We start from the raw sequence: 72,089 nt of genomic DNA, 5'->3' as shown, positions 1-72,089 counted from the left end.
TAAATTAAATCGTCAATATGTTTCATTAAATCATCACAACACGGTAACTTATTAATTTTATTTTGTGTAATTACTGGTTTTATTTTATTAATGGCATTAAATGAAGCTGGTATACTGGGTTTTTTTTGCTGGTTTTCATTTCTGTACTTTTAGACACAACTTATATTGGGTATAAATGTTTATATGGTATTTTTAATTTAAAAAAATTTAATCATTCAAGAAATTAAAAATTATTACATAAAATTGTTAATGATATTCTATCGAGTTACATTTATATGTATAATATATTATTTATTTATTTCGTTTTGGTGTACTTATTTTTTATCTATCTATATGAGTTATAAATATTTTAGCTAATTTTAGTTGTCAATATATTTAAAATATGGTAGGAAAAAAATAAGGAAATTAATACAAAATTCCACGAAAAAATAAGGTTATATTATGTGATAAGTAAATTTTTAAACCGTGAATATTAAAAAGAATTTGTATCTGTCTTTTTCTTCAAGAAAATGAAAAAAATATAAGATTCTATTAAGAATAAGTATCTTATTAAAAATGTCAAAAATATACTGAGTAAAAGATACAAAAGGATCTTGTCTGTATTTTAGATACAAGTATTGCGGTACTGCCCAACTCTACCTGAACCCCATAAATTCGGGTTCACATTGTGATAATAAATTTTCCGCTATTTTTTTTATAAAATGTTTCTTAGGCCGTATCCTATTTTGCCATATTTTTAAAAATTATTTCTGCTTAGCCTAGGCTGAACAGATTTGGAACTAGGACACCCTATTTTGGTTTGTTTTAAGTGTATACAATTAAATATAAATATTTTTGGAAAAGAGGCACAAAGGTACGCTACTTACGTAATTCTAAATTATCTCTTTCTTTTTAGGCCTTTTAAGGGAAGCGATCTGCTAAAAGACCATTATTTAGAAATAAAATGAACCAGGTCTTAGCTATAAATTTTAAAAATAATTCGTATCGATCATATCATTACCGCGAAAATATTGCCACGAATGCATTTAAATATAGCTACAATAAAAACATTAACACAAAAATACCAAGGAAAAATTTGCGCTTGGGACAATTGTCATCCATTAATAGCCAGTCTTCTGAAATTGAAATAAAATTTTTGAGGTTGTTCACTGGATAAAAGGGAAGCAAGTAAGTAATTAAGGTGGTAAGTCTTTTTTTTCTAAAAAAAAGCAGCTCTGACTTGTTAAATTTAAATCCTATTTTTTAGGGGCCAGAGTTAATTGGGGTCCAAGGATTTGAGTAGCTTACATTAAGAAAGTTAAATGGCAGCAATAAGGGCCGATCCTAATTTGACCTGATTTAGAAGGAAGCCAACAATATCACATGGTTTTTAGATTGAGGATTCTAAGACGCTTTCAATGCTTTTTAGGCAGGAAATCAAAGAAATCGTATAAAAAAAAAGAAGTGGACTGCATCCGTACCCCCGATTAGGGTACATCAAATTGCCAATTTTTTTAACTTTCAAAAATTTTAAAAGGATGAGGAAATAAATCAGGAGTAGAATATTGTGGGAAAATTTCTTATTTGCTTGCATCGAGAAATAGACCTGCGACATCCTTGTGATATTTTTCTAATAAATTTAGGAAATGACTAATAAATATAATAAAGCCAATGGCTTAACAAAATGACACAGGACCTAAAGAATATCTTTGTTGAATGCCTTCCTCATGGTAAATTCCATAGTTATTGAATATAAAATAAAAGATGGTTGGTCATAAATTTTACTTATGTACTTCTATATTGGGGATATAAATCACAAAATAGGCCATTTCAACTATTATGGTTCAACTCAGTGAAATTGTCTTTACAACAGCTGATACAAATTTCTATTCATCTATTTACAATCATGAACATGACTTGTCAGATTTGATAGGTATTAATAATCTGATTAAATTTTATTAAAATCCATTTTTAATATAACTTAACTCAGGAGCATCTAGTCTTTACACAGGGGTCTTAACTAAAATAAATTTATGGATGGCTCCGCCTCCTACTTTCCTCTATTTTGCGGGACTTCGGCTGGGTTTTATAATAATATATTATATTTTTTTAATTAAAATTTGCAAACTCTGAACAATTAATTCTTAGCAACCTACATTGACAAAAGGTCATGAAACATATAACATTGTGTTAGAATTTAGACAATGTTTTATAGAATGGACTAATAAGTTAAAATTTGTAACCAAATCAATAATTCTTTAAGAAGAGAATATAAACGACTAGTTTAAATTATAAAACGATATCTCTTAGATGTTATGGGAACTAGATAAGTAATCGAGAAAATTATTGTGAGATATAAACTTCTAAAAGATTATCTTCCATTTTTAATGATATAAACGACTAGTTGACTATTGTTGCTCATCTAAATTATGCAATCAAATGCTGTCAGCAACAGGAGTAATAATCTAAAATTACATAGCCATGACACTCACGATGTAAACTCTTATCAGTGTTTATTATGTTAGAGATAAAATAAAACACTAAAAAATCTTTAGAAGTATGCAAATATATTAAAGCCATGAGTTATTTACACAGTAAGGTGCCATGTTAGAAATGAATCATATAGTAACTAGAAAATAAGGACCAGAGTGATATGATGAAAGCAATCAAGATCTTATATATTATTGTGGCACCACCTCTAATTGGTATATATTATGTCTTAAAATAATAGTCGTTTGTAATAATATCAAAAATATACTCGTATTAGAAATTTAACTCAAATCGGTTTTCAAGGAAAAATATTGGTTTCCTAAAATAGGTAAAAAAGGAGAAGGATAAAAAGGTATAAAATAAGGTTTAAATCCATTGTGGGATGAATAATAAGATTAATTTTTAATAATAATTTTTTCATTAATGAAAATAGATGGCGTTAAAAAATTGAATGCAAATTGTTTCCTATATTTATTATCAAAAACACTGATTAGTAAAGTTTATTAAAATTTACTGTAATATAATCTATAACTGTCAAATATGTCTATAAAAATGGCATTTTATATAATATTTTGTAAACAATACTATATAATAGCGGATTATCAACTATATGTTTACTTACTTTTTATAAAAAAATTATTGTTTGGAAATATTTTTAAAAAGAGACATGGTAATTAAATTTAAAAATGAATAATATAGTTGATTAGTGATTTTGAACTCGGCTAAATATTTATATTCCTTTTTTAACACAGAATTTGATTGCAAGCTGACATAGCGAAAATATAATTTATATGTATTAATCAATTCTTATAATTAAATTAGCACTCATTTAATAAAAAATTATATGTCTTAATAATTTTTAAATAATAAAATCAAATCTATTTATAATATTTATAGAATTATAAAAGAAATTGTTCAGAGGGCTATCAAAAAAATTTATTTTTAATTTCAAGGTGATGTTAAGGAGCCATTAAAAAATTTTTTTCGCGGAGCTATTCAAATTTATCAGGGGACTCGAGCCCCTGCGCGCCCCTTAGTGACGCTACTGACAACTCTTTTTAACCCATATCTCTCATATCTTTAATTAACCCTAACTCACATCTCTCTAACCTCCAATAAACTCCTTACTCAGATACTTGTTTAATTTTAGATATATTTCTTCCAAATACAAAAATTCTTAAATTCAAAATTTATTGAGTTGAGTTATTATCCTTCAAAATCGTTAATGAAGTCCTTTTTTGAAAATTACTATTATTGCTTGCATGGGCAGAAACGATGACAAGTGCATAAGCAGAGATTTAGCATACCTTTGTTCCGAAGCCCATCTGTAGATGTTGCAAAGTATCAAAAGATTAATTTTGATTCGAGCCGCAATAATCTTTAAGATAATTCCCTAAAAGACAACTATGGAATGAGGCAATATCGATATGACGAACTAAAGAATGTGTTTATTTGTTGGCAGTTCATCAAATAAAATCAAATATAATAGTCGTGAAATTAATATGAGTGTGTGATTAACCTACAACTCCTTTTAAATCATAGTAACTGGAACCATAAACCCTTTTTAAGAATTCATAAACGGGACCGAAAACAGAACCCTTTTTGGTCAAGAATGCATACTCTTGATTTAATATACGCTTGCGGCGAAGTTAAAATAAGGTTTTGGCAATTCTTTATTCTAAGCTCTGATCAAATTCGACATAATAATTAAGAACATACACTAAAACGCAACATTGGAAAATGTGATCAAAATCCTTATAGATGTACCTGTTTAGCAAATATGTAAAATAATAATAAATGATACACCATTTTCCTAAAATTAAAGTGACAGCCCTTCTTTTGGATCTTCCATTTTAATATATGGGGTCTCGCTGTTGTAATGCTAGTTTATTAAGCGAAATGTATACTTAGATAATTTACCACTCAGATATTGCAATTTTCGATATAGGACAAAATTACGAATACCCATCAAATATTTAGAATTAAATGTAAATTAGTATCTCCGTAAACACGGAGAATACAGTGATAAAGTAAAATCTTTCACCAAATTTAAGATTCAACTGAAAACTATTTATTATTAATAAAGGAAAAATTTCGGATAAAGATAGCTCCCGTTAATTTCTGATTCGAACATATAGCTAATTCAACGAAGATAACAGTTGGATGCACAGAATTGTATAGGGAATACTGAGGGTAGTGTCTACGTGAAAGATAAAATTGATCTACCCTCATACTCTCTACTTCTTAGCTATTTTTTTACTTAGCATTTAGGAGTCTACCCCCATACCACCCGAAATATATATGGAGGCAAATGGCTCCCCCTCCCCTTTTTCTATCATGTAGATACAGACTGATTAGAGAATGAGCAAAGTTTTTATATCAATCATATATCATTGCCGTTTGATGATTAGGAGACATGGCTGATGATAAATAGCTTTTTCTAACCATGTATCATAGAATCTTTTGACACCTCGGAAACGATGTCAAAAAGATATAAATCTTTGCCTGATTTGCAGCCAAAATGTTTCCTTAGTGGAATAATAAATGATTGTCGTTGTTGCAGGTGGGTAAAAAGATTGGCTCCTCAATTCCTTTAGTTGACAACATGTTTACTGGCATCCCTTCGGAAATGTAAACTATTGTCCGATGTTAAAATTTGAGTGGCCCCACCATTGAATGTCATTAGTGGAAGATGAATTATTTCCTCTTTATATCAAATGTAGAGGCCGTCTTCTTAAAGATTTTTTATTAGGGAGATCCCAAGGTGTTGATCACTAAAGATACGGTCAGTAACGATTGTTCTTCACTATATCTGATAGTAAAGAATAGATTATTAACCACTACGGTAGAAAATTCTATCTTTTCTATAGAAGTATCGACAATTTTAATTGTCACATACCATAATAATTTAATCTTAATAAATTCCATAACAATAACTTACTAAAAAAATGTCTGACAGACAATAATTAAAAATCAAAATAATCCACTTCTAGAAAATATATTGACAAAACGTCCATAAATGTCAATTACAAATCCAGAATTACAACCACGCCCTCCTTTTATAAGAAATCAAACTAGGGTGAAGAATAAGCATATATATATAATCCAGTAAATGTCTACATAAATTCGATAAATGATCTAAAAATTACAAAAATTATTATTTTTTTTTAGATTTTCTTTTTCTGTTCCAAAAAGCTCCATATTCTTTTTCATGGCCATATATATTGTCATTGTGCTATTGGTATTGATTGTCATTACATCTTAATGATTAGTAGATAGCTTGATTGAAATTGCACTGTTGATTATCTTTAAATCTTAACTGTTAGTGAGTCATAGCTTGATTAACATAGTACTGTTGTCATTAAATCTTAAAGGTTAGTGAGTCATAGCTTGATTATGGTCAGTCTTGATCATTATCTTAGGCTTGATGTCATTAATCCAGCATCATTGTAGTTGATTGGACAGGTCATAGCCTGATCCAAAGCATTATTGGTTAGTCATGATCATTCTATCTTAGGCTTGATATCATTAATTCAGCATCATTGTAGTTGATTGGACAGAATATTTACAATAAATAAGTCAATCAAATGTTTTTTAAATTATATCTTAATATATTTCTTATTATTTCCCTTTAACATTATCCCAGAAACACTTCTTCCTTACCTGTCATAATCTTAAATTTCAGATATTAAACACAAAATTTCTGATCCTAATATTCACATGAGACCTTTTATTATATGATGGACTACTTTCCTCCTTTTCTTGGATCTTAAGTTAATATAAAATGTCCGACTCCATTCATTTCTTACTTCCAAAATTTTTAAAAAATGAAGAATATTTTAATATTATCTAATGCCTCTATCAATTACCCTTTATAGATATATATAAATCCACATTTACAAATCAAAATATTTTTATTAATTTTTTTACCTTACCTATATACAATTATTATACATGTATATATATAAACTTTTAACATTATTCTTCTTTTAAAAATATGAAATATTCATGACCCATTCTTGACTTTTAATCCATCTTTAGCACATGTTAAATATCTAACTTACTCATTTTTTATCCTAACTATCACATCTGAGATTTGCCAATTTTTATTTTATCACATTATTCTTTATATTTAATTTGTCAATTCTTCATTTTATACATTTCATATCCATAATTCTCATTTCATCACTCCCTAGACATAACCTTATTTTTATCTAAGATAAATATCTATCCACTAACACAAACATAAGCAAAAAGATTCTATCCCGATACTCAGCAAAAAACAGTGGAGTTAAATTTAAACATACAAAAATTTTTAAAACTTCCTATTTTATACCACAATATTGACTACCACAACGGCCATTTTTCGCCATTAATCTATAAGTTTTAAATCTATTCACAAAAATCTGGCTTATTACAAATGATTTTTTGATATAATTATAATTCCTTTTTGGGAACACAATTATATTTAATTTATTATTAATTGAAAAGTTAAAATATTGTTCCTTATTCTACACACATAATATTTTATTTTTCCTTAATTATATTGAACATATGAACAGATAAATAATTTCTATAAAATTAATTAAATGATTTGAAATAATTTGCGATTAATGTTTTAATGTAATTGTTTCTGCAATGACTTCTAGCCTTAATTATTCATAGTCCTTCAAGTTTGCATATGCACACTCAATGTTGTAACTTTTGAAAAAAATCATGAACGACGTTCCTTTTATTTTTGTCGAACTTTGAACTGAACATGTTCTTTTTTTTTGATAAACACATTCGTTACGTACGTTCGTTTAATTTTAGAAAATCTTCTTATTTTATTTATTTGAAAACAAAAAAATATTAAATTTATATATTAAAAATTAATAAGAAAATTTTATTGACTTAAACTTTTAATATTGTAAATATGGTATTTATTTATATTAAATTAAATTTTTAAAATATTAGAAAATTCTGAACGGTGAACGTGTTCCTTTTTTAAGGTGAACTTTGAACGTGTACGCCATTCGATTTTTGCCAATGAACGTTTAATACGAACGCGTTCTATTTTTTTGGAAATATTTACAGCACTGGATAAAGATGTCATATCCATTCATAGCTTTGCTTATCAGCTTCAAGTATCTTTTCCATAACAACACTCACATCATTACTTTCTGCACTATTATACCTTTCTAGAAATTCTAGAAATTATATTATTTAAAAAAATAAACGCTGAGTTGCACTCCCCCTTTCATTGAAGATTGTATAAAATTAATACTTTGACTTTTCCTAAATCTTTGCAGCCATCTAGAATTTTAAAAATTGCAGATATTTATAAAATTTAAAACTACCTTCAACAAATTTTTTGCTGTAAATTCTAGCCTTATCTAGCATAACAGGACCATTCAGACTGCAATTTTTGTTCCGCATCTTTGCAAACCGAATTAATAATGCTGCTTCTGTTTTCAGAAAGCTACTGTCCTAGTTTTATATTAATATTTGTTTAATTATGAAAGTATTGTTTTTATAAAATGTAAATCAAGAATTAAAAAAAACTGATGGATTTTAAAAAAAGAAGAAAAAATGAAAAATTAATTTATTATAATGGTTTTTTTAGATATAAAAAATTGTTAACTTTTGAAAGGATTTTTATATATAATTTATGGAAAATATAATTTTGATATTAATAAAATAAAGGCTTAATTATTGCGTATATTTTTTTTTTTATATATATAGTTTGGATTTAAGCATTTATTCTAAATTCCTAATATTAACATTTTTTTTATTGGTTACCGTAACCACCAGGATTTTTCGCATTCGGGGTTAAAGCATATAAAAAATTTTTTTTGGGTGACAGTTCACATTGGATAAAATTTTGAGGACAATTTAAAGTGACACAGTTCACAATGGAAAGGAATTCAAGAACAATTTAAAGGTAAAAGAAAATTTTTTTATACACAACGCAATTTGTATTCATAAATAGTTTTGAATTAATCCGTAAAATAATTTAAAATTTTGTAGGATAAAATTTTTAGATTAATTCGGTTTTATGTAGCAAAAAAGACAAAATTTTTTTTCACGGCAATTTTAAAGTAAGATAAATTTTCATATAATGAGATGGGCTTTATGCTTAATTTTAATATTGAGCATAGCCTAGATAAGATTTCCTGGTATCAGGATATTAGTTATCAAATGTTGTATAAAAATATTGATAAATTTGATGTAAATAATTCGTTAGTGACAGTATTATTATTTTGTAGCGACAAACGTATATATTGATTTGAAAAAAGACATTGTGGTGTCAAATAATTCTCATAATATTCAAGAAAGTGTGGAGAGATTAGTGGTGGTCCTTCAGGAATTAAAAGAAATAAAAGAATCAATCAAAGGTATATATAGTGATATATCTAAATAGATGAATATGGCTAATCAATGTGATAAAAAACAATTTGGTGATAAAATTGTTTCTAATGGAAAAAGTTTTATTTCCAAAGGATAGAACTGTTTCTGAAATGGTTTGTAATCGTTGCGGTTACAAGGGTCATAAAGCTGAAATGTGCATTGTAAAAGAACAGAATTTTCGAATGGGTTTTCCGTTATAATAATTTGTATTAGAAAATTCCAACGTGAGAAAAATTTCAGGCCTCAATATAAATAAATTTGATGCATTGCAATCAAATCAGGATGGGTGTTTTAAGTGTAAAAAAATGGGGCATATAGCTATAAATTGTGATTTACACTGACTATATGATAGCAAATTTAATCATATAGCAAGTTAAAATACAGCGAAACAAAAATTTTAAGAAAGTATATAATAATGGTAAAATGAGATATAATTCTGGTAAATTGAATGATTTTAATAGAAATTTATTTTATCATAAAAGTAAGTTAAAACAGGTGGTTATAGTTAATAGTGAATAAAAAGGATTATAATGATTTTAAATGGGAAAATATCCAGTGGGAAAAATATCCTAGTGATATTATAAAAAAATATAGCAATATTAGTAAAGAGCCTCTAAATTCCGAGTTAAATTTATGCCAAAATTTAGATTCTAATGAAATTGATATTTTAGATTGAATAAATAGTAATCAGCCGATTAAAACCTGTGAAATTTTAATGACTGAAAGAATAAGTCGACCATGTCAATGTCCTAGGGTTAAATTAAGAATTGACCGTAGGTACATTGATATGCTGTTTGACACTGGAGCGAGAATTTCAATAATGTCTCAAGAAAATTTTGTAAATATTGTCCTAATGGCATTATTATGAAAGAAAACATGTGTTTAAAACAGTTTGATGGTTCTGAAATTGAAGTTTTAGGTAAAACTCAATGGGATGCTATTTTCAATGTTACTACCATAAGTTTGGATTTATGGATAGTAGGAAAAAATGTGGAGACTATTATGGGGTGGGATTGGATTACCAAATTGGACCCCATAATAATTATTGGGATTTTTTTCATTATTGATAGCAAATTGGCTAAGGATATAGCTGAAAGAAAATTAATCGCAGATAGCATCCGAAATAAACTTCAAGAAAAAGAAATGTATAATTTAATGAACGAAGGAAACACGCTTGTCATTAATAAATTTTATTGAATCTCCCGAAAAAGTAATGGCAGAATCAAATAACTCTAAAATAAATAGTGAAATTGATAAAAATCAATTGATAAATTGTGAAACCATTGAATTAAATAAAATTAATCATGCTATACCTATTTTGGCTAAAAAATATGGTATAATGTTTGAAGAAAAGTTAGGACGTTTAAATGATTATCAATTTGACGTTAAACTTAAAGAGGGGTTTTCTCCTATTTTTTAGGCTTGCCGAAGGTTTCCTTTTGAGTAGAAAAAGGAAATCGATGAAATTAGATCACTGGGTTAAAGATGGCATCATTATTCCAATTGAATATAGTGAGTGGGCCACACCATTGCTTGTTAAAAATCAAATGGGAAATTAAGGCTATGTGCTGATTTTTGTGTAACCCTAAATAGATGGGTAATGAGGGTAAAATATCCATTGGCTACGATTGAAGAAATTTTGGCCAATTTAAAGGGTGCCAAATATTTTTCCAAAGTTGATTTTTCTTCTGCATATTTACAGTTACCTTTAAAAGAAGAAATTCAAAAATTGTATACTATAACGACTCCCAAAGGTTTATTTGCCTTTTGTAGGCTACCATTTGGATTAAGTGTGTCAGCGCAGATTTTTCAGCGTACTATGGCATCATTTTCCAAGGCCTTGAGTTTTTTATTATATGGATGATGTGTTGGTTACTGGTGTAACACCAGAACAACATAATCAACGTTTGGAATATTTTCAACCGAATTCGCGATAAAGATCTGAGGGCCAGTAAAGAAAAAAGTGTTCTTGGGATAACAGAAGTTATCTACTTAGGACATCAAATAAATGGAATGGAGGTGAAACTTTTTGATAAAAATTTAAAAAATAAAGCAAATATGAAGCCGCCCACCAATAAAGCAAAATTGCAATCATTTTTAGGTATGATAAATTATTATCATAGATTTTTAGATGATTTTGCAAAAATTGCTGTACCTTTGTATAAATTATTACAAAAGGGAGTTCATTTTGAATGGGCCAAGGAACAATAAATGGCATTTGAAATGTTAAAACAGAAAATTAGAGAAGAACCGATTTTAGTATGTTTTAACAATGATTTTGAAATCATATTAGCTGTTGATGCATCTAACAAAGGTGTTGGAGGCGCCTTATTACATTTAATTGATGTAGAAAGGCCAATTTTATTTTTTTCTAGAGTTTTCCTAGCAGTGGAAACGCGATATTCGATTATTGAACAAAAGGCATTAGCCGTCATTTTTGGTTTAACCAAATGTCGGGAATATTTAATTGGAATTTTTTTTATATTTATACCGATAATAAACCATTAATTCATTTATTCAAAAAGGATAATAATGAATTAATGTTATCTCCCAGATTACAACGTTGGTTGTTATTAGTGGGAAGTTTCAACGTAGAAATTAGATATCTTCAAGGCAAATAAAATTGTTTGCCCGATATTTTATCTAGGTTGGGATCCAGTGAAGAGGATCTTGACTTTCAAATAAAATAGTGAATAAAAAAGGCGGCATTAATTTGTTCTTTATCACATATGTTAAATAAAAGGTAGTCTTACTAATTGGGAAAACCTTAAATTCAATACTTTAAAAGAGCAAGAATATATTTTGTCTGTGACTCAGCACAAAACTTTTTTTAAATCCTCACTGATGAAGGCTGGACCTCCATCAGATACTCTCGTATCGGGTAAACCATATCGAGCATATAACTCTCGTAATTTTTTAACAATAATTTTTATGGTATAACCATGCACTTCTGCATATTCTATCCATTTTGAATAAGAATTTACCCACCAAAAAATTACGATTTTTTTGTCTAGATCGAAGAAACCGATGTAGAGACGTTACCATGGTTTCCTTGATTTTGGCCAAATCTGCCCTATTTTTACGGGGCATAGAGGCATAGGTATTACATGGAACACATTTCCTTGTAATTTTTTCAATATCATGGCTCATACCAGGCCACCATACATATTCAGGAGCCCAATTCATTTTATCCCAACCCTGATGTCCGGCATGTAATAGATCAATAATTTTACCCCGTAATTTAGAAGGAATTACAGCTCTAGCCTCACATTGGACAATCATCCACCACGGACATTTTTTTTCAATTTTTTTATAAATTAATGGACAAGCTGAGAGGATGGTAGCAATTGTTAAAAATTGGATTAAAAAGGCTGGAAAACATAAAGATGAGGCTTACATGTCTCAGTTTTATTAACTCAATTCTCGAAATATAGAGGGGATAACACCTGTAGAATTATTTTTAGGTGGAAGAACGAAAGTGCCCTTAGATTGTTTAAAACAAAAAGGCGTTGTTAATATTTTACCTCTAGATAATATACATATAAAGTTTCTAGTGGGAAGGTTTGGACCCGTTTGTTTGATAGCAAACATAAAAAATGGGGGAAAGGCCATAATAAAAAATTGTGGACAAAGCCAAGTAACTCTGTAAAATGTGGTTATAATGATGAGACATAATGATCATTTAAGGATTCGTGATTAGACACCATTTTTATTTTGGGTATGAAAATATAAAATAGGTATAAAAAATCATATAAACCGAAGATCTTAAAAACGGGTATTCTTAAACCCACAATAGATCAAAGATGATCACTTACAGATTCGTGTTCAGACACACTTTCTTTGTACGAAAATATAAAATATATATAGTAAAGAACACATTACCCAGAGATCTTAAAACGGGTATTCTTAAACCCACCATAAATCAAAGAAATTTTATAAAAAAATTTTTATTTGAATTTATCAAAGTAATTTTGTATCATTGAATATGTTGCTTTGTATCCATTTTATAGACAAAAAGGAGTAATAGAAAATGTTTTGAATTTATATAGTTAAATGTTATATTGTCTTGAAGTAATATCAATAACAGATTTTTGATAAATGTTAATGTGTAAATAAAAATCTTATTTTCTTAACAATAGAGAAGACTGTATATTAAATTAAAGAATTGAAAATTTAATTTTATGGCATCGTATGACATTTTGATTGGAATGTACAATAAAAGAAATTTTTTTTATTAAAATGTTATCCATTTAAGGAACACATTTATACATATTGACGATTAAATTAAAACTCATCCATATAAAATTATTTTCTTTGCAAAAATAATTAAAATAACAAAAGGAGTAAAAATACAGGGTAATTTGTTATAATTAAAACAAAAAGTTAAAAGAATGAAACAATATGTGTCTTTATTTTTACATAATACTTAAAAAATAAATGACGATTCATTAATATATAACAAAACAAACACTACTAAAATACATATGGTAAAATTTTAATGTAATCTTTTTGCATATATGATTTTTATAAACTTTAATTTTTTTTTAAAATACAGTTTAATATTTTTTTCAAATGTTTAATATACGACAAATTTTATATAGTAACACAAATAATACAAATTCATTTACATCAAATCCTGATCCTGTTTATTCTAATTCAATACCTAATATATCTGCTACAAATAATTTCCATACTATCAATTCTCCCTCTTTAAGTGGTGATTCTATTATTGATCCAGCAAATGTAATTCCAAAAAGGAAATATAAAAAGTGGAATAATGAAAAAATAGATATAGTAAAAAAATTATTATCTGTACCTGAGAAGGAGCAAATGCAAGATATCGCTAAGTATTTAGATATGTCTTTATCGTTTATTAATAAGGCGCGAAACATTTCCCGAAATCATCGGAGACCCTTTGAAATAATATGTGTTTGGAAAGCGAGGCAAGAAAAAAAATACACATTCAATATATAGAAAGAAAAATTATGGAACTTTTAATGGCGAACAATACATTAACTATTAAAGGTATTAAAGAAAATTTACCTCCAGAATTTCCTAGAAATAAAGGAACTATAAGGAAATATATTAAAAAAAATAGGATGGTCTAAAAAACGTGCAGGAAAGGAACCTGATAGGAGGAACACACCGGGCACAATCAATATACGACAAATTTATTGTATAAAAATATTAAATATTGCCAGAGAAAAAATATTTTTCTAGACGAGACAGGCATAAATTTACATGTTGTACCTGTTCACGCCTGGGCACCATACAATGTTACGCCAACTGTTAAAGTCCCACCATCTAAGGGTAAAAATTTAAGTATATTATGTACTATGGAAATCGAAGGTGTGTTACTTTATCTCATTGAGGGAGCTTATAATAGCCTACTATTTCGAGAATATATGATAGAACTAATTAATATCATACCAAGTGATGCAGTTATTGTTATGGACAATGCATCTATTTAGAAAAGCCACCTCATTGATAGTTTTAAAGAGCGAATAGAATATTTGCCACCCTATTCGCCGCAACTAAATCCAATAGAAAATTTCTTTGGGGTATTAAAAAACAAATATAGGTCAATCAATCCCCGATCAAATATAAGAAACGAAATCGTTCATAATGTAACATCAATTCTTAATGAATTTACTATTCCTTATGACTTTTCAAGTTATTATAATAAGATGCATCAACATTTGGAGAGTGGTTATCGAGGAAAACCATTAGATTAAGGTAAATTTATAAAAATATAATTTATATTAAAATATATTTTAAAGGAATATAGAAAATCGGAATACATAAAGAAAAAACGAAAATCAAATGATCCAATTTTTTATATTTTAATGCATTTTTTAAATCTGTTTTGTCAATTTTTTGAGTATTATATAAAAATAAAAAAACATATGGTTAAATCTTTTTAATTTTTTGCTTTTATTATATTAATTTACCCTGTAAATATTACCAAAAATATTTTTTTTATTATGAGATATTGTTATTGAACAATGGGAAATAAAATTTTTTTGATATGTGATAAAAAAAAACTTAAATAAAATGGGACATTAATTTTTGACCTTGTTGTTGGTTATGTGCTAGAAATTTTTTTCTCTTAATCTCGCATCAACTGTCAGTCGAAATATAAATGCAACCAATACTCACCATGAAGATGATATAAGAGATTCTTTTTAGATGATAAACATTTTACCAGCTATGGATCAAGCCAACGATTACTTCATTACTATTGTTATACAAATCAAGCCAGTGATTACATGATGACTATCGGTACAACTAGTGATAGCTCTGATTATATAAATATGACTTAAACGTAGACAACTTTGTCAGGGATGCTGCGTTATAACATAACATTTCTTCATAATATTATTTAAGCATATAATAAATATTATATTTAATGTAAAAGCAATGTCATTGGCCCATAAATAGGTGCCAAGTCCTAGTTTTGTAATGATATTTGTTTAATTATGAAAATATTTTTTTTATAAAATGTCAATCAAGAATTTTAAAAAAACTGATGGATTTTAAAAAAAGAAGAAAAAATAAAAAATAAATTTATTATAATTATTGTTTTTTTTTCGATATAAAAAATTATTAACTTTTAAAAGGATTTTTATATATAATTTATGGAAAATATCATTTTGATATAATTAAAATAAAGGCTGAAATATTGCGTATAATCTGTTTTTATATATATATAGTATAGTTTGGATTTGAACATTTATTCTAAATTCCTAATATTAACATTTTTTTTTATTCTACCTTTCCTGATTCTCTTAGCTGCTGGTGGTTTATTTATAAGGCATTGTGATAATAATTCTATTCTATAAATTTAGAAATATGTGAAAAACTTTGTTAAGAAATTTTTCATTGATGTTTCGAATATATCAATAACCAACCTCATTATTTTGTTAATGTGTTAATGTTTTAAATTTATTCTGAGAATCATTAATAAAATTAATAAAATGTAAACATAAAATAATAATTAGTTACAATCTTGGATTGAGATCAGGTGCAAATAAGAAAAGGAAAGATAATTCCAATGGTTAATTCAAAAAGAATTAATTGTTTAGTGCTAATCTCCGATTCAAAAATCGCTGCTTCGCACTTATCCGATAAAAATAGCGTTGTTACCAAAATGGGATTTAAAATTTTTCGCATTTAACCGATATTTCGCAATTAACCGATATACTTTATAATACCCATGTAGATTTTAACAAAATGGCGGATTTTTTTCATTTATAAGTATCTGCATATAAGCGACATGCAAACAAGAGGTTTTAATGTATTTTCGATTTTTACTTTTATAAGGTTCTATTGATTTAGCTCAATCGAGCAATACTTTTTAAGATTTAATATGTTATTTTTTTCGGGATCATACATAGCTCCATCCTCTACTACATAGGAAAATTGTTTTCGAGTTTTCTTTCATCACTTTTTGGATAACATTTTTCTCATCAGCGAGTTCTTTTGGCGTTCTTTAAGAATTACTGCATTATTTTAATTTAATACTGTCTCTTGCATTATCTTGTCTTGTACCAAAATATCATACCAAATAACCGGAGTGGGAAACTCCTCAATTCTTTGTACAAAGGCACTAACTCTATGCTACACTCTGAGTCTTTTGTTCCTTCCGACTATAAAGTATCATAAATTTCTAATTTAGATTCCTATCGATTTTACCAATAGTGATTTCAATGTAAAACTATCTGTATTAGAGGTCTCAAATGGGTGGGTTTTAGCCAAAATATCCGCCCCACTCGTTGTTTTCCAATTATTTTTAACCCGCCGGCCCTTTTATAATTTTTTTAAAAATTTATCCCCCCGCCCACCTACTTATCTATAAATTTTATTTACTCGTTTGCCCGCCTAATGTTTAAAAATTATTTTAATGGCTGGTTTGACTCTCTATTTATTAACATATATAATATGCAATATAATGAAATAAAACTGTTCTGCTCATTTCGCATGAAAAATATTAAAAATTCATATTTAAGCCCGTCCATTACTTAAGAATATTTTAAACCCGTCCATCGTCCACCCATTATCCGCCCATTGAAGACATCCAATTTCTATGATCTTTTAAGATTTAACATCGAATTTAAATATCTTTATATTTATCATTTTGAATTACTGATTATTGTAATATTCCAATAAGGAGTTTATTCGAAAAAAAACTTACTACTTTATTGGTGCCCAGAGCGGTCCCCCTGGCAGCCATCTCTAAATTACGGCCATGACGCATCTATGCATTTCGGACTAGAGCAAACACGACTGCTACATCTCTTATGACAATGAACACTAAGGAATTTATTTTGCCCTTCATATTTTTTTTAATTGGATGGATTTTTTTGCTGCAAGAAACGATATGTTCCACTCGAGCTTGACGAGATGTTTGTTAAACCCATTAAGCCTGAAGCTATTTGGAATAGTGTGAATGAGTGCTGTTGTGAATTGTAGCCTAATTATCATATTGATATCTAAATGTTTCTAGAATCTAGGCTTTTGTAGCAGCTGAAGCTTTATCTGCTCTGATATTCTACAATATCGTTACAATGCTTACACCTTATGGGGTAAAATAAGGTTTTAACATTTAATATCCAGTGCTCACTGTAAAGAGAAGCGTATACTGAAGAAATTACTTGGAAGGTTCGTAGCCAATTCGGGCTGGTCTTTTAGATTGTTGGTTATTAAAAATCGGGTGATATACTCCAAGAGTGAAATGATCGAAAGTTCATTTGAAAAAAAAATAATTTGTTGAAGTTTCAAAGAAAAAATTTATACCAAAATTTGTCCTTGGTGGATAAAAAATTTACCATCTTCTCAAAACTTTTTATCGAAAATATATATTGAAGAACATTTTCACAATGGTTTTACTTATTTTTGTCTGTTTAGTCTAGGCTAAACATCTATTGAACTAGTACCCATATTTTAGTTTGTTTTTTTAAAGTGTTTAATTGAATTGATTTTTTTTCCGTTTTATTTGCTATTTGTTTTGTTATTTTTAATATTTCTCTTACTTTTTAGGGCGATTTAACCAAAGCTACAGCCAATCTTACCAGAACACACCCCATTTTAGACTAGATCGGAACCAGGTAAATTTTCTAAAGCTCGACTCGAGTTCGGATCAACGTTTGCAGGGCTTTAGTTAGTGTTGTTAAGGGCTCGATTTGAGCCAATTTCTAAAAACGGCTAACTCATTATATCCAGAAAATTGTTACTCAAGCCTGAGAACTTTCTCAGAGATGGCACAAAGATTTGGACATCCATTAGCAAAATCCTGAGGCTCAGGAAATATTTTCTGGCGAAAATATTGAGTTGGCCATTTTTAAAAATCTGCTCAAATCGAGCCTTTTGAAATACTAACTCTAGTATAAATTTAATTATTAAAAACTCAATATTATTCTAATAACTATGATTCTGGAGACTAAGACCAAAATAAAATTACAAAGGAAAGTTTGCTAAAATATTTATTTGAACCGAATCAGTTAAAAATAATTTGAAATATATAAAATAAAATTGGGTCATATTAAAGAGAAATTAAACGCTACTCTTTACTGGGAGGAAATGCCTTTTCTACTTCTCCCAAAATAAAACGTCGTTATTAATGACTTTACTTTCATCCTAGGTATATATCACAATGGCATAAGAGTATAATATTAATTTACTTCATTTCATAATTTTTTTTAATTAATAATGATTTATTAAGTTCATTAGAATAAGGGAAATGAAATCAATTTTTTTTTTAAAAAACATATTTTTATTGGTCTTCGTCTGTTCACATTAATATAATTAAAGTTTTAAGGATATGGTTTTAGAAATATATCATTATTTCATTTTATATCGTTTTTAAAGTATAAAAACTCATTTCTTTATTTTTTTACCCCCTTAAATAGGGGAAAAGTACATCAAATTTGAGATAATAATTAAAATTGTTATGTGCTTCATGTTTAAAAATATTTATTTTTTAATTTAAGTGAAAGCCGTCAGTGTACTATATATAATAATGTAAAAAACTTAATAACTAAATTACATTATGTTTGCTATATATTGTAGGTTGCGTGAAATATACTAAAAAGAGTCTAGTGAAAATATTCGTTTTTAAAAAATTTTTTTTTTATTAAAGATAGGGAAATGTTTATGTCTTAACGTGATATGGAAATCCATAGAAATTTGGAATTTCTCAATTTTAAATCATTACTGAGGTCAATTTTTTAATTTGAAAACCGTTGACCCAAAATTAATCTGGTATGTATATAGGAGTACATTAGAATTTCCAATTTTACCCGCAAATATATTTTTCTGTATTTTATAAAATGTATTATTTAAAAAAAAATCGATTTTGTTAGAAATTTTATTGTCTGATAATAACAGGGTAGATATATATATTATATACTTGGCGGAATTAGAACTCTTCACAATTCTATTTTTTTCTCGCTCTCAGCCTACGGCAGGTTTCCATATAATCTTTAGACAAAAACTTTGGTGGAGGTAAAATATTCTCCTGAGAAGCAAGGATAAAATTCCTCCTATTTTTGGTATAGAATAGTGCCTCATAATTGTAGATATACAATGTGCATGACTGAACTGGTAAGAAATATTACTATGTTTTCTGCTAAAATAACCCCTCTTACTTTGGAATAAAATTTACTCAATCGGGGCTTTTGAGATCATATGTGTTTATCCTAGGGAAACGGGCTTTATATTTTAGGGTTTTAATATAATGTCTATAGCACTGAGCACATAGGGACGGCTATAAAGTATTCGCAGTGAACGTGGCTATCTTTAATTTGTCTCTACGAAAATGCTACACCGAGGAAATGAAAAGGAAGCAATGTTGCAACAGGTGAAAAGATTTTTAAAGATAATTAATTTTTCCGAAGAAAGACATGTTTTATATTTTTAGTTACATATCGCTAATCCAATTGTATAGGCTATCAATTATTTTGAGGACGGTAAAATTATGAGTTTATTAGTTCGTAAGTAAAAATTAAAAGAGAATGTTAAAGCTAAAGAAAATAAATCATAATCCTCTTGTAAATATGATGTGGGGCGAGATTAAAGAACTGTTTGGGATCCCAAAAAAAGAATTTTAAGAGACATAAATCGGGTAAGTGATATAAAGTTGGCAATAGAAATTTGTAAGAGACTGCGAATTTTTACCCCATTCAATTTGGATGTATTCGGATTTTGAGTAATGGAAAACATTAAAATGTAGGATCGAATACCACCACTTCAAACTTTTTCGATGACTATATTATAAAATAATTCAATTATAAAAAGGATATCGACTAAGTATGTTGATTAAGAGTGTGTCACTTTGAGTTGCCCCCCCCACCAATTTGTGTACATTTGTAAGTCCCAGAAATTTATTTTGATATCCTAACAAATATATATGTCGTAATTTTTAAAGGGATCATGACTATCCGGGATCTTCACGGGATTTAAAGGGATCCCTTTAAAATTTCAATTTTTTAAAAGATAAAGAACTATACGGTATTATCACTGGGGCAGAGATTGATCTACAGTTGAATAAATCTTTTGATTAGCTATCGAATGATACCCTATACTAGACATATCTTATATCATAAGGTCAAAAAAAAACAAAATTGAAAATTAAAAACGCAACGAAACTCGTGGAAAACGCTTTTAAAATAAGATTCCTCTTTATCACGATTAAAACGTGATAATCCCGTATTATCATTCCTTAATTATCAACCCTAATTTTTTAGTTATCCCTTTAAATCCCGTGAAGATCCCGGATAGTCATGATCCCTTTAAAAATTACTACATATATATAAACTCATTTTAATATCGCTTTATTGATTATAAACACACAATCATAACAAAATCATAGGATTCACATTTTTATCCTTTTTACACTGCAGAATATAATAAATAATAGTTTTTTTTATGATTCATAATATTAACAAATGTAACTGAACAATGCAATAATTATTGACTATAAGAAGGAAAATTTAAATTTATCAAGCAACAATCATCTATCTTTTCAACGATGTAACCAAGATTCTACTGGCGGGAGGGCTTACCACTAGTAATGTTAAGCGGCTCGATTTGGGCCATTTTTGAAAACGGCTAGTTAAAATTTGTATCTAAAAAAATATTACGCAAGCTTAAAAATTTTGCTCATAGATAGTGCGAAGGTTTGAACATATATCAGCGAAATCTCGAGGCTTAGGCAATATTTTTTCTGCTAAAATATCGAGATTTCTAAAAATCTACTCAAATCGAGCTATTTAACAACACTACTTACTACCCTTCCCTTTGAGTATACCCTCAATCGTTTTTTTCCGAGATTCAATCAGCTTACACTTATCCTTTAAATAATGATTTACACTATATGGCTTCCTTTTTTAATACTTTTTTTTTACTGAAAAAAAATTTAGATTAGATAGTGATTTTATTAATAAATATTATTCGCTTTTATATTTTTTATTTGGGTATGTCCCTTTTCATTTTTAGAGTGCTTTAAAAAAATACAAATTCATCGGGGGGGGGGGTTCATAATTTTTATTTTACCTGTGTTAATCCACTTAATTTATAAGAAGAAATAAATTTAATTAATCAAATTTAATTCTTAAATAATAGTTGTCATGTTACCCGTCCTAAAGTTACCTTCTTAAAAGAAAATTGATATATATATAGGGGAAAATAAATTATGAAATTTTTTAACGTTAATAATTTAAAATATTTTGAATGTTTATTTTGATAGCGTTTTACCAAGCTACATTATTGCTAAAATAATTCATCATAGATTAAAGCTAAACTAGCCATATAATATAAATCCAGATGAAAATAAATAAAATAAAATAAGAAGCATTTAGATACCTAAATAGGCCATTCTCAGCAATAGTCGAATCCTAATATAAATGAGAATATATGATGAGTTTTGAAAGACTATATCATAGGATCAGGTAGAGGGAAAATATTATAACAGCTAATAAAAATTTTATTCATATAAAAATTTTTTCTTTATTATGACGATGATTTAATTAAGTCTATATTTAACTAATTTATAAATTTTAAAAGAATATATTTTTGGAATATAGTTAACTTTTACCATCTAATACCCCTTGGTTTGCTTGTTTGATAAAAGTTAATCATAATTTTAATGATAGTAGATGATACTTTTCATTTTTTTTATATCTAAATATTGTAGATGTATATTATATACATATATATAGAATTGGGCACACAATGAGAAGGCCGAACTACATAGGAAATAAGGTTGAGAGTTTGGAAGTGATGGGCAAACGTAAAAGAGGAAGGCTAAAACTTCAATGGGGCCATAAAGTTAGGGCCAATATAAGGAAGTATAAATTAGATAAAAGAGATTGTATGAATAACATAAAGTGGAGAGAGATGTTGAAGGAGCTTACCACCAGAAAAGGTGAAAGCTAAAGAGAAAAAAAAATATAGAATATATTAATATAATATAATATATATTTACTTAATTTATTATTTAAATATTTTTTTTAAATATTAGTTTGCATCCGGTTTACGCCCTTGAGCGATGTGTTTAATCCACTAAATTCTAATTAACTTTAGATTTACAAAATCCAAACCTTGACCTTCCCTTTAAAAATAATTAGTATAGGATTTCATAAAATAATACACAGGGGGGGGGGGCTAATGAAGCTGCGGTCTTGTCAGATAATTTTTTTCTAACAGTCTCATTTATATGGGGACTATGCCCCTTATTCCTTAATTTGCGGGCCTTTTTGCACAGGGCCATGGACGGTTTTTGCACAAACTTGATTAGATATCCTTTATTACTTAAAATTATTTTTTGGGAAGGAGAGAATATTGTTGTTAAGTAAAAAGTACGAATTTTTGATATAATGCACTAATTGTCCTGAATGGGCATTTCTATTTGTGCCAGGTATGATCTATTTTTACGCGACTTTATTATGAAGTTTAATTTTTTTCTTTAAATAATTTGTTTTAAACAAAAATTAACAATTTGCATTTTGTGGGCTAAATTTGATATGTGTTCTTGAAGGGCTTTTTAGCAGTGGCGTAGTCAAAATTTTTTCATTTGTGGGGGGGGGGGGTTGAAATTTATTTTGGGCCTTCGCTCCTAAACCCCCTTTTTCCGGCATTTGGCTGGGTCCCTTCTATAAAAAATATAATATATTATTTATTTTTCCGTGGTTTTATATCATCTCCTTTAAAGTTACTGAACAATTGAAAGTACTAATTCTAAAATATGCCATGTTTTATGCTTTTAAGTGCATGACTTTAATCAGCATAGTTAGTGTTGTTAGCTCGTTTTGAGCCGATTTTTAAAAACGGCTAAGCATGAAGATTTTTCCCAAGATGGCACAAAGGTTTGGACATCTATTAGCGAAATTTCGAGGCTAACGCACTATTATTCAAGCTAAAATATTGAATTAACCGTTTTTAAAAATCTATTCAAATTGAGCCGTTTAACAACACTAAGCATAGTAGTCAGCATATGAAAAAATTATTAGTAACAAAATTTTGTCCCACCTTACCATTAAAAGACGACTGAAAACATAATTCTGAAATATCAATGTTTAGTGCTCAATTGTAAATTAATTTAATACGTTTGGTAGACAGTAGAAAGAAAGAAAAAAATTGGCTAGAATGAAATATATATAAATAAAATCTATAAATTTTGTGTGCGCTAGTATTTAGTGCCTGATAGTACCCTTAATTCATCAATCAAATACCACAAAAAGAAACTGAGTTATAAACAAAATAAAAACTTCTACGACACGCTTTAAGCCTGAAGCTAGCAAAGTTTTTAGAAATGAAACTTATACCAAACTCTTAAGTAGGGTTTTATTATAGAACATTTTATTTTATTCTGATTGGTAAATGGTTTAAAGTGGAAAAGAAATATTGTAAAAAATGGAAAATTGTCTAAATTAGCATCATGCCAGAACGGAGAATATAGAAGTTATAACTATCTGGTCTGCCTTAATATTTCGCGCCTTATTAATAAAAATCGTCAGCCACAAAAAATAAACCGAATTTCGATTCAGATAAAAACTATGATATCACGTCTTAAGCTTAACGTCTTCTAAAATGGAAGCATTATTTTTGATATTTATGTCAATAATTAGTGTATATTTAATAAAATGCTTCAACTCGTTTAGATTGACATAATGATAGAGGAAAATTATAGAAGCAATAGACAATAGAAAACAACTTGATGGCATCTATGAATGGCTAGTACCTAATTCAAAAGTATTTTAGAAATTTTAAAGATATAAAAATGGTATTATTCTGGTGTAGGAAGCCCCTTAAGGTAATATGACTAACCTCCACTGCTGTTGAGCAAAATCAACAATTTACAAAAAAAATGAAATTAAAAAAAGGATAATATATTAATAAATTTAGCAAATATTCGCAGGTAATAGTAGTGTTAGTACTTCTCAAGATATAAAAGATAGAAGTTGACATTTTAAAAAAGGATTTGCCTAACCACGATCCCTCTTATCCTCCTTATTATTACTACATTATGTTTTTTCCAACCGATTTTATTTATATTTTAAAATTTCTTATTATATTTTAATTTATTTGAACGGAAATAATATATTATAATATATTTATTTTTTATTTTATTGAAAAATGTAAACGGAAGTAATATATTTAATTTTCATTTTATTGAAAATGTATAAAGCTTAATTTTTAAATTTATTATCTACAATATACATCATCAAGATAACTTATATTATGTATTAAATCTTTAAATGAAAAATAGGAAATAATCATTTAAAAAAAATGATACAGATAAAAAAAAATGAAAAAAATATATAATGGATAAATATCATTAATACATCATAGAGTGAGTACCTTTATCTAGACATATTAAAAAATAAATTCTGATGATTGCATTACAAAAAAAATTATATAATTTTGATTTTATTTACAATTGAATTTGATTAATTTTTTTTATGATGGAGTTTGACAAAATATATCTAATGTATCTTATTAATTTTTTGAAATATTTGATAACAACAAAAGAAATAATATTATTAAATATATTTAAAAACTGGTTTACATGTAAATGATCACAAAAAATTTACTAATTATTACTAACTATTAGCAAGGCAAAAGTTGATTGCAAAAAATCATCATAAAAAATAACTGTCTCCATAAGAGACATAACAGAAACCCCATGAGTCCCTACAGCGCGGGAGGGGAGCCCTAGCCATAATTTTACATAGTTCTACTCAGCTAGTTTTCAGGAAATTTACTGTCCCCTTCGAAATTATCTACAACGAGTCTTACTGAAGAAAATATTTGATTACAAATAAATGATGTCCATGAGAATTTCATCATTTAAAGAGTCAAATATTACACTGATTTTCTCACATTTTTTAATAGCAGATTTTTACTAATAATATAAATTTTCTCTTTTTTGACGCCGAAAAAAAGGGCTATATTCTTTAATACTGGCTGATTAAAAAAATGTCATCATATTACGAAACTCCTCTTATATCTAAGGGAATAAATTGGTGGAAAATATATTAGCTAGAATAACCTATTAAGCGATTAAGATAGAATTATGAAAAGGAAAAACTTATCAGATATTTGTAAAGAAAATAAGAGGGGTTAACAGTTTTTAAATGTATCTAAATACAGATACATATGAAAAAGGATAATTAGATATCGGTAAATACTTGAAAAAAATGCTTCTTAGAACTAGATAAAAATGTAATTTTTTATAATAATTTTTATTTAAGTTATGCATATGGTCAAAATTAAAATGCATTAAACCATCCCCGTTTATCCTTTAACACCTTTTTAAGTGTCACTGAAAGGTAGAGTTGCGCTATATTTTATGAATAACACTTCCCTTTTTTTTATAAGGATAATCTTTAAAACGCATTTTTAGCAAGAGTAACAACTAACCTATTGAGAACAACATTGGAAAGTAGTATTTTGCTATAATGAATAAGATCTTCAGACATAGTAAAATTCGGGCAATTTTTTAAAAATAAATCAAAGTTTTGATGGGCATTAAATAGTGTATCCTTGTCCATAACCTCCAAGAGGTAAATAAGAAAAATAAATACTAAGGCCATGTCCTAGGTCGGCTTAATACTTAATAGCCGGCTATTTAACCGTCTCTTAAATATCAAATAACCAAAAAAGCTAAAGAAAAATTAATTAAAACAACAAAAAACGAGAATGAAATACGAAAAATAGCAATGTCATCGAATGCTTAAAATATATCAAAATAGGGTATTCTCGATCAAATACTTTTTAGCCTATACTAAAAAGAAATTAAGTATCCAAATTAAACCGACCTAGGACTATAGATTTTCTTTGGGTCATACATTGCAAAATAAATTTGTCCTGTTTTTTTATAATGGTAAAATATAAACTAGGAAAGAATTTTAATAAATTTAAAGACAAAAAATAGGGTGAAAAAACCTTTTAGAATGTTAATAAAATGTATTTAAAACAGATAGATACTTAAATAAAATGAATCTAGATAAGATATTCTTTATAAAAAATATATCTAGATAAGTTGTCGGCACAATATTGTAACTATATATATATCTGGTGGATATTTGGTAGGGAGATCGGGGCAAATTGAATTGGATTTGTATTTCAAAAAAAAAACCTAATAAAAGCTGAAAATATTAACAAAAATTATTTACTAATATCTCAACAAGGTATCTGAATTAACTTATAATATATTCATGAAGTATAATTAATATTTTTTAGGAAATCTAATTTTCGTCGATAGGTAAATTATTATAATTTAAGAAAAGTCAAAAAGGCAAGTGATGTGAACCCGAACCCGGGTTCAGGAAATTTAAAATTGGTTGGGCATTTTGAAACCACAGAATAAACCGAGACTAATCATAAGGACAACTCATTAATTACATCCGGGGTAAAATGAACCTGGGGCAGGTTCGGACCCATCTTAGGAAATCGATTTTGATTAAGTTCCTGTTATCAAAATTTCCATTAAATGAAATTTAAAATTCGTGAACCCGGGTTTGGGTTCACATCCCTGCAAAAAAGTAATGTTGTTTTACTAACGGCATTAAAGGAAAGCTATTCGTTACCTTATTTAAGAGGTAATGAGTAACGGTGAAACGTTACTTTAAATTTATTCTTAAGAAATATGGGGAAAAAATATTTTATTAGTATTATAAAATCGTTTTTATATATTTTTTAAGTTTTATAAATAATATAAGCCTAGTTTTTAAAGATCAACCACCAATTCCTTCATTTTTATTTTAAATTTTCATTGTTACTTCAGTCAAGATTGTTAATCTAATTAATATTGAATCAATCAAGATATGTTAATTTATATTGTTATTCTCTAATATCATAAAGAATATTATGTCAATTGTACATATTTCTCCAGATGAAGATGATTTAACCAGCCCTGTCAATATGAAACATTTTTTGCTCCAATAAAAAAAGTTTAAGTCTACACTTTGTAAAATTATGTCCGAACTCAAATATTTCCCCAATTGTGGAATAAATATGTGTGGTCTCGAAAAAGTGCATGCCTTTTTAGGGGAAAAAATTGGGAAGATATCTGATTAAACAGGTTATAACAAGATGGAACTCATTTAATAACTCCGTTAAATTTAGTTTTATTAAGGAGAACGGCCAATTTGACGAATCTTGTGATAAATCCGAATTGCAGAGATTTTCAGATAATATCAAGTCATTCATAGATATATTGTTAATTAAAAAATATATGTGTATATGTGATTTTATATGTTATGGAACCTGTTGCTACGGCTCCTTTGATTTTAGAACATTTGGGATATCTCACTCCAACGATAATCATTATAATATTTACTTTAAATAATTTCAAGTTTTGTAAGCCACTCATTAATGCAATCCTGCAAGACATAGATGAAAGGTATACAGTTATTATATTATTTACAATTTTTTTAAATATATTATTCAATAAATTTGAACACATCTATAAAGATGAATATAAATTCTCGGCAATAATTAACCCGCTATCTAAATTTGATTAATAACCTTGGATAAAATTATAGGTCAACGAAGGTAGAAAGCTTGAACCTATTTCCAGTTTAAGAAAATATCTTGACAAAAAAAACTAGACTTTGATTCCTTTATAAAATAACACACATACCAGATTATTTTTTGCTAAGGTTAAAAAAATTATTGACGAGGATTTATAAGACTTTTGAAGATCATCTAATTTTAAATAAATTCCCCCAATTAAAATTTTTATATATTAAATATAATTCAACCCTCCCACCCTCTGCTCCAGTTGGAAGTGTGTTTAGCAAGGCGAAAGATGTGTTGAGAACTCTCTTGTTTATCTGCATTGCAATTTTCTAAAGAAAGAAGGACGCTTTTTTGCGTTATAAATATTCCAAGATGCGAGGTTTTTGTTTACCCACCTGATATATATATTCTTGATGAAATATATTTCAATTTAGCTGAATTTCTCATGCTAGAGGATCTACAAAATCGGATTAGAAATTTTAGTAATTTTTTAAAAATAGATATAAATATTTAGGATCGAATTGGATGCCATATGTATTCTTTTAGGATTTCCCAATTTCCCCAAAATAATAAATGATTTTTTCAGGGTGGTTCCGGGATTTTTTCGCAGATTTTATAGGCCTGCTGTTAAATTATAATTTGATTAGATTAAATACCCAGTTAACGAAATTGTGATACTAACTAAATCATTTAAAAAAATTTTTTAAAGTAAATATATATATCGTATTGAATCCATAAGGAATCTCTAGATTTTAAATTATTTTGTTTTTTGAATTTTAAAATTCGTTATGACCGGAAATTTATTCCATCATGTAAAGAATAATACTCTCACTGTTGATTTTAGTTAATTTTTGGCATAAAGTTTGGTGCCCCCCTCCCCCCATCACCACTAAAAATGATACAATATATTATGAAAAGGAAAAATTTGAAAGAATTTTTTTTAAAATAATGAAGATTTTGCCCGGAGAAGGGATTACCAACTTCCCATATGGGTATGCCTTAGATCTTTCTTTTCCCAACCTTCGGCCAGCTTACACTTATATTTAAATAATATTCCCCCTTTTATTGCCCTATTTCAGATAAAATTTAAATTATATTACTTTATTTTAAAAAAATTTTCCGCTCATATATTATTTGGGTTATCAATTAATTAGTTTATGCGATTTTTTTTAAAAAAATTACAAATTCACCATGGAGTATGCTTTTAATTTTCCTTTACCTAAGTCAATCTGCGCATTTAATTTAATAAGAAAAATATTGATTTATGATAAAAGTAACATTATTGGAACAATAATTCATCCTAAATACAAACTAACACAGCCATAATATAAATTCATTTGACAATTACCCTTTTTTTCAAAGAAAAAATAGGCCAGGGTGCTTATTAAGTACAAATAGGTGGAAGAGTCGAATCATAATATGCGATGAATTTAAAAAATCTGATTTGTACTGAAATTTATTCCAACATGTGTAGATTACCTATCCCATAGGCCTATCCATGATTTTACTAAGGGGGGGGGATGTGGTTACTATTAGGAAAATATTTTCACAAAAATTTTATTGAGGGTCTTTAGGTGAACTTATTGTAGGCCTTTGTATTAGATCTTTTATAAAAATAATTTGGTATTTAACTTTTCTTTACTATTCAAATGCTTTTTTTATATAAAATTTTGGTAGAATATAGAAGATGATTGCTTGGGTAAATTTTAATTTATCTTTTTATTAGTCAATAATTATTGATAATAATTTCTTATACATATATATGTTAAATCAGATTTAGTGAATATTAATAAACCTATAAGAAAACTGTAGAAGAATAGTGTTATTAATTATATTCTTCGATAGAGAGCGGATAAATTTCTTAATAGCTATGATTTTATATGATTGTCATGTATAGCGATATTAAATTAACTCTGTTTATAATTCTATCATCAACTCTTAAAAATAAACTTTTTAAAATGGTTTTCTTGCATTCTTTGGTTTTTATAATATGTTTTTTTATAAATAACTTTAAAAAAAACATTAACTAATATATAAATGTCTTATTTCATCATTATATCCTTATTCTTTTAATTTGGATGTACGTTACCTATCATAAGTTCATTATATGATAATTCATCTTAACACAAAAAACAATAAATACAGCGGGCTAAAGAATGTACTCTTTCGTGTTTCAGATGCCTGTGGTAGATCTCAAGCTCCAAAATTATTCAAAATTATAGGACAAATGTTAGATTTAATTATAGGTGATCCAAAAGTAGGTTATTTGCTTGCGGCAAAGAATATCGACCTAAATTTACTGATCCAACTGTATTTCTATACATTTATACCATGCCGACTTAACTTAAATAATTTTTGTTTTTAATAGCTTGCTTCGTTATATTGTTTTATTTATTTTATATATATAAATTTAGGTAGGATATAATATATATGCTTCTTATAGATAAGTATATCTTTTAAATATAATTTTTTTTTACTTACTAATTTTAAAGTCAATTGAAAAGTATCGATATGTTAATAAAGAAATTGTTTGATTGAAGTTGTTAATTTAAAAAATAATCTTTTTAATTTTTTATACAAACTTTTGGTGATCAGGGTGAAGATGAATTTAAAAAAATTATCTACATAAGCCAAAATTTTTTTATAAACTAACGAACTTCATGGTAGTTAACATGCAGCTTGGAATATGAAATAAATAAATAATATTATTTGTGATGTTGTTAACATTTTTCTAAAACTGAATTTGTTAGCGTTAATCATTAACAAAAAATCAAATATATAAATAAAATAATGATCTTTAAGTAGATTTTTAATATTCAAAATAGTATAAATAAATGTTAAATAATACCATATTACCCATTGGATTAATATTTTTATCTGGGGAATCTCATAATCATAACCAACGAACAACTAAGTGCAACCTAGGCTATAGACTTGGTTGCTATCTCGTTCCTTATCATTGCATGAATTGCAACTTCTTAGTAAATGCTAAAGGTAGGACCTAACTCAATTAAATATTTTTAAATTTAACTATTGTTTCTTTTTGGGAACACAATTATATTATTCATTAAAAAAAATTTAATTATTATTTTTGATTTGTAAATATTTTTAATTTTTAAGAAATGCAAATTACAAACGAATAAAATTTAAATTAAATATAGAATACAGTCTAAATAGTAATCATAAAATATGATCTAAAAAAAATAAATTATTATATTTAAGAAAAAAAATTTAATCAAATAGTTCAAAATTTTTTAAAAAAGTTTTGCTGGCCTGGCCTGAACCCGAAATTTAATTTAAATAAATTTACCGTCCCGGCCAGGCCCGAATTTATTTAAATATAGAAATTAATTTTTATAATTACTTAAAATAAAAGCTATATGTTATATAGCGCTTAGTTTCAATAATTTAAATCAAAAAATTATATTTTATATAAAAAATTCAATATAAAATTGATAAATTTAGATATATTTAATAAAATTTCCAAGGTCCGACCCGACCCAGCCCAAAATTTTTTTAAAAATATTAGGCCCGGCCCGAACCCGATTATTTTAAATAGAATTAGGCCCGAGCCCGGCCCGGGCCTAACTTTGCAGATCTCTATTTCCAGGTTTTGCTTAATGGATAAGGACTTTATTTAGGAAAATTAATTCAAAATCTTAAATTTTTATATTTCGTTTGAATTTTTTATTTAAATAAACAATAATTCCAATTTTCTTCCTATTTATTTATATATAAAAGTTATTTTTTTTTTATCATTTCGTTTTGAGGAAGCTTATTCAAAGCCATTTGAGTTCAATGCCTGCTATATATTAGTTATAAAATAATCATTTCAAATTGAGAAGAAGTAGACCATAGTTAAAAATGAAAGCGCCTAAATTTTCTAACTTTTTTAAATTGAATGAACTTAAAACAAGCATTTACCTTCTAAATTCGTTTAAATATAAAAGAAATACTATTTACTATTTTTAAAGAAACTTTTAAATTTAAAAGTATTCGTTTGTAACACTCTGTTTATGCAATATATTATAGCAAACTAAAACGAATTTACAATATATAACTGAAACTGTTAAAATACATAAGTTGGTGGACCTTAAAATAGTCTTGTTTCCGATTCCCATGTCATGGGTAGTTCTGATTTTACCTAGGCCTATGTTGATCTTAATCAAATAAATGTTTATCTTGAATTAAATATGCGTTTACGTTCTTATGATTTTCTACTAAAATGCATTCTTAATATAAAAATCATTTTAAGAGGAAAAATAAAAATAGATTTAATCATATTTATTCTCCTATAAATTATTGATCGAATGATTAATCTTTTTTTGGCAATATATTGTTAATTTATAAGTGTATAAAATATAAAACATTTAAAAGAAAACTATATGAAACATTAAAAAAAACTATTAAACAAGCATAAATATTATAATCTATAAATATATTAGCCTATTCTTGCTCGTTTCAAGAACGATCAATTTTCATAAAATATGAAATATGTAGCCTGTAAATCTGCAGCCATCCAAAATTATTAGTCCTCCTGATAAAAGAATAAATAAAATATAATATTTTGTATTATCAATGTTTATAGATGTAAATATATATAGTAGTTGCAGTGGTCCGATCTGACCTGTGGCTCGTCCAATTCGTCCGGGTTCTTCTGACTATCGGGTCCGTCGGGACTGCACGGTCCTACAATCTAGTCCCATTTTAGAAAAAAGACTGAACCGGACGGAACCAGACCGCTGCAAACACTATATAGATATTATATGCATTATAAACTACTCATTTTAGAAAATATTTTTGGTATATTATTATAAATATATCAGAGGTATTTTACTATGTTTTTTTTTAAAGTCGAAACATGATTAATGGGTGCTAAATTAGTCCTTCCATCTTGACAGGATTTTATTTTTGACTTTTTTATCCACCCTAGCCAAATGTATGCGATTTTTTCATCGAATAACAATATGATGTAAACACTCAACATCGGGTGACATTGTTTCAAAAAATGGGCCATATACTGAAAAACTTCCAACCTATAGGACAGGTTAGTGACCCAGGCATGTCCAGTTATCTGTATGAGCACAACGTAAGGAAAATTGCATACCGTCATGAAAAGGCATTGACATAAAACCAACATCAGCCGTGATTGTTTATTGTTAGCCCATTTCAAATTAAATATCGTTTGATGGGAGGATAAATTTATTTCCGCGTTCAACTTTGGAATGACAAGATTCCTAGCTTTAAATCTTTTTTTAAACAATGCTGATCCCACGTAAACATTCCCCAGAACTGAGAAGAAGATTGGCAGGCTGTAATTTAGAATCACTATGAATCGATCGAATATGCTATTCCATATAAAGAAATTTTCTTTCCGAAAATACATGATTTTGCATAAGGTAGTATTATTATTGTATACATTGAGAACGTAAGAAGAAGTTAGATTCAATTCACATTTTGGCAAAAAAACGTATATTAACCCGTATGGGATGGATAGCAAAGAATTTATCACAACTATTCCCGCGCTCAAATAATAAAAATATTTTTTAACGTACAAATTTCTATAAATCACGGGTTTTCCGATCGCTAAGCATCTATCGATAGCCACACAAACGATCATCCAATTGACGCTAAAGGCACACACTTCTTCGATTGGCCACTGAATTTTCAAAGACACATAAGGTAAAATCACTTTATCGAAGACTTCCTCATTGTGCAAATTCGCGTTGAAATATATTATGGGCCATACTATAAAATTTATGCAGGCAAGCACGTCGAAAAACGCGATGAAATATGTGTAAATGTAGTAGTGGCTTCTCCTTTGGATTCGTCTGAGACCCAAGATATGGACAAAATTTCCTAGCAATCCGGCGATCACTAGAACGGGCATCGCGTATTTAAACAAAAATATTTCGAACACGTGGTTATTAACTACTGTTTTTTCGTGCATAATGTTAAATTTCATGAGATCCTATTTATTTAAACCATAAAATTAGTAAATAAATTTATTTTTGCAGTTAATTATTTATCCCCTCTTCGAAATTTGAAAAATAAGTGATAATTGAAAATGAATTTTTTTATCGATGTTTTTCGATATAATTTAATTATTTTTTTATTTAAAATTTTAATTGTAGCATTTTATAAAATATTTTTATATTTTTTATATTATATATTTTTATATTATAAAAACGCGATAATATTTTAAATTTTCTATTTTGAAAGCCATTTTATAATTTTTCATTTCTTTTTTTTTTGTTGAAATTTATAGCCAAATTAAAAGGTATATATATATATATATGAATTAGATATTATTAGGCAATAAAAATAACTTGTTTTTTAAAATAAAATTTATTTGAAAATCAAAAATTATTTATTTTTTATTGATAAAAGGCAAAATTTAAGAGATAAAATAATATAAATGGTATTTATATAAATAAAAACATTTTAAAATATGTAAAAGGTCTGGATTAGTGAAGCAAAATCGATTTGAGCCGATTTTAATAAAAAATGGTTAACTCAATTTAGCCGAAAAAATATTGACTAAGCCTCGAGATTTCTCTAATAGGTTTCTAAATCTTTGTGCCATCTATGAGTAAAATCTTTAGCCTAGCTTAATATTTTTCTTGATAAAATACTGAGTTAGCCATTTTTAAAAATCGGCTCAAATGGAACATTTTGCATCAATAATCAGGATCATTCATAAGGTCGAATTTCGAAATTCATCCTCATTAATTGAACAAGTATTTAAACATTTTTAAAAAAATTGAACGCGTTCGCGTTCAACGTTCATTGACAAAAATCGAACGCGTTCGCGTTCAACGTTCATTGACAAAAATCGAACGCGTTCACGTTCACGTTCAAATTCAAAAAAAGGAACGCGTTCAAGTTCATGAACGCGTTCATGCGTTTAAAATTTTATGATAAATTTATTTTAAAATTTAATTTAATATAAATAAATGCCTTATATTTTTCAACACAATATATTAGCCATGATAAAAAATAATAGTTTTATTTTGATAATATAATTATAAATACAATATAATAGAGCGATAAAAAAATAAATTTATAAAAAAATTTTCTTATTAATTTTTAATAATAATTGCTTTTCAAAATTTTCATCTGATAGGCATGAACGCTTGGCAGTTAATACAGCGTTAGCTATACTAAAAACTATTGAATTACCTTTTGATTTTAAAACAGTGAAATATTTATGATATTTGGGCCATGGTAATTCTAATTCATCTAATATTGAATTTTGATTTTCAGAAATGAAATATTTATATCCATGCAATTAATAAACTTTAATCTTATCTTCTCGCAGTAGCACGTTATGGTACGTTAATTGCAATATGAAAGAGGAAAAAGTAAAAACAGCTGATTAAAAAATATAAGACTTTTTTGTTAAAAAATTGGATTAAATATTAATTTTTCAAATAAATAAAAATATAAGACTTTTTTGTTAAAAAAGGCGGATTAATATTAATTTTTCAAATAAATAAAAATAAAAAGTGTTTTTAAAATTGAAAGAACGTAAAATTGAACGCGTTCATAAAAGAAAAGGAACGCGTTCACGTTCAAAGTTCGTCAAAAAAAAAGGAACGCCGTTCATCACCTTTTTCCAAAAAAACGAACTTCGTTCACGAACGCGTTCGTTTACAACACTAAGTATTATACATAAATTATTAATCATTCAAAGAAATCTATAATTTTGACTAAGTTAAGTTTATTACTAATTCTATCATCCAGAATTATGCTTATAATTCAATTCTTATATACCAAAACATATTCGTCTTAAAATTTAACATAGAATCCTATAAGTAATATAATAGGTTTTCAAATATATATTAGTCGAGCATAGACTCGAATACTTATAAATTTTCACCCGCCAGGTGCCACCAATTCGAGCTGAGTAATGGACTAGGGAAAAGTGATGGACAAATAACAATGGTAATATAAATTTTTTAAACTCCTGAGCAGGGATCCAAACCGAAACGAATATCGGTTCGGTTCAGATAAAAATAACGGTTTAAGGTTCAGGTTCGGTTCGCAAAAAATAAAAATATCGGTTCGGTTTGAACCTCTAAAAACCGGTTTGAACACATTTGTATTCAAACCTACATTAGGATTATGTATCGGGAAATTTTTTTTTATTTCATAATTAAAATAAAAACCATCATTTTTATTAATTGCATATTATAAAATAATATTTAATTTATAAATATAACAAATAAATATATCAATGATTAATTTAAATATGAACAATTACTTAATTTTTTTTTATTAAGCTGCACATTTAATAGATTTTCAAAATTCGTCTCACTCAAATTACATCTATAAGGAGATAATATAAATTTAATTCTTGAAAAACATCCTTCCACACATTTTTAAAACAATTTGAATATAATTAAAATTTTTACAATATACTACTAGTATTAACTTACACATTATTTTATAAGCATAAAATTATGAGACTCGAACCGGTACAGAGGTATTTTAGCGGTTCGGTTCAGGTTCGGCTAGAAATTTTTAAGAGGTTTAGGTTCGATAAAAAATACAGGTTTTTAGCGGTTTAACGGTTCGGTTCAGGTTCGGTTTGATCCCTGCTCCTGAGTATAAAAAGACCTTAAACTTAGTGATATTTACATATAAAATTTAAACTAAGCTTATCTTTTTGTAAAATATTGATATTTTATTTACAAAGTTCTTTTTCGAGACATTTATTTTATAGTATTTCATACGTTGATATATATTTAATAATTAATTTATATTTGAATTTGTACATTAGAAGTTGTCAATTTTATAATCACTCGTCCTTATAAATTTCTAAAACTTAAGATATTCTTAAATAACTCAAAATATCAGTAAAATAAATACCCCCACCGAGGACGCGCTTGAACTATTATATAATTATAAGATTTGAGTAACTGTAACGAGCTATATTTTAAGAAAAATAACTATGCAAAATAAATTGCTTTTTGGGCAAGGTGACTAGCTATTGAAAAGTAACTTTAACAACACTACACATATATATAGAATGAATAATTACAGCTATCAATTATAACATCGGTAATCATTTTTCATCTATATGTCAATGTCTGAATGAAAAACAATTATTAATAAAATCAATATTAATGATTTTGAGCCTGAAATTAAATATTTCATAAAAAAATAAGATGATTAAATTTTGAACGTATATTTCTTTCATATCTTAAAAAATAGATAAACTATATCTAAATGAAATTACAAATATATTAATATTTTTTTTGTTATAGAATTATCGTATTTTTTAAAAGAATATTAAAATTATAATTAGCATACTATATATATATTCTATATAGAAATATATAATTAAAAGAAGAGAAATTAAAAAAAATAATATATTTAGGTAGGCGGGGCTTAATGACTCATATATAAGCCCCCAGTTGGATCGACAAGTTTCGATTGATCTTTGTCGTAAATGGAAGTCTTCTTTTGGATCACCTGTGATTAAAAGTAACCTTTTACCTATTGTTATGAATAATTTTAGTATCTAATGTTTTTAATAATTTTAGGACTTGGGGTCCAAATGATCCATAGGTGTGATACTAACGGAACAAACAAAACATTATTAAGGTGGCTATATTTATTTGTTTTTGTATTTTCAGCTTTCGTGATGGAGTTGACAGAAAAATATCTGGGATCTACACATGTATAATTCCAAGCGAGGTATATCTTGGTTCCAAGGGATTAGCGTCATTCCATCAGGTCATATGATCTCTACTAACCGTTTGATTTTAAAACTCGGTTAAAATTAATATTTCATAAAAATATAAACATATGTTAATTTAATTTTGTATATAGTTAGATGTGCGCCACAGATCAAATACGCCGCCGCCAAAAGGTGTCGGCACTTAACACGCCGCCGCCGATGTAAAAACTCGGCCGCGTAATACATATTTTTAATATTTATTTAATATATTATTTTTGAATTGTAATTAAAAAAAAAAAATATTAAATATTTTTTAAATTAATAAAAAATGAGATTTTATTTTTAAAATTAGTAAATATTATTTGCTATAAAAACATTTGACTTGTAACAAAATGTTATGTTATTATTAAGCTAGTAATTTACAGAAAAGGTATTGAAATATTATTATATATTTTATTCTTGTCATTACTAATATTTTAAAATGGAATTTATAATTATTTTACCTTACATCTTTGGGAAATGAATACCTCTGAATTTAATATTTTAAGGAATCATAGTTTAGAATAATTATAAGGTATTTAAATATATATTTTTTTAAAGTTTTTGATGCTCGTAAAAAATCTCAAATTCCGCAAATTTTATAAAATTTAACAAAACAAGTTCAAAAAATATTTGTTTGCACTTTTAGAAAGAAAATGTTATGGGAACGAGGTCAACCCCTTTTGCTACGTGATATATAGCACTTTTGCCCTCTGGCGTTGAAAACTCAACAGAGCTAGGCTAGGTATTCCTCCTTTCCATCCAATTGGAACTAATTTAATTTGAGTGAAAAAGTAAAATAAGAGGAGCCCTCTACAAGTTTGTGGGCAAGCTACACGTACTTGTGCGCTTAACATTTCGAAAAACGTTGCTAAACATCTATAAGCTAAGTAAAAAAAAGAGCGAGGCAAAAAAAGAGTCTATTCCCGAACCACTTTATTAAATTCATAAACAAAAGAATTATAAGTTGATATTCCAAAAATCAAAGATTGATGATGAATGGGTTAAACTTATAAATAACTATAAGTATGTTCTGTTGATTTCACCCGAATATTTTAAATTCACATGACAACCTGCTTATATTTTAAATCCTCTCAGTGTTTAAATTTTTTAACTAGTCCGTAACATGAATCGGTGAGCTAAAACCAGCTTGTTGCATACCACTTGTATGTTTGTCTTCGATATTTCCTAGCCTCAATGGAACGCACATTATAAGTTCCCCTAATAAAATTATAGTTCAATTCAATTGTATTTTTTTGGATTAAGGGGGAGGATCTTCTAACACTATTTTTTTGACCATTTCAATATCAATTCATAAGCTCTTGATTTTTGGATTGATTGATGTTTTTTTTAAAATATTTTTTAAACCCATTATATGAGATAAATGGTAATTTCTCTTGATACCACGACACAGATTTTGGCCTGAGTGGACTACTTGGACCGAATACATTACTTAAGAATTTCAAATCTTGGACCAATATCAGGCTTATTTTTAAAATCCGACCCTGGGTCTAAATTGCATTGCAATGCACTCAATGCTCCTAAATTTACTTTGATCACTCACATTCTGTATTGTCATATCATAACGATTTTTGAATGGCAGCCTTTCTATATGGAGGAATACTAAAAATTAATTAATTACAAACCCTAGGGTAAAATAATAATATAGCTTATATCACCCCCCCCCCCTACACGTGCTTACTTAATATCACTACATAAACCAACTTTCACTGCTCAGGGAGAGGGTGGCAAATCCCTTCTTCCCTTACATACAAAAATGTAGATTTTTAAAAATATTTTTATAAAAGCCTTCACCATTACTTACCAATTTTATGAAGTAGGTGAACTATTATAAGTGCTTAGTAAAAATGACCTTGAAAAAGACGCCAGGCAGGGATATATTAAGTTTTTTTAAATATATCTACTCAAAAAAAGATTCCTTAATGGATTTGATAAAATCCAATTTATTTTGCACTAGATTGTACCAACGTTTTAAATATATTTTATGAAATATTTTTAAAAATTGACCATGAAAAATCTCATAAGGAATTTTATCAGAACTTAAAGAAATTAGGGTAAATGTTGATAATTTCATAAAGTATGGATTATTGAATTCAATCAAGAGCTTTATGAATTAGATATTCAAGACAAAACCATAGTTGTATTAATATTGGATGAGTAGAAGAATATAATAAAATAAATCTCTTATCCCTTTTTTGGACAAATTTTTTTAAGTCAGATAAACGAAAGCTTGTTGATTCATTGCAAGATTTATTTAATTTGAAACATACAAAAATTTCACAAGAATTCAAAAATATATAATTATATTTTCTGCTTAATTATTTTTTATTCTTTCACCAATTCATCTAAAAAACTTTCAAATTTGGTAATATTCAGTGTATATTTATTAAGGTTAGGTAATTAATTCTTAATTTTGTGAAGTTGTCCTTAAGTAAGTTTTCACCATTTTCAATATAAAAAAAATGAAAACTCATTTGTATGTACACGTGGGGTGTATCCAATGATAATACAAAGACTTAATTTGTTTCATGTGTGCATTCAAATCATTATAAAAACAAATATATTTACAACTTCAAAGTTTTCATAAGATTTGAGAAAATGTTGTAATACAAGAATAGGTCAAGGTAACTAAAAAATTAAAATATATATCCTTTTGATAAATCACAACAATGTTAGGAAAAGAGAAATTTAGAGGTTTATAAAAAACGAAAGAAATATCAATTATATTAGAGATCTAAAAAATCTGACTTATCCAAATGAAGGGGCTTCAGGCTAGAAAAATTTGAAAAAACAAGGAAAGCTGGGCAATTTGTACATAAAAAATTTTCAGGGCAGACAATTCTTGCATAAAAATTCAGGAAGGGACTCACAAACATCTGATTTTGTAAAATTATAATAGGGCAGCTTGGGTATTAAAATTTAGATATAGTTTTTTGAATTTATAGCTAATATTATGATTATTACTATTAAAATATGCTTTATTTATATTTTAAGAGCTGTCTAAATAAAATACTATACCTATAAATAATATAGTAAATTAACAAAAAATTAAATAAGTTCATTATGATATGGTCCAATTACAAATACACAATAAAGATAATTTAAGTTGTAAAATAATGTAATATATATAAAAATTTTGACCAATAAAAAGATATTTTATAAATCCCTGCTCATTATGATTTTCCAGCAATATAATTAAATTAGGAAACGGTTGCAATAAAAATTAACTAAGTTGTAAAACAATCAAATTTATTCTCCCAATGAACTGTTGTTTAAGGATCATTTTTTAACTTAATAACCAGTTAAAGAGTTAGCACAGTATATTAATGTTATACTGATTGCATATTAATAACCATTTGATCAATTTTAGCATGTTAATAATACCTATCCTTCATATTTTCAAAAATGATAAATAATATGATAAACATGTGAGACATAATAATCATATATATAAAATTATAAAAATTTCTTTTTAAAAAGGGATTGATGTTTCATTATAATGTTAATATTTTTTGAATTTTCTAAACCAGCAGAATAATCATATTTCTACTAATGCAGTGTTGTTAATGATGAATAAGGCATGGAGATTAATTAGAACTGCTTAATGGCAAAGGCTATTATAAAAATATTAAATAAAAGCTATTAGCTGTGTATTGGAGGGGAGGGGGTTCAATGACCATCTCAATTTTTTAAAGTTGAATAGAATTACATTTATTAAAATATGAAATAAATACAAATATCAATTTTATTATTGCAATTAGTGATGGAAAATTGCTCCATCATCAGGGCCGTAGCCAGGAATTTTCACTTAGGGGGGCCAAGTGCTTACTTGGGGGGGGGGGCACTATTTTATTTAAATCAAACAAATAATTACACATTCATAGAAATTTTTTCCTATTTTTATTAAAAATTTAATAACAAAATAATACTAATATGAATATACAAAACAAAATAATACTATAATATGCATATACAAAACAAAATATTACTATAATAGAATACGGCGATTTTTATTTTTTAATTTTAAGATAAATGAACTAAAAGATAAATTCTTAGTTATTCTTTTTTCATACGCCATTAATACTAAATTTTGTTTACGTTTATCCTTCATAGACTCTCTACTGCTCAATAAAACTCTCTTTAATGTAGAGAACGAGGCCTCACAAGAAGCCGTTGATATCCCAATGATTATCGCTGCTGAGTAGCATTTATATAATTCTTTAAATGCATGATTATATTTTTTTTATACATAATATGTAAGATATTTTCAAAATTATGATTTTCTTTAGCTTCCGAAGGTAACAATGGTATTGTTATCTTCATTTCATTATGCAGTGTTTCCATATTTAAGTTTAACAGGGATTTTAATTGTGCCATTTTATCTGATAAAAAATAATCAGGGTCAAGGGGGGGACAATGTATTAAAAGATTAAAATCATCTTCTGTAAATCAGTCTAAAAAACGATCCACAAAGTTATCTATAATTTCATAATATATCCTTTTTAAAGAACTCCAATTGGAGTCTTTTTCACAATCGAATTCTAGTTTGCTATCAACTAAAAAATCTTGGAAATTTTTAGGCGTTTTACATACCCGTGATGATTTTTGGGGAGTAAGATTAAATTTTAATAAAAGTTTTTCAGCCTTAATCATAATCAAAGCAAAAGAATTATCACTTCTTTTATTTTTTAATATATTGATAGTAGAATCAATACAATTTTTAGCATCCACTAGATTAGTATCTACTGATTGTAGATACTTATTTAGTGGATCTATTGTAATTAATATCTCATAAATTATAATGGCTAATATAATGTGATTTATATTAATACATTGAGATAAAAGACCAGAGGCTTCGACTGAATTATGAATTGAAACCTCTGAATTAAGAGTTCTATTAAAAAAGTAAAATAATACTTCACCAATAGCCTTAAAATTCTCATAAATAATGCAAGATGTTTCCAAATGACCAGTCCACCTCTGGTCTAAAAGTCTCTTAAGGGTGTGGCTTGTATATTTAAAGGATACGTTAAAACGCCTGAAAAAAATATACAATGCATTTGATAAATTAAAAAAATTAGAAATAATAACAATATTATTATACCAATTTTGAACCACAAGATGCAACTTGTGGTTGTAGCAATGTATAAAAGGAACATTTTTATTAATTTTTTTTGAAGAAGTGTTTGCACTCCTCCATTTAGGCCAGACATAACGTTTGCACCATCATATGCCTGGCTTATTATATTAGCTGAATTAATATTTAGATCATTAAGTTGCTTTAAAATGCAATCTGTAATGCTTTCAGCAGAAAGACACTCTAAATTAATGATTCCTATTAAATTTTCTTGGATTTCTCCAGAAAAAATATAGCGAATTATTAAGCTCAAGTTTTCACAACCTGAAGCATCTTTTGTCTCATCAGCCTTAAGACAAAAAAAAGTATCTCGCTTTTATTATATTTGTCTGAAATATGTTCAAGCACCATATCTGCCATAATGGATATTACTTCATTTTGAATATGTGGTGATGTATACTCAGCATTTTGGGGTATAAATTTCATAATTTTATTTAATTCAGGGTCTTTTTGGATGGTGTAGGAAAACATTGCTATAAATAGCCCAGAAGAATAAATTATGTTTTTATCTTTTGCAGCATCCGTAATATTTGTTGAACCAGTCCCACGGAAAGGTAGATCTTGTATGCTAAGAAATAGCAACAAATCAAATATTGATTTAATATAATATTGATTACGATTAATTTGATCACCTCCCAACATTTTAGATATTTCTGTATATTTGTTTATATTTTGATTTTTATCATGCCATATTAATTGAATTTAAATGAGCTTTTGAGCTCTCATGTTTTAGCAGTCCCTTCTTGGCAGCTAACGCATTTTTCCAATTTCTGAATCCCGTTTGTCCAAATTCATCACTTGGATTACACAAGTGATTCCTACATGGAAAACAAAAGGCAGCATCAGCTTCTAAACTATACTCCAACCAGTCTCGGCCTCTATACCATGATTTTTGAAATGATCTTTGCCTTCCATGGATATCTTTTTTCGCGTAATTGTTTAATTTGATTTGATTTGGTTTATTCTGGCCAAGGCACTTGGGATTTAAATTGAACCATTAGAGGACTTTTTTGACACTAAAAATATTATAATTAATAAATTGCAATGAGGGAAAGGGTCATAAATAATAATGGTCATCAGGAGAATGTTATACACAACAAAAAAAAATGAAAAAAAAATGAATGAATGATAATTTAATATTGGGTAAAAATAAAACAGGATAGAAAAAATTTTACCAACTAGACATGTTTGTAGAATAAATATTCAAAATTATTTTAAAAATATAAAAATAATCAATTCTAAATAGACATGTTTCTTGAATATTTTTAAATAAATATTCAAAATTTATATTAAAAATATAAAAATAATCAATTCTAAAAAAAAATTTCAAATTTTTTTGGGGGGGGGGGGATGCAGAAAAATTTTTGGGGGCTAAAGATATTTTCTGGGGGCCAGAAATTATTTTGGCTACGGCCCTGTCCATCATAGCTAATTTTTAAAATGACTAACTCACAATTTTGGGTAGAAAAATATCATCTAAGCCTTAAGATTTGATAATGTTCAAACCGATGCCATCTATATTAGACTTGTGTAATATTTTTCTGGATAAAATATTGATAGCCATTTATAAAAATCTGCTCAAATGGAGTAATTTTGCATTACTAATTCCAATGATAAAAAGATTTATAGGAATTTTATAGATAATTTTTTGTACGGAGCACATGCTCTTGTTTAATCAAATTAATATAGACTTATCTATTTCCATTGTCTAATTCAAATTTACAAGAAACAAATAATTTAGAAATTCTGCTAATAATATATAAGCCAAAGATGATTCAAAGTCAGCTAAAATTAGATTTTAAAAAATTGTAATATAATTTACATATTAATTTTAAAGATAATTAGTTTTAAAAATGATTTAAATAAAATTTTGTAATTGAAATCAGATCTAATTATTTTTGATGGCTTTGATATGGGGAATATAGATATTTTCAGGGTTTCTTAAAAATTAAATTTTTTATGCATAGGGAATAGGGTATCTATTAATATGTTAAAAATATTGAAGAAATTAATTATTAATATAATTCAAGTAATTTGAATTCTTTCAGATTCAAGAATGGATAGGAAATAGGTATAGCTTGAACCAGACCAATGATTTAATAAATTAGATATTCAAAAAAATTACAAATATTTAAACATAAAACTCTTTTATAAAATATTTTATATGTAAAATATATTTCTAAATATGTATATACATACAAAACAAATATAATTTATTTATTATATATTACATAAAATGTACATTTTATATATATAGGATTATAAATCATATTTACAAAATTATGTCACCTTTTTTTAAACCCATATTTCTTTCTTTCATAGAATAAATCTGTCTTAGCACTACCCAGATTCACAATTTTAGGACAACCATCTCTCTAAATCATTTAAATATAGTAAAAAAAAAGATTATTGTTACATCTTTTTCTTGCATTGTACACTCTTTACAATAATATGCATCTGATATTCCAGGTCCTCCACAAATAACGCATCTACCTTGATATGATCCATAATTACATTCATCACATATTCTAACTAATGTACAAGGTCGGACATAGGAATCACAAATCACACATTTACCATCACATTTTTCACATAACCGACCTATAGCTAATAAAAATTAATAATAACAACAGGTTTATTATTTTAAAACATACCAACTCCCGGTTGTTTGCGGCAAAAAATTAAATCAGGATGATGCCTAGCCATATTTTCTTTATGAATGAATGACTAAAAGAAATATTTGCTTACCCTTTCAACTCGGTACATATAAAATAAAATTTCACATATAGCTGCTGAAAAGCGGTGTAGCAATATAACTATTCACATATAAAATGACCCCAAATTTTATAAAATATCATTTTATTACAAACTAATCTTAAATAAATCTGTCTTCTGGTGAAATTAGGATAGAATAAATATTATTTATATCATGTCAGTTTTTCCTCTTCTCCTTTGAAATCAAAATAATTATTATGTATGGATCATATGACTAGCTGCACATGCATCCTATCAGCTTAATATTTTTTGACCTAGAGAAATACAAAGTTTTTAAAATAAAATACATGATAGCAAAATAAAATTTTGCAAACTTAGGCTTTATGCAGACGTAACTTTAGGGCTGGGGTTTGAAGAGAGCCTCTATAAAATTTTAAAACTTTCTCATCTTAGGTTAATATTACTTTTTTTGTTAATTTTAAAACATTTTTAAAAGTGAACCTTAGAAGTTAAAAAAACCCTCTACTCCTTTTAACTAATTTAATTATAACTGTTACCCATAAACATTTTATATTTATAAAAGAAGACAATCTAATTTTTATGTATAATATATATATGTAAAATCATAACTTTCAAGTAATGGAATGATTGACATCGACCGCCTGATAACAAAAAAAGTTCAAAATAAATATTATCTATATTTATATTTTCAAATTTCAAAGACATTATGTCTCGTACTATGTAATTAATAATTATTAATAAATGCATGATAACTTACCATCTAAAATTTTGCCATGGGATAATTTCAAAAACTGGATATATTGTATAATTGTTGTTAAATTTGACCTAGAATTAGGCCAAACTTTTGAGGTAATTAAATATGATTTATTGTATAACCTTTCTTTATGTAATTTACCTAGATGGTATATCCTCAAAATACAAGCTTGAATGAAAAAGAAGTAATTGAAATATATATTTTAAATAATAATTTCATATTTTAAGAGAATGAATATATGCTTTCTATCATTCCCAGATTCAAATTCGTGTTAGTGTTTATATGGTATTTAATTTAGTTATTTTATATCATATAGCAACAATTGGTGATACTATTTATCATTTTCGCTTACCTATTGCTTTTTCCCATCGAAAGTCATTTTCTCTGTCATTAACCTTTAATAAACAATGTTTACCCATCCTTATGGTTTAAAGACTATAATATTTTTAAAAAAATATTCTATTTTGTTCAGGTAAATGAAAACTCTTTTTATGGATATGTTTTTTTTCGCCAAGTCAAAGATCCCTCTTCAATAAGGGGATATTTTCAAAAGGTAATAATGTATTTTTAAGCTTAAATATCCTATATTTTTATTAGAGCCTAATAATTCTAAGCAAATATACTTTTCACAACCTATTTTATTATATATTAAACATGATGGCACCATTTTACTTTGAAAATGGAGTTCCTGCTCTAGAATCAGGTTAAATATATTATATATATTTGTGAATAATTAAATTTTAGCATCAAATGATATTGACCAATGGCCCCCACCCAAACCAGGAATTTTGTATAATCTACCATTTATGGGAAAAATTATCAAAGTCTTTTTAAAATAATTATTTACCTATATATTAGACCCATACAAATTTTATCTAGTTTTGGCTTTAGTCTCATTCATTTTTATAAATTTTAGCCCAATAAAAAGTTTACTTTTAGACCCAAGTTTCATCTAATATTTTGTAATTGATAAAATAATGATTAAATGTACTTTTATAAAGTTTAAAAAAAAATCACAAATTACTCTGTCCTTTCTTAAATACCCGAGAAGAAATTTTTCCCAAGGTGACTCCATTGATTCTGGTACAGAAGGCCAATTGCAAGTTGAGATATGCGGATTTTAGAGTAACTCTCAATCCATGTATAGTAGAGGTAAAATACCTGCTACCAAAAATTAAAAATATTTTTTCCCCTTGGCCAAAATTTATTAAAATATTGGTAACGGGTATTTTACTCTCCTAACAGCTCATACCAATTTTTTAAATTTTCAGTAATAACAAATAATTTAAAATAAAATTTTTTAACCCAAAATTTTTGAGTCAGATCTCATTTAAAATATTTTATGGGGTCAGGCGCATACGCAGGAATTTGGTCTGGGAGGGGGATAATAAAATTTTTTAAGAAATATTATTGTTTTTTAAAAATATCAAGCATAAATTTTTTAGGACTAATAACTATTCCTAATACACAATTTTAAATTAATGTGAATTATAAAAAAATTATATGTAAAGAATTACTTAAATGACCCAATTTGAGCCTTTACACAAAAAGTTTCTTAGGAATAATTGTATTTTGTATGTTATATATTTACAATGTAAAATCCAATCTTCGTTGGGATTGAGCTAATTTTTCAATTATCTCATCCTTGCTTGTCGTCAAATGCCTATGAATATTCAAAAGATCCAAACCTTTCAATCTACTTTCAGATGTTGTACTTCTTGGTATGTTTTTCAGAGACCTGCAGGAATTTTTTTAAATATACCTGGGACGGGCCTGAAATTTTTTTTAAAAACACCCAGGCCGGGCCTAGTGTTGTTAAACGGCTCGTTTTGAGCCGATTTTTAAAAACGGCTAACTCAATATTTTAACCAGATAAATATTGCCTAAGCCTCAAGATTTCGATAATATATGCCGAGACCTTTGTTCCTTCTATGAGCAAAATCTTCAGGCTTAGGTAATATTTTTCTGAATGAATTATTGAGTTAGCCGTTTTTAAAAATCGGCTCAAAATGAGCCGTTTAACAACACTAGCCGGGCCTGAGTTTTTTTTAAAAAAACACCCAATTTGGTCCTGAATTATTTTAAAAAAACACCCAGGCCTTGCTGTATTTTTTAAAACAGCCTATATTTGAAATCGTTATAATTAGCTATAAAAATAAAATTTATTTTAAAAAAATCCGGGCCGGGCCTGAAATTTTTTTAAAAAAAGCCGAGCCGGGCCTAATAATTTTTTTAAAAAAGCCGGGCCGGGCCTGAAAATTTTTAAAAAAAACCCAGGCCGGGCTGTAAAAAATCTTTAAAAAAAATCCAGGACGTGCCCTGCAAATGGTATCTGCAGACCTCTGTTATTTTTCTTAAAAAATAGAATGTTCTCTCATTAGTTTACTAATGGGAAGAGTTTATAAACCCTTTTAATATATTGGGAATTTAATCTAAAATGTGTTTGAAATAATGCAGAGCATCCATAGCATTTTTTGGGACTATATCAACCATTGTTAATCTTATAAACATAGTTATTCAGCTATTAAGGCATCATAAGATACTTTAAGATCTTCATAATAATAAAAATCTAACAAATATTTTAAATAAAATAAAATAAAATAAAATTCTTTCTTTCTTATATTTGCAGATTAGTAAGTTCTGAATGATGAATTAAAAATTCATTTATTTGGGTTATAAATGTATCTGTATCTAAGATATACTCTTCTACTGATCCTATATTAATGTTTTAACGATGAGCTTGCCTTGCTACAAGTCGAGGGAGACAAATATTAAACACGTATAGCTCTGCTTTTGACTCAACAATAAAATATGAAATTCTTCATCAACATTAGCCCTAATTTCCTTGAGTTCTGATAAAATGCTCTCCGCCATTCTCATCTACTTAATCAAGTCAATGTCATGTTTTTGAAAAGTAATACTTAAAATAGTTGTATAATTAAATAATACATTCTAATGAGATATAAAATTTGGAATAAGCATTGAATCCAATAATTTTCTTGCTTCTGAGGAAATATTTCTTTCAGGCCATAGTGATATTTCTGTAATAGCAAATAATTGGCTCTTCTAACTCCTTAAAAGCTGTTACTGCTTGATGGCAGTGACTATCTCGTTGGACAAGGTTGCAATTTCTTTTTCCCTGTGTTTCAGAAATAATTATTATTTGACTAGAAATTTGAAAATGGTAGATAAATATTACGCCACTAAAAATTTGAAAATAATAAGTAAATATTACGCCGGAAAACTTGAAATCGAAATTAATTGATAAAATAACTTATGAATGTGATAATAAATGTAATTATATATATATTTAATATGAGATACGAATAAATATTAACAAATATAAATTAATATAAACAATAATATTTTTGAAAAATATATCCGGCATCTGTATTTTTTGGCTTGGGAAGGGGATTTGTCCCCTGCCCCCCCCCCCGCTGCGTACACCAATGTATGGGGTCAACGTGCAGGGATTTATGGACCATATATTTTAGGACTATTCAAAAACTATTCTAATATTCGATTCGGTCTGAATTAAATCTAATAGCAACTTAAATTATTTGATATGTTTGAGTATTAATAAAAAATTATTCAATTTGAAATGAAACGATTTATTTTAATTTCGTTAATAACTTTATCGCATATTATGTATCTTCAGATTATTATAATAAATTTTTTCAGTTTAGAAATTAGATATGCAATAAAAAATTGAAAAATTCTGTCAATGTCAAGATATTCTAGTATAAATTATCTTATAATGAGACAAATTAATCGAAACGAATACGAATATCTATTTGTTAGCCTAATCTATAGGCTCTAAGTCATTTTTTTTAATATAAAGTGCATTCGCTCTTTAAACCCATCTAGGCACAACAGAGCTACGCTTATTTCTTATTTCCATCTAATTGGGTTTTAATAAAAGAATTTCAGGGAAAAATATGAGAAGCCCTTTACACTTTGTGGGCAAGCCATATATACTTGTGCGCATAATAGTCCAAGGACTATTATTTAAACGTATCTGAGCTGATTGAGTGGTGATGAACCAAAATTAACATCCCACACCCATAACCTACTGATATATTTATATTTTATTGCATTAGGGATAGGAGTAGGGCTGACCTAAATTTAGTAATTAATGAGTTAAAGTGGTGATTAAAATATAAGTATATAACCTGTTATCTTGTTGAAGATATTATCGGAACATCGTTTTTATAGTAGTTGAAGAGGAGAATGAGTAGAGATGTAAGAGAGTGGGATATTATTTTAAATAGCTAGCAAGTTATTGTAGTGGTTTCTTAGAATCTTTATTATGTTTATTTCAATACCGACCTCTGATAGTATTTTCCAGAGAGCTTCATGGTGTCGACGTAGTCAAAAGCTCTTTTGAAGTCGATAAACGTGAAAAAGAAAGGTAATTTATACCTATAACATTTTTGGACAATGAATTTGAGAGTGAGAAAGGACTCCATGATATTCTTGCCTGGACGATATGCGCAAATATATTTGGAGAAAAGGTTTTGTGACGTTTGTAAAATATGAGTCTCTAGGATGACCATGAAGATCTTGGATGTGGTTGAAGTGAGCTTTATGGCCCTCTAATCGCAGAATTGGAGGTATTTTGATTTTCGGGAAGTTACATAGAAGTGATAAATTCCAGTCTTTAGATGTCATTCCAGTAAACTCGATTTTATTAAAATTTATGAGTAGGAAGTTTATGCAGCATTGGGTGCCGCTTTGAGATGTTATCCGGGCCAGGAGCCTTATGGTTTTTGAGTTTCTTTAATGGAGTATTTCAGTTATTGAAAATTGTGAGGTGGATTGAGATGTATATTGTTGAGACGATATTAAAAAATGTTCATATAATAATCTATCCACATTACCATCTGTCCTGGTCAATTATGAATTTGTTATTTTCCAGCCGAATGAAAGGGAATTTTTTAAAGATCTTTGATTTGTAGAAATATTTGAGTTTACTATAAGCGTCCAAAAGTCTATTTCCTCTCATATCCATATCAATCTCATATGCTTAATCTTATTCATTTTAAATTAGGTCTTTCCGATTCGAATTTTTTCTCATCGATGTAAAGGATGTGCAATCGCCTGGTTTTAACTCCCGAAAGCCAGCCCTACCAATGTTTAACTTTTTTTTAGCTCGTTCACCTGCCCAATTTAAAATTATTTGATTGGTTGGTTTCGTTCTATACTTATTTTATTTAATATATTTTCACTTAAATTTTAAAACATGCAACACTACGAAATAAAAAGGTAACTTTTAATAAATAAACTCATATTCATTTTCCAGAACATTTTTTAACCGTAAAAAAATTTAAATTTACTCGCCGTCTCCCCCAAAGTTTTAAGAAAAATAATCACAAAAGATTTTTTTTACAAAAAAGAAGATATAGAATTTTAAAATAAAATTTGATCAACCTTTTTTTACCATTTCAAATTTTATAAATAAAAAATTTTCGAATAACAAATTTTTATTTAAAAAAATATTATACGTGTAGCCATTTTATTTTAGTGCAGAATTCCTAAAGGCGATGACCTGCTCAATAATTCTCACATATTGGAACTCTATCAGGACGACAATTTTCATTATAAGGATGCATTTAACACGATATTTATACCAAATCTTTACGAATTCGATATTTATAAGTACACAAAAAAAATTATATTGTAATTATTTTGTGCATAATAAAATGTTCTTTGACATTTTTTTAGAAAATTTTTAAAGCCCTGGTATAAGTAAATAAAAGTAGAACTAATTTGGTTATCACTCGGAATCAGAATATTTTCCCTAAATTATAAGTGGTCTGGATTATTAAAAATTAGAAATAATGATGAAAGTAAATGATAAAAACTAAATGTAAAAAATTGTTAATTTTTTTAAAAATCGAAATTATTCTGTATTCACAGTTAGTTCGAATTCGCGACGAAATATACAAAAATACAGTATATTTGTATACTTCGACGCTAATTCCTGTTAACGGTGAATGCCTGGTTATAGTCCCCACAGAGTGTTTGCATTTTTGCGGTACTTATTTAATAAAAAAAATGTTAAGCCTCATTTAAAGTAAACGCGTTATGTTCAAACGTTGCGTTATTTAACGCAGTCGAAATTACAGCATAGCGTTAATAATTTTTGATAATATTTTTCAAATTTTATCATAGTGTTATCATCATAACGCTCCATATTTATTGGGTTGATTTTATAAATAACGCACTTAAGCATAACACACACTCTAAATGAGGCCCAACCCTGCATTAAGACGAATTCGTGACTAAGTTACAAAAATTAATGTAAAATGATTATATTTATATCGTATTTTGTATACTTCGCTGCGAATTTGCGTTAACTGTCGTATCCTTTGTTTAAAATATGGTCGCCTTTTTTATTTTAGAAGGTATTATCACTTTAAATTTTTAACTAAATTATAAAAAGGAATTGGTTTTTGTTTTATCGTCTGCATTTTTATTACATTTAGAAATATTCTATTTTAAAAAATAAGTTATATTTTTACATTTTATATAATTTAAAAAAAAATTTACACATATAATTAAAACAACAAGAAAGGGATTTTTAATGCCCTCCCCCTTATTAATTTTACATGGGTAACAAGGTTTTGTCGACTTCCTTATTAAAAAGCTGAGTCGTTAAAGAAAGTGTGTTAAAAACGGGCAAAATGAGTGAATAAATAAAATATTGAAAAAAGCAAACTATTATGGGTTTTTCTAAATGGTTCCTAACGCCAAACGGTTGTTTGACCAATTTGTAAGATACCATTTGCAATCCATTATTTGCGTTTGAAACGCTCAATTTGTGCATAATATTAATAATTATACACTTTTTTTGTTATTAATCGGATAGCTTTAAATTAACTCAATATTTTTCATTATACCAAAATGTATCGTCGATTCTGATGTTGAAAAATAAACAATCGATAAAACCTATATAATACATTGCTAGTATTCGGCCTCATTTATAGTAATCGCGAAATACAGCGATATAGCTCAGACGATGCGTAATTTAGAAAAAATACATAATGTTAAATTATACAATACTATAGCTTGGCCAATATTACGCATCCCTTGAGCGACATCGCGGTATTTCGGGCTTATCATAAAATGAGGCCATCTTATTTTTTTAAAAAAATAATTCTTTTCTTTCTCCAAAAAAAATATACAAGCTGTTTATGTCCAATAATCTCGCAAATCCATCTGTTATGGGAATTAGTTCTGATTTGCCAAGTATAATATTAAATTATAATTATTTTAAATCACATATAGAAATTTTTTTCTTTTAACTTGCTACTCGAAAATTAAATTTTGGCCCTTCACAAATTGAACACGAAATTGCGCGAATTCGTCTCTATCAACTAAAACGCGAATATTAAACCTAAAAAAAAATTAAATTCGATTTTCACTCCTGGCGAAATGATATTTCCCTAATTTCGCTCAATTTATAATAATAAAGTTTAGGGAGAGACGAAATACTTAAAAATATTATATTTTAAAAAATTTACATAAATAAAGCCCTTGACTTATATATTATGATAATTCATGACTTCATTTCTTAATATAATTATCATCTTATGAGGCTTAAAAAAAAGCAAGAATTTATTAATTAAGTAGATGATAAAAAGATCAACATAACCCCTGCTAAAAAATATAATAGTTATTTAATTGTTTATATTTTCCATTTTAGGATCATTATTATTAAATATTTTCTAAAATATATCTCTAACCCCCCTCCTCCCCCTACGCGAAAATATAGAATAGGTTAAGTATTGACTATCAGGTTACATTCCTGAGAATTACTCCGTGAAGTTGCGAAATTAATTATTTTGCAAAATAAACTCAAACACAGGCTTAACATTATGATAATTTTGACAGATGAAATTGTTTCGTTTTTTTAAAGTTTACAGTGGATGGACCTTAGGCCTGATTAAATTAAGAAATTCATGTTTTTATTATAAAATTTTACCTTTCTAATTTATAAAAATTTAAAACTTGTAAACTTGCAAAAATATCATTTTAATCTTATTTTGCATATTTTGAAAAATATTTTTTACTTACAAGTTAAAATGATAATCTGATTATCAAAAAAAATTTGAAATTTATGATAATTTTTTTTTGTTATAATATAAACGGAAATTTAGCCTATACTCGTAATTGGAACGTCGCCCTCTATATGCTCAAGCGTGGTGGAAGTGTTAATAAGGTTTTTTAAACTTTATTACTGGATTTATAGTAGGATCAGATCCTAAACGATTTAACAACTGATCGATTTTTAAAATGTGATTGTAAGGTCCGCTCCGCTGTTAAATGGTGTCGGATCATATCCTACAATGAATGGCAACCCTAAACTTAATTATTTTATAAAATCATCCTAAATTGACCAATCATGTTTTATTTACGGTACAGCTCTCATTATATAAAATATAGTTTTAACTAGCCAATTTAGTCTATTCTAAAAAATATATTTTTAAGTCTCAGATAAACTTGCTTATGATTTAAAGTTACTCGTTTAATATTCTGCTCATTTTTTTAAAAAAAAAAGTTTAATATGGCCCATTAAATACGCTCCCGATTATCGACCCTATTTTACTATACAAGATCAAGACTTCAAACGATATATATCATCAACTAACGATAATCCGTAAGTATGAAATCAGATGATTACTTCATTTTTTTTATTCATTTACACAAATTGTTAAATTTATAATTTACTTCTTTTTTTAAGTTTATTATCATACAATAGAAATATTAGATATTTATTAGGTGGGTTGTGAAAATTGTAAGGTCGAGTCAAATGGTCTAACCCATTTGTAGGATTTGGCTATAAAAATTTAGCCCGAATTACCCCTCCTTTTATGGTTAGCGCGAAATACGCTGTATTTTTGTATTACCTGCCTGAATTCGCGCTAACTATGAATGCTGGGTTAATTCATACGATATTATTCGAATCAACTCTAGGTATATTATTATGATAAATCCTCCCCTTGAATATCTGCTCCTTTAAAATATAAAAATATCTAGACCCGATGAATCATTAATTTAAATGGGTATTATTAACACAAGTCAGCTGGTGATACGCCATTTTTGTTTCCCATACAAATAATTTACATAAAAATATTATGAAAGCTTTTTTTTATTGAAAAATCAAAGGAAATTAAAATGGCCTATCAACAGTTAATTTGTTTGTCCATACGACGCTTTCAATTACATTTTAATAAATAAAACGTTCAGTCTAGGAAGGAATTCTATGTCATACATTCATTATCAATATTTTAAAAAGGTAGCATACAGTTAATGAATATAATATGAATACATTTTCTTTTTCGATCTCCATATTATTTATCTTTAAAAAATAATTATACAATGAACGAGTTATAATTTTTGCTTTATTATTATAAACATTTTTTTTACCCCCATTGACTCAGATCCTACCAATATAATTTTTTTAAAGCTGTCTCTTAGTATTTATAAGTAGAATCTGTTTAGCCGTTTATATAGCTTCCTCTAAACAGAATAAAAAGAAAGATACTATTTAGATTTAGTGTAACATACTTAAAACAAAACAGAATTAAGGTGTTCTAGTTCAGAATCTGAATAGGTTGGTCTAAACCAGGAATGCAAACTCGGTAAAAATATTAACCGGGTTCGGCTCGGGGTTCATGGGAATATTTTTGATCTGGAGTTTGGTTCTAGGTTCAGGTCGGGTTTAGGAATATTTAATTGTATATAAAAAATAATTTATATATTTAAATCATAATTATATTTAGAAGCAAAGTATATTTATAAAAATACAAAGCATAGTCATGTGTCAATTTTAAAAAATTTATATAGACGGTATTACCAAGAGTTGTTCGCTTATCCTCGATCTATGAGGTAAAAAAAAAGAATTTCAAATGTGAAAAAGATCTTTAACGCCAATCTATATTAAATATATTTATATAAAAATATGAATAATTAAGATAAATTAATATGGGTTGCAGGAACATCAAATAAAAACAAATTGCTAATGATTGTTTCAGGATGATGGGTTCAAATATAATTGTCAAATTGGTGATTTTATCGGGAAGGATTTTGTAGTAAAGATCAGACTCTTTGTAACGCTTTCTACTTGATTTAATTTTTCGATTTTATACATTTTGGAATATATCGGATTCTATTTGATCGATTAAAAAAAAATATTATTATAAATGAATTTTTTTTAGACCTTCGGTATTACTCGGTGTAACAAATCCATTCTTCGCGAAAACGTTACAGCATTGGCCTCATATCGTTCGAATAAATCCGCTCATATGTAAATACTTAATTTTTATTCAAACTTTTCAATTCGAAAGTTTGCATATTTTAAGTGTTAGCGGAACTTGGTTATCCGCTCGCGTTAAAAATTTCTGCTAATATTAAACCGTTTTTAAGCCCTGTGCCATTATGCAAAGCATTTTAATTACTCAAACATCAAACTCCTCTATATGATAAAAATCATACACATTAACCCTGTATTTAAAAACAAGCGAAATTTATCGTTTTTCCTTGTGGGACATCTAGATTTTCATAATTATTTTTAAAAAATTTATTAAATGAAGATGATTTGTTTTTGAAAAGTATTTGTGTTATGTTATTAGAATTATTTAAAAAATTTTTTTTAAATAAGCGCCAAAATCTTCCAAAATTAAGAAATCCATCAAAAGGGCATCATTGTTGCAACCGTTCGAAAATAAAACAGGTGATTTTTAATAGAAGCAAAAATTATATCCCATAAACTATTGTTATGAAAGAAAGAAATAAAGGGGTTCATTTTTTTACGCCCTGCTTTAAGGATATTTTTTTTTGTTTTAAGAGTTACTTAATTTATTTATAAAAAGCCCTTTGCCCCCCTCCTTGCTTGAGAACCATTTTTCTCCTCGGTAAAATATCGATTTATTTTGATAATCGCACTTAAAATTACCTTCTAATGATTAAATAAGGTTTTTTTGTAGTAATAAAGTGTTACAATATTTAAGGGAACCAAAAAGAAATCTAGTTAATAATATTCTTAATAATTATTATAAAACATTTATTATATAATTTTTTTAAGGCGTTTACACCAAATACAAAACCTATATTAACAAAGACAAATGGTTCCTCAACAAATTAAACAAGGTTTTTTGATAAAATGACTTTTATAAAAAAGCAAAGTTGTGATCTCGATTATTTATGGATAAAGTAAAATTTCGGTGCCTATCTTCTCCGTTTAAGGTCGATTCCGTGTTTTGAGTTGACAGCATAAGGGTTCATTCACAGTAGTGAGCGACAGCGACAGACATTAAACGACAGAGCAGTTGATGTGTCGTGAGCGACATAGCATTCATAGTAGTTGCGACAAGTATATTTTTATTTTTAAATAAATGTTATGAATATATCCATTTGAAACCACCTAATTTAAATGACTTGAAAATAATTGCTGATCAATTTGAGAAGTTTGAACCACCAAATTGTGTTGGAGCCATTGATGGCAAGCACATTAAGATTAAAAATCCTTCTAAATCTGGGAGCATATATTACAGTTATAAACAATATTTCTCCATGATATTACAAGCATTAGTAGATGGTAAAGTAGATTTATAGTAATTGCTGTAGGCAGTGAATCAGATGGAGGTGTGTAATCAAATATTATATTAAGAAACCTTATAGAGGTAAGTTAATGTTACCAATAGTGAATGAATTATGAAAACTTGTCCACTGTTACACAATTTGGCGATTGATAAAGTAAACATAAATCTCCACCCCAAGTAAACAAAATAAACATTTATATTTTGATTAAAATAATATAAAGGCCCTTCAATGAATAATAACAATGCAATATAATATTTTTTATTACACTTTCTTAATTAAATAATATATCAAAAATCATTTTAATTAGTTTCTTCTTTGCCCTCTCTGATCTTTTTGCAAGGGTTTGTACAAGCATAACATTGATCCAAGAGTTTGTTAATAATCTTTATTCTTTTATTTTTTCTATTTCAAGAATTTGCTTAAATAAATCTAGATTAAAATAATAAATATATTTACAAATGCAAATTACCTTGATCAATATCCCTCTTTTTTAATTTTTTGCAAGATGTATATGATCCTATAATAGTTGATGGTGATGCTAAATATATATATTATTTATATAAAATATAATTAGGGGAGACCGGGGTTATATCGTCCATAAAAAATTGAGAGGCTATGAAAAGGAGGAGAAATAATTTATCAAAATAATTTTGATGTTATTTTATTCTTTATATAATTATCTACGGTAGAAATTAATATCTAATAAAAAAATATTATATATTTTTTTAAATTTAAAAAAAAAATGAAAATGTTTGAGTCATGAAAAAGAGACGGGGGACGTATTATCCTTTTGTGGGGCATGTTTTAGACTATCATTTTATTCATTTTTTCCATACAAAATTCATTACAAACATATAATATTAACATACACCACATTTATTACATATAAAAAATGGATTAAAATCACAACATGATCCATGTGCCCATAAATGACAATTACGGCATTGGAACCAATCTTCATTATGGTGGTGAGTTTGATAGTTTTTGTGGCACACTAAACAAAATTCTTTTTTGCCGCATTCATATTTAAACTTTTTTTATTATTGGTTTGATTTTTTTCCCCAGATTATTAGCCCTAGATCTGGCTATTTTTTTGTAAGGTGAAGAGGTTAAAATGGCTGAAGTCATTTGATTACGTGTTGTTTTTTTAAATATTGTTGGATGGCGACTAATAATTTGTGGAGCAAATCAAAATCTTTTTCCACGTGAGAAGATGATGGAACAGGACTATCACTGACAGATGGTTGCAAAATAATTTCAGATAAATTTAAATTCTCATTAGGATCGTTATTATTATTATAATATAAAGGATTCTAATTTTCGTCATTAAAAATTAAAGGATTTAGGGGCCACATACCTGAGGATTCAAAACCCTTTTGGATATTTGAAGCTGAGGTGGCTTTTGGAAGGACATCCTTTACTACTCCAGGGATATCATATATAGTAAAACTTTTCCCTGGATGCATTCTCATCCAAGCATCCAAGACACTGTTGTAATATTTTTTTAGAGGTCCAAAAACAGTTCTATCCAATGGTTGGAGTTTGTGAGTGCAATGGGGAGGGAGAGTCAATAGAACTATACCACTGTCAGAGCACAGCTCAATGACTTCAATAGATTGGTGAGATTTTTGATTATCTAATATAAGCAAAACTTTTTTATCTTGACTGGGCTTAGTGTATTTTATAAAATGATTTAAAAAATATATAAAATCATCTCCCAGCATCCATCCAGAACCATTGGACACACCAATGCATCCTACAGGGCCATCTCTTAAATAATGATCATAGAATTTTTTCCTGGGATATATAAACATAGGTGGAATAGAATTTCCTAAAGCATTGACAGCAATTGCCAAGGTCATAAGTGTACCACGTTCTGATGTAGTAATTGCCCCAACCTGTTTTTCGCATTTCCTTGCAATAACTTTATTAGGCCGTTGAACTGTTAATAATCCTATGAAAATATTAAAGATTTGCTATCATATATATTATAATTTACCAGTTTCATCCATATTATATATATCATGGTAGAAAGTTATGTTCCCTTGTGACAGTCAAATAATTATTAAAAAATAAATCAACCATTTTCATATTGAAATTGGTAGCCCTGGCTATACTTGTAGCCTCTGGTGTTCTCAAAGAAATAGTTGGATTTCTTTTAATAAATGCTCCAAACCAGTCTTCACAGCTGATTGAGTTATTTCCCAAGATTTTGGTACTTGTAAACTATACCTCTTGGCCATTTGATAAGCTAAAACTCTAACCTAAATTTAAACATAAGACATTAAATTATTTATATATTAAGGCAATCTAATTAAAATCCTAATTCTTAAATTTTATTCTGAATTTATTTTATAATTAATATAATAAAATATATCATACATAATTAAACCTCTAATGTATAGGTAAGAACCAAAATATGTTTTAATGCATGATATAATTTAATGCTAAATCAATGAATAAATCATTTTAAAATTAATATACATGGCAGCATCATTTTATTTTAAATATATATCATACACACATAATTAAATCTTTAATATATAGGTAAGATATGATTTAATGCATGATATAATATATATAATCAATGAATAAATCATTTTAAAATTAATATTAATACATGGTAGCATCATTTTAAAATTAATATATATACATGGCAGTATCATTTTAAAATTAATATATATACATGGCAGCATCATTTTATACATAAATGGCAGCATATTTTTATTTACATATATATCATACACACTTAAATAAATATCATTCTAATGTATAAGTTAAATTCTTACTTTAAAGTATTTTAAAATTAATAAAGATGTTTTATTAATAAATAATGTAAATAATTTTAAAAAATTTTCTCAAGTTTATTATTATTTAACTAAAGAAATACCATGGCATAAATTTAAAGATTATAAAAAAATTCATTTTACAGAGATATATGATATAAAAAAGGATTAAAATACTTGTTTAGGGCATAATCCTGAAAATAATCTTGATCCTTTAATTAAATAATCTGTTAATTTAGCTTCAATAGGAGAAAATACTGATCTGTGAAGATATCGCTCTTGAAAATCTTCCTTCCTTTTGAACAATTTATTATACCTCTTAATGCTTAGTTTCTTAAATATATACTAATTTAAATATATAAATCCTCCCATAACTTAAATTCGTATTCATGGTTATAACTGTCAAAGGTATCTTATCTTTCAGCATTTGAAGAATACTTGCCTTTTGATTATCATTATTTTATTAGTTAGTTTTTCTAATATATGTTCGAACCATTTTACAAAATCAGAACCAATATTTTAATGAATGTATGTAAAAGGAAAAGACGCACCCCGCTAATACCTTCCCCAGGTCCACAGGATCATTTAAAAATTAAATTTAGAATATTAAATTAACATAATGATTGTCAATATTTTTATATATGATAAAATGGAGATTTTTTTATCATTTAGAATTTATATTAAGTCTTAACAACTTTAAAAAAAGTTATTCGTGAAAATGTAAAATTTAAAAAAGTTACTTTGGGTATGTTGAAACTTAAATTTGCATTTAAAATTTTTCATGAGCAATTTTGTCCGAAACAATTTTGGACCTACTCAAGCACCTTATTACATTACATATTTGGCTTAAATTTCAAATTTCAAATCTTAAACTTTATTAATTTTTAAATTATTTGAGAAGGAGAGGGCAAAGAAGAAACTAATTAAAAGGATTTTTGATATATTATTTAATTAAGAAAGTGTAATAAAAAATATTATATTGCATTGTTATTATTCATTGAAGGGCCTTTATATTATTTTAATCAAAATATAAATGTTTATTTTACTTGGGGTGGAGATTTATGTTTACTTTATCAATCGCCAAGTTGTGTAACAGTGGACAAGTTTTCATAATTCATTCACTATTGGTAACATTAACTTACCTCTATAAGGTTTCTTAATATAATATTTGATTACACACCTCCATCTGATACACAGCTATATCAATTACTATAAATCTATCCTTACCTTCTACTAATGCTTGTAATATCATGGAGAAATATTGTTTATAATTGTAATATATGCTCCCAGATTTTGAAGGATTTTTAATCTCAATGTGCTTGCCATCAATAACACAATTTGGAAAGCTTCAAGACTAATTAAATTGATCAGCAATTATTTTGAAGTCATTTAAATTAGGTGATTTCAAATGGATATATTTATATTGTCATTTTTATTGTCGCAACTACTATGAATGTTATGTCGCTTACGACACATCAGCTGCTCTGTCGTTTAATGTAATGTCGTATTTGTCATGTCGCTGTCGCTCTCTACTGTGAATACACCCAAATGGTTGCAGCCTCGCGCATTTAATATTACCCTACTTCAGTTAATTTGTTTTTAAACTTTGCATATAATAGCATTTATATTGTATACATACTGTAGCATTGCTATAGAGAATTCGCTCATACTCGGTTTTTAAGCATTATTGGTACTGGATAGTGATGGTAACTAATGGAGTCAAACATCCCCTTCCTTAGTCAATATTTGCTATTTCCCAGTAACCTTAATAATTGGTTTAAAGTTCATTAATTAAAAAAATTTGTTGACTCCTGTCGAAGTTCACTATAAATAACAATTTTAAATTGGTGTTTTTTTTTGAATTAAACATATATATATATAATACCTTTTAATTTAAAATAAATATTTCTATATAATATTTGTTTTAAGAATCGACCAACGGAAGTGAAAAATGCTTTAATTAGGAGACATTTTACCGAGTTAACTCAAAGCTTCATGATACCATTGGTAAACCTCCATACATTTTGACAATGTTCTAAATTATCATTTTCTGTCGTTATTTCTTGAATAGTATGGACTTTACCATTTGTTTATGGCTATGATTCAACTTAAGAAAATTGCTGTTACAACGGCTGATTTATTTAAATTTCAATTTGTCTATTTATTTAAGACACGTCCCCGGTCAGATATGACAAGTTAAATAAAAAAATATATCTTAACTAACCCATACTCTCAAACTTTTAAAATGATCCTAACCCATATCTTAAATCTCTATTCCTACTTTTTTCATTTTTAATATATTTCATCCAATTCCTTCAGTTCAACCATTCCTTGAAAAAAATATTTTTCGACCATAAGCCGCTAGTTTAGCATTTTCATATCGTTTAAGACTACTAAAAAACAAGAGCCAATTATCTCAATTTTAGGCATGAGCTTGAATTTGAAAATATTTTAAGGTATTTTTGATTATTGACGGCGTTTACCGGAGCACACCTTTGCTCTTTTCTAGCGATTAGAGACATCAATGGCCATTTATAAAACTACCAATATTTTATAATAATCGATTGTGCATTCTTTATTTATTTTATTTTTTAATAATAGGAAAGATACATAGCCAGCCTATTACCTCTTTTCGACGATATATCACCATTCAAAGTTTATATTTGTTTTGTACATCGATTTCTCTAAATTATTAAATTATATGAAAATTGCTTTTATATAAAATGTACCCATTTTCTTTAAATGGGTTGTGATACCCCCCCCCCTCCCCCCCTCCTCAACAATAAAATGTTGATTCTTATATATTTGCACAAATAAAAATGAGATTAGTACCTCCTTATAAACGACATGCTTATATTAAAAGAAATTGACCATTTTTTTTGAATCGGTGAAATTATTTAACATGTCATTCGATAGCATTTAAAATAAAAATTTTCCAAGAAGCGAAGTATGAATTATTTAAAAAACAGATTTTCCTTTTAATGTCAAATATAACTGGAACGCGTATAAAATATTTAAACTAACCTAAATTGACAATGTCTACACACATATTAATCTTCTGTAGACGCCATTTTGTGGTCGGCGCGTTTACTGGTGACGTTGATATCGGTTTCAGCATATAATTACAATTTTAACCTAAAACTGTATTTAAATCAAATTATATAATAAAATCAAATAAAAATAATGTAAAATATGCCTATTAATGGAACATGCATTAATTTTTTTATATAATGTATTTTATGAATAAAATATTTTTAAATTAGCAATATTTAATTGAATAAAAAGTATTTTATCATAATTGTTTAATATCAATATTTAATATTTGGCCCATTTATGATAATTTAATACAGTTTAGAGTATAATAATTTATAATTTAAAAGATTATGTTAATGTTAAAAAAAATTAAATTAATATTTTTTTTGCATTAACTCTAACTAAATTAATATTTATAGACTGCATTCTGAAATAATAAATATTTATTGGGCAAAAAATCGAAAAAATTAATTTCAGGATTACCACAACTTATAATAAATAAATACAAAATATGATTTTTGAAAAAATCAGATGTAATAAAATGTTTTTTAAAATTTTATTTGTAAAAACGAAAACGAATAATTAATGATAGACACACGATTTAATTTTTTTAGTATCGCTCTCGACTAAAAGTATCGAATTTTTATCAAAACAAAACTAAACTCCAAGCTAATTTTTTTAGATCAAGAGTATATATCAGGGTTGGGTTCTTTCAAATGATTCGGTGAATTGACCGATATTTGACTGGTCAAATTCAATCAAATGTTTTTATGATACAGTATTCACTTTATTGGGTATATTAACATATATACAAAAAATATTCATAAATAAATGCATTAAATTTGGTTATATTTTGATTGATTCTTGTAATATTCTTTTTCATTTTCGCATATTTGTTTTCTGGTTTCAATTGAATAATCATTTTTTTTTAATTAATCGTAAATTATGATAAACGCTAACGAATATTCTTGTAGTCAAAATTAATCGATTTCGGTTCTTTATATGAATATTACCTCAGTTGAACTCATTTCTTTCTGAAGAAGTTCTTGGAAGGGTTGTAAGATATTTGCCTTAACCCTTTTCGGTTCCAATTTTTTTTAGTATATTTAAAAATTTTTTTTATTGATAATTGCATAAATATATATATTGCGTCAAAAATTAAAAAAAGATACATTGTATATATGAATAGGTGGTAATTTCTATATGTATTGTCAGGCTTGAAACGTCATAAAGCAATTCTCTTTAGTGCTTAAACGTAAAAGAACATAACATGTAGAGTGCATTGATGTTATATGGGGAATACCCAAGTACTACTGTGTGCACAGCGTCTGGATTTGTTTACAGAAGTGCTGAATTTTTATAGCTATTTGTAGGTAAAACATAGAGGCTGTTCCTTTATTTTTCAAATATAGCACCCTGACATTTCTTTGAAACTGGAAGCTTATCTTTGCTTTTAAAGATTTTAACAGATATAATATCTCTGCAAAATTCTTTGTAACAATCAATTTTTTCGTGAACAACTTTATTAATAATGTATGAGTTTACAAGAGCGGCATTAATAAAATAAATAGTAAACGATGATATGGACACAAATATATTTTTTTTTCAAATTTTTTTACGTGATATTTATTTAAGTGATTATCAATAAAAATTTCAAAAATATACTCAAAAAAATTGGAACCGGAAAGGGCAAATTTGTATTTGTTGAATACATTGAAGCCCACCTAGTTAAGTACCTAAAGTAGACATGACATTTTGATTTCTATAGCGGGAAAATACTGAACTTGGTATATGTAAATTTTTTAAAAATTGGACGTATGTAAATTAAATAATTACTCGTTCATTATATTAAGAAAAACAATTGTAATGTGGACGTGGTACATTACTTTTATTAAGGTTTTATTTCTTCAAATTATATTTTTAAAATTTCTGAGAAATATAATCTGCAGCATGGCAATTTTCGTGTATATTTAAAAACTTCGGGAACCGGTGTCATTGCCATAAATTTTATTTTGCCTTCATTTAGGATATTGTATCACCCATCCGAAACATTAGATTAACTGGATTTAACTTCACTTCTATATTTTCAAAAATTTTATCTTATATTTATCTCGCAAACAAAACAAAACTATATATTATAGTATTAGTATGTATGTATGTCTATGTATGTATAATATTTTTGGGTGGTTTTTTTGGTTTCATATAATATTTTATTAATACCAAGATAAAATCAGAAACTGCATTTTTTTTACTGTATTGCAATGACAAGACTGGGTAAGCTATTATAAACGTTTATTCTATAATTAAAAAAAACCTTTATATATGTATTTTCGGTGATACGTAACAGTAAATTGCTTAAAATATTTTAGAGTATTGACCGGTCAATTGACCAGCTTGCCAACCCTGGTGTTTATACAAATATTTAACAAATTCTCTTACGTTTTTTTTGTTTATATATTATTTTTTAAAGAAATGGACGGATATCGGAAAATTTAACGAAGAAAATTTTTTGAAGACCATCAAACAAAACGGTCCACATCTCACTTCCCATTTAAAGGGAGATTGGGAAGGACTTTACAGGTTATGACAAAAAAATTTTTTTTTAGCAATTTTTCTTAAAATTTGTCTAAATTATTATTTTTTAAAAATAAAATACCCCCCCCCCCCTCTCTTTACCCATAATTAATTATTCAAAATGGTTGAAATAATTTATTTATGCATTCTTAGCTTTTAACTTCCGAGACTAGCGGACGCCCACCTATACGTCATTTTTGAATTGAGATTGCGATATTTTTGTTTGAGATCGTTTATTATAATTTTTTTCCCCCTTATTAATATATATATATATATAATGTTTTTAAATTTGAACCCTCGTTTTATTCATCTTATCTTGCCAATGCATTCAATTTACTTAATCAGCCCTATACGTTTATTTAACTGAAATAATTATCTTAAGACAATTGGCTCAATGAATCGATAGTTCATCAAATTGTCTGAAATTTATAAGATAGCAATTCTATGAATACCGTGGAATATATTTTTTGGCAAAAGCTTATTAAAATATAAAGAAAAAAAGCTTTCAAAAGAATCAATGATTATGTCTATTTACCAACTTTTAATAATTTAATTTAGTGCATTTTTTTTCTAAATTTTGATAATATAGTTTTTCCCAGAAATGTAGTCCAAGTGTTGTCTTAGAAAACTCTTGATGATCTACAAATTTTTAAGCTCCACCCGGATGTTCCAGAAAAATCCGACCTTAAATATAAATTATTTATTCAACCCGGCCCGAATTTATTTAAATATAGAAATTATAATTGAGTTTTTGATCATTCTACACAGTGCTGTTAATCGGCCCGATTAAGATTTTAGCCACAATTAATATTAAAATAGAGGTCCAAACCTTTTATGCCATCTTTAAGCAAAATTTTCAGGCATACATAATATTATCTCTTGGCTAAAATCGTATCGGGCCCTTTTTAAAAAATTGACCCAAATCGCCTTTTAACAACACTAATTCTACAAATAGATTTTAAAAAACAAAATTATTGGCACCTTGTTTCTTAAATATATTTATAAATTTTATTTTCAAAATTCTCTTTTGCAGATTTCTAAAAACTATTATACAAATTTCAGCCAATTATATAAGATATTGCACATTTAATTTAATTTTAAAATGTGGTTTTTACTAAGTCGGAGAATTTAGTTAATTTGTTATGATTTTTTTAAAAAAAATCTCAAATAATTAAAATTGAAGTGTCATTTACTCCCCCCCCCCTCCTCTGCATATTTTAATTTTAGAAAGTATTTTTTGTCTCCCAATTTTGCAAACTGGTGCGATACTAGGGTGCTCGAATTGAAGCGAAAAGTGGAAATTATTTTGTCACAAAAGCTACAGGATGTTGATTTTCACGCGTTGTACGCATATAAAACGGAAACGGAAATAGTCGATGTTATAATTAACCTAAGAGATAAATTGGTTTATATTTAAATTATATTTTATTAACATTATTTGCTTAAAATTTTTCGTCTGTTTTTTTTTTAAATGAAATCAATTATATTAGGAGATATCTTAACAATGAGGTCAAGATGGATACTAATCATGCTTACTATATTTAATTTGAGTTCTTTTAGAATATTCTGTTTTGAGCAATGAACATGCTCTATGTAAAAATATGCTTTGTTTAGCTGACCTAATGGGCAAATTTATATGTGAGCGGTTATTGGAACATATTGGTTCTATTTATTTGCTTGATTTTGGAATATTGGAGAGTGTCGCGTTTACGATAGCCTAATGCTGCGTTCACAATTGTGCGCTATACAAACGAATTAACGGCTGATCGAGTTATAATAATTTTTAAATTATCGTCATGATTGTAAAGAAAAGTTGGGATAATTAATTCAAGATTTGACAAACTCCATCAGCTTTTAAAACCCGCTGAATCCGGGCCTAAATTATAAGAAGCAACGACACACGCTACTGAATAAATTCGTTATTATCGTTTGTAGATTTTAAATAAAATTATATATATTTTTAAAAAGAAACGATATCTCAAGTCTGACCCGACAGTCTTTCACAAAACGATAATTTTTTTAGAATCTCAAATAAAGGGACTTATTGATCAACTACCTCAGGATTTACAAATTTCGATAAAATAAATAAATTAACAATTTATTTTTTTATAAGTTATATATAAGTTAGATTTATATCAAAAATACGATATTTATAGATGTTATTTATATTATTTATTATAAATCATGTAGATAATTTATATAATTTTGAATCAGGGAAATAAAGAGGTTTTTGTATATTTTCTAACTAATAAATTCCTAAAAAAATGATAAGTGGGTTATGCGCATTTTGAGCATGAAATTGCTTGGATTTTAAAGCTAAATAAATATGGGTAGAGGCTTGGATGTTGGAATTTGGTTAAGTTTTAATATATTTATTGTAAGTTAGAAAGTGTATACATTTTGAAATGTATAATTTTTTTAAAATCTATTTTAAAAACTATCATTATTAAGTATAGTATTAATGTTTGATGCCCTAATTAGGGAAATTTGGTTAAGTTTTAATATATTTAATGTAAGTTAGAAAGTGTATACATTTTGAAATGTATAATTTTTTTTAAATCTATTTTAAAAACTATCATTATTAAGTATAGTATTAATGTTTGATGCCCTAATTAGGAAAATTATGGGAGCAGTACCTCTTTCAAAAAATTTTGATAATTTACAGTAATTTATTCTCTTTTATAAAAGTTTTTTTTTTAGCTTTTTTCACTTATGCAATCTATCACTATCTATTAACTTTAAACTTCCCTATAAGCAATCATAAAATATTTTTGTTTACCTTATTTTCCACACCTGTTTAAAGCATATTTTAATTTCCTTTAATCACTATAGTGTCTTCCTATTAGTTTTCTGTCTAATTCATACATCTATTTTAACACACATTTTTAATTCTTCCTTATGTTATAACAAAGGATTTCTTGGTAAAATTTATTAAATATAAAAAAAAATATTTAAATAAGTTCTTGAAACTTTATACAACTAATAATAACCAAAAGTCCTAGGAAAGACATATAAATTATCTATAACCAATTTTCGTGATGTTTTATCTTTCTTTCATTTGAATTTATGATGTTAATATATATTTTTTTTTAATCCTTATTTGTAGATGTGGAGCGACCTAAAATTTTGAAAATCTCTTCCTCAATTTCCATTCACGATTGAATAATATAATATTGCAAACGTTTAAGATTTATAGTTTTTTTTATGACCCGGATCATTAGCTACATTTAAATTTCTCAAATTATAAGATATGACTATTAATTTTTGAAAATAAAAATACTCTATGGATTAGTCAAATATTTTGGGATTATTAAAATTAATAATAAATGGAATATCGCAGTATAGCTTTGAAAAATATGATAACTATTTAATTACTTGTACTATAAGTTATAAAAGTTAAAATAAATAATTTTCATATAATTTTAATTAATAAAGCTTTTCGAAATATTTTAAAGATATTTTAGAATTTTTTTCGTAATTTTAAAAGTTAAAATTTACCGCCAACCGATGTCATTTATATACAAAATGTGTCGTATCCATTGTATCTTTTGGACAAGGTTCATATAATATTTTTTTGGCGAAATTCAGGTACTTAACAATAAATAATACTATATCCATCTATAACCCCAAAGAATGATAAATTATATTATTTATCTAAAATATCTAAGTAATTGTCAATATAATATAAAAATTAATAGTGTATCTCTATCTTACTTTATCTAAATCCAACCATCGCACATTTATGCATCCTCCATTTATTTTTATGTGTGGGAAGAATATTAAGTAACATTTGATTTACGGTTTCCCTTGCTCTCAAAAAGTAACTTATTTTTGGATGTACAGGATGCTATTTTGAAACCACAGACATGTTTGTTCTAATCTACTTTTTTGGTGTTTCATAATGTTTACATCAAAAGTCATGCTCCTTATTTCTCTTTAGGTTATATCTGAACAACATTATATCTAACCTACCTGTGATTCATATACCTTTCGATTCGAAGTGTTTTACGTTTTTATTATAATGTTACAGTTGATTTGCATAATCAATCAATAAGCGTGTTTATAAATAAATTGACATTTGCAATATCATACAAATTTGAATACATTTTTCGATAAAATAGCTTATTATGATTTAAAGTTGGTAAATAGCACAATCATTTGTTGACAACGTTTTTATACATTTTAAAAATCTGATTTTATCGTTTCGACCCATTTTTAGTGAAAATACATGAATTGATTAAGATATTATTCCATTCATACGCATAATGAGATTATTTTATATTCAAACCTCGAAACTATTAACTATAATGAATGCGTGTAAGTAAACCCTATTCGAATTTCAATTTAACGCTCCATTTTCCTGTTGATCTCTAATTATGTTTATCAATTCTCATGTGTTTTTTAAAACTTTTCATTATCGGACTCATTTCTGGTATACCATATTATATCCTTTTTTAAAATTATCTTCGCTTTTAAATATATATACTCTTAATGTTCACCATGAAATGAACTCATATACCCTATCGCTCCATTTACAAAATTATCCTATTCTATATTTATCATTTACAAAGAATATTAAAGAGAGAAAAACTTGGAAGGAATTGCGAGCAGGAAAGGGAAAAGTGATTGTGGTAATGAAAAGAAGTATGCTGAGATGGTTTGGGCATGTAGAACCTAAGAAAGATGATTGAGAAAGAGATGCACCTTGATGGGAGTAGTGTGATCAAAACCTCGAGGAAGGCCTAAAATGACGGGGATAAATGTGATAGCGGCGGATATTAAAAAAATGATTTCTTGCAAATATTGATGCTCAGGACCGTCAAAAATGGATAAGAAAAATCAGAGGGAAAATTGAGTAAACCTGGAAATCGCCAATAAACGGAAAAGAATTAAATTAGGCATCGATATAGATTATTCATTATTTGTATGTAATTAAAAATCTTTAAATAAATTTACACAACGAATTTTTAGAAATTGTAAAAATGTATTAATCAGTAGTGTTGTTAAGCGGCTCAATTTGAGCCTATTTCGGCTAACCCAATATTTTATTCAGAAAAATATTACGCAAGCCTAGATATTTTGCTAATATATAACACATAGGATTAAACATCTATTGGCGAAATCTCGACGTTTAGGTTATATTTTCCTGGTAATAATGTTTAGTTAGCCGTTTTAAAAAATCGGCTCAAATCGAGCCGCTTAACAACACTATTAATCAGTTACATATTTCGAATCGGGAATCTTTTAAGTTTATTTTATCTAACTAGAAATGAATACAGGGGAAATAGTTTATAAGGCGTTTCTAACAACCGATAATATATTATAACAGAAAAACTACGTAAAATATCAAAATTAACAAGTTACTAAATGATATTGATAACAGTTCAAAACGGATATTTTTAACAAAGTACACTGGTGCTTTCCAGATAAGGGCCATTGGAGCTAACTATCTTTGGCAGTTTGTTTAGCATAATAGCAAAATTCCCAATGAAATTAAATACTCATAAATATAAACTTACAGCTTACATAAATATATTTTAATTTTTACACCTCATTTTCAAGGCATGGAATATATATATACCACATATATTTTTATAAAATAACTATAATTTTAAAAAAATATATTACGAAAAACATTATTTATAGAGAAAACAAAGTTAATCATTTATATTGAGATGTAAAATTATCTAGACATAACGCGTCACATCGCTTATACATGATTTCATTATAATTAATAAATAATGTAAAATATTGGTATATATTATATTACTAATTATGTAAATATAAATTTATATCTTCCGACTTATGCACACTTTTCCAACCCTAAATAAT

At 27.1% G+C, this 72,089-nt stretch overlaps 2 protein-coding genes across 2 annotated transcripts; one reads left to right on the top strand and one right to left on the bottom strand.

Annotated features, from left to right (window-relative positions):
* Positions 1-45,004: 45,004 nt before the first annotated feature.
* Positions 45,005-45,549, bottom strand: LOC135931786 (PHD finger-like domain-containing protein 5A). The gene is made up of 3 exons (XM_065469082.1): positions 45,422-45,549; positions 45,184-45,374; positions 45,005-45,142 (listed from the first exon to the last, which is right to left on the bottom strand). Exons 1-3 carry the CDS (start codon positions 45,471-45,473, stop codon positions 45,053-45,055), a joined length of 333 nt encoding a protein of 110 aa, XP_065325154.1. The 5' UTR covers positions 45,474-45,549; the 3' UTR covers positions 45,005-45,052.
* Positions 45,550-46,318: 769 nt separating this feature from the next.
* Positions 46,319-68,467, top strand: LOC135922923 (protein DENND6A-like). Its single transcript, XM_065457457.1, has 19 exons — positions 46,319-46,352; positions 46,403-46,441; positions 46,485-46,527; positions 46,574-46,683; positions 46,730-46,810; positions 46,855-46,960; positions 47,002-47,081; positions 51,782-51,915; positions 53,448-53,508; positions 54,420-54,481; positions 54,821-54,919; positions 56,481-56,569; positions 56,924-56,995; positions 57,347-57,411; positions 62,580-62,657; positions 63,252-63,305; positions 66,154-66,263; positions 67,485-67,662; positions 68,226-68,467. Exons 2-19 carry the CDS (start codon positions 46,403-46,405, stop codon positions 68,340-68,342), a joined length of 1,578 nt encoding a protein of 525 aa, XP_065313529.1. The 5' UTR covers positions 46,319-46,352; the 3' UTR covers positions 68,343-68,467.
* The last annotated feature ends 3,622 nt before the right edge of the window (positions 68,468-72,089 follow it).

Source organism: Gordionus sp. m RMFG-2023, chromosome 1 (assembly GCF_954871325.1).
Source record: "Gordionus sp. m RMFG-2023 chromosome 1, tfGorSpeb1-WG-v2, whole genome shotgun sequence".
NCBI lineage: Eukaryota > Metazoa > Nematomorpha > Gordioida > Chordodea > Parachordodidae > Gordionus > Gordionus sp. m RMFG-2023.
Note: the sequence above shows the minus strand (reverse complement) of the source record. Positions and strands in the feature narration are given on the sequence as shown.

Bases quoted from the DNA above. Each gene is read 5' to 3' on its own strand.
- LOC135931786 (XM_065469082.1), bottom strand. From the start codon at position 45,473: ATGGCTAGGCATCATCCTGATTTAATTTTTTGCCGCAAACAACCGGGA. The intron at 45,375-45,421 runs GTATGTTTTAAA...AATTTTTATTAG, and splicing joins CCGCAAACAACCGGGAGTTG to CTATAGGTCGGTTATGTGAA. The intron at 45,143-45,183 runs GTAACAATAATC...TAAATGATTTAG, and splicing joins GTACAATGCAAGAAAAAGAT to AGAGATGGTTGTCCTAAAAT.
- LOC135922923 (XM_065457457.1), top strand. From the start codon at position 46,403: ATGGTATATCCTCAAAATACAAGCTTGAATGAAAAAGAA. The intron at 46,961-47,001 runs GTTAAATATATT...ATTAAATTTTAG, and splicing joins AGTTCCTGCTCTAGAATCAG to CATCAAATGATATTGACCAA. The intron at 54,920-56,480 runs GTAAGTATGAAA...AATTTTTTTTAG, and splicing joins TCATCAACTAACGATAATCC to ACCTTCGGTATTACTCGGTG.